Source organism: Adiantum capillus-veneris, chromosome 1, assembly GCF_014529385.1.
Source record: "Adiantum capillus-veneris isolate H3 chromosome 1, ASM1452938v2, whole genome shotgun sequence".
NCBI classification, from domain to species: domain Eukaryota; kingdom Viridiplantae; phylum Streptophyta; class Polypodiopsida; order Polypodiales; family Pteridaceae; genus Adiantum; species Adiantum capillus-veneris.
The window spans coordinates 123,501,573-123,573,661 of NC_140931.1; the positions used below are offsets into that span (position 1 = coordinate 123,501,573).

The 72,089-nt window shown below is 42.9% G+C and overlaps 1 protein-coding gene and 1 pseudogene across 1 annotated transcript; both read left to right on the forward strand.

Moving 5' to 3' along the window:
• Window positions 1–78: 78 nt before the first annotated feature.
• LOC147465482 (uncharacterized) lies at window positions 79–649 on the forward strand (annotated as a pseudogene).
• Window positions 650–17,875: 17,226 nt separating this feature from the next.
• On the forward strand, window positions 17,876–39,529 carry LOC147465483 (uncharacterized). The gene is given in 13 exon segments (XM_086520418.1): window positions 17,876–17,978; window positions 18,334–18,561; window positions 18,673–19,354; window positions 19,480–19,737; window positions 19,830–19,927; window positions 20,039–20,294; window positions 20,800–20,937; window positions 35,406–35,733; window positions 36,001–36,209; window positions 36,293–36,331; window positions 36,334–36,434; window positions 36,526–36,594; window positions 36,733–39,529. Coding segments are annotated over 13 exon segments (4,857 nt in total). The 5' UTR covers window positions 17,876–17,900; the 3' UTR covers window positions 39,106–39,529.
• Window positions 39,530–72,089: the final 32,560 nt, after the last annotated feature.

A 72,089-nucleotide genomic window follows, 5' to 3' on the forward strand; every position in this document is an offset into this window, starting at 1 on the left:
CTCTTGCGCACCCTGCATTTAATTATAGTGGATGGTCAAGAATTTCTCTTCTTTGACGACATTACCCACTCTCTTGAAATGCATCAATACAAAGCCCTCTTTGTTCTTGCAATATATGTTGGGGTTCGTGATATAGAGAACCCAAGTCAAAAGGCCGAGTTCTAAGTGGACTACTCCTCTGCTCCCCTCATCAACACGTTAGCCTTGCCAGAGGGACATAATTCCATGGATTCCCTCGTGGCGGTAGCTCTACAAACCATTGATGAGGAGAAAGATTTATAGGAGAGTGTTCCCAAGAGTAGCTTCCCTCCCCACAAACATTTCATGTGCTCGGAGTGCACTGATCTTGGCACAATTGACATAACCAACAAGAACCCTTGCGCGCACTGATGCGACACTAGTAAATACTTCATTCTTTTCAATTCTAATTGTTGTTTCTTAGAATCATAATCCGACATTGTTTCTTTGCAGTTCGCTTTGGAGATTGATCAGTTTGCCCAACAGAAAGGTGGATCTCGCATGGAGGGTGACTCAAAGGACACCGCCCTGTGACATTAGCTCCCAAGCTTCAATGAAAAGATGATTAGGGTCATCCACAACAAGTATACGGACTATGCATCAACGGAGATGTAGAAGTGTAGAGCGCTAAGCTCTGTTTTGGCAGTTTCCTATAGCCCTAAATGCCCACAAATGTATTCTTGTAAACAGAGAGGTAGCAATCCATAGTTTTGGTGATAAATGGGCCAAAAGCGTTTTAGGATATTGCGGCCTTTGTCTCAGGCAAGGATTAACAAGCAAGGAAGATATTGTGTCAGCTTTAAGGAAGATATCTTGTCAAATAGACTGCATTGCCTCACCAAGAGACAGGCCACAATTGCATGTGGCGTGTACGTGTGACTTCTTCATTGTGGAGTTCTCTGCCTCCATCTTCTCCGCCAAGCTCAAAACACCCCTACACTCCAAGCATTAGTAATGTTGTAATACTAGATATGATCCCGTACTCTAATGTTACTACGCTCACCTTTTTAGCTACCACCAATAAACATGAATTTTCAACCACTGCAAGAATGGCTTCTTGGAATAGATGCCTTTGGTCACTATCAACCAAGCGAAATTTTTTGCAATGTATCATTGGACACCATCTTTGACAATTTAAAAAAAAAAAGTGCATTCAAAAGCAAATAACACTTACTTCACAAGATTAATGTGCACCCATGCAACCTCGAACACTCTAAAGGGGATCATTTTGCAACCCTTATCTCCCCAACCCACAAACTAAATGCATGTTCAAAAAAACTCCACTCCATTCTCGGGATTGGCTAAGATCGCTATCTCCAATCCCTTACACACAAAAAAGTTCTCGGTCTCTTTCATCGCCAAATCATAGTTTGCCTTGTAATCATCTTCATTCAAAAGGTACTCTCTGCTCTCCTTGGTTGGCAAATGCTGCCTTTGTAATGGTTTCTTCTTGGTTTTTAACACGCAAGATCTTTTTTGTAACATGGATGGGACTATTTTTTATGCGTTAGAGGTTCCAATATCTTTTTTATAATGTTGTTGAGCAACGACATTATGCGTCCAAAAGAACTCTCTCAGGTAATGGAATACAATTTTTTGAAATAATTTAATGTGGATTTTTAAAAAATATTGAATAATACTAATAAATATTAGGATTAATATAAAATGCCCTTAACCAATGGGAGATATCTGCAAGAGCATGTTGCACTACAAACATTTAGTGCTCTACATACCATTGTCATGGTTGAGAGCCAACAGTTAACAGTGTCACTAGAGAAAATAAACAATCACATAGGAGAGGAGTTTTATGTTGTGGAAAAATTTATCTCTACAAAGTTCATGGTGGTGGTTGAAGGTAACATAGTCTCAAATTCAAATGGCTTGGCTACTCCTCTAGTCGACCTTACTAGCCCAAGCAATAAACAACTTTATGGGGAGCAAGAATTGCAAAACTCTACCGAGGTACGGAGAAAAAATCCTATTTTTTCTTTTTTTAACTCAATGACGAAGCCCAACACCTTGACAAAGCTTCTTTCAAAGATGGTGGAAACCAAGCAAGTGTCAAAAATTCCAAAGGTGTACAATGGTAACATGGTGTTTGAGTTTCCACTGACCTTAAGATATGGAACATAAGTATGATCCACACCAATGGACCAAACTACAAATCTCGAACATCGCATTTCTTGGAGTGTGTCACAAAAGCCATTATGTAGGTGTCCTAAAAGTGTCTCTATGAAAGTTGTCCCAAATTGGTTAATTTTGGGAGGTCAAACACGACGCATTTCAATGGTAGTATGTTAAAATTACCATGTATGGGCGATTTTTGTGATGGACTTGGAGGAAAACTTACTTGCCACTATTGTGGACAACACCCATTTGTTTGCATACATGTGATTGCTTCGTATATTATGGCATGCCATGGGATAGAAGCATGAACAGATTGATGGTACATCAAGGAAATCATCAGCATGACATAAGGGATGGTACATCCAAAGGACTCACTGATAAAACCAAAGAAATGGTTGCATGAGTCCTCAATGTAGACAGACATGTAGGTACACAAAAGGTATGAATGTGTGTGGCAAAGAAAATTGTGACAACAAATTTGATGCAAGAAGGGGACCCTCACCATGTACTTGGCGATGAGAAAGAATTTGTAAATGTTACTAAAACAATGGGCCCCTTAGTGGAAGACAATTGGTGAGGATTATTACTTGTTTGTGCATCTTATTTTAAAGTAGCTAAATTTTGTAATACAGGTTTTGCAGGTTCGTGGTAGCAACAAGACATGGGCCAACGAAGGAGAGCTTCAGTGTAGACTCTTTGTTGCGGCTAAAAAGGGATTTCATGTATGATTTTTTTCATAGAAGCAGGTTTCCCAAGCAAGGAGCAAAAGAGGAGTGGTGCTTTGTGTTCAAGATGTCTACTTTTGGGCCTACCTTTGGATTGGATTTGGTTAATTGGATGCGACGAAGCGGAACTGGTGATCTCTGACATGCTTGGGTGCAATTTGATCACACCTCGATCACACTCACTGAGTGGTGAATTGGGTGACCATGGCATGCCATGTTTACGATCCAAGGTTCGTTATTTTAGAACATATTTTTCAAGTTTGACGTATCTTTAAAAATGACTAATAATATGTATACTAATATGAATGTCTTAGTTATAGCATGCAAGATCTCCTCACTATTGCAACTTGTGAGATGAAAGAGGAGGACATGGAAGCACAAATTCTTTTGCGGTAGTGAATAAAATGAAGTTATGGAGGGGCATGGATATGAGAGAGCTGATTTCCATGGTTTTATGGACAACGAAGCTCAAGCCAACTGGAATATAGTCCGTGTTCTATGGTAGGAAAGACAACTTTCTACAACATTGAGAGCGATCTTGCCTTTTTCATTGGAAGCAAAGCATGGTGGCACACACAACAAAGTACATTGCTTCTTCATCTCAACAAACTCACAAAGACATGTGCAAAAAGTGGCGTTTAGCCCCCTTTAGAGAGGCAACTATAGCAGAGTCTTGTCTCCTTCGACAATGGTGGCACAATGGAAATTGCATGGAAAAAAACATCTCGCAATGGACTCTTGGTTGAGTTGATGGGAGATGTGTATTGCACATTGAGGGAGCATCATGACAGTAGTAGAGAGAAGTAGCAATGGGGCTAACACTCCAAGAACCAACTTGATCGAGAGTAAGCATGGAAGATGGCTTAAAGACGAGGGATTCCCAAAAAAAATCTCATTGTATGATGCATGTACTTCAAAATTGGCAAATGCAACACTAGAAAGCACGAAGGCACTTTCTTACTCTCAAGCTATACATATTGGAAAGGGTCCTTCATTAGAGAGACTCAAGGAGAGAGTTTCCTCTAGTCCAACACAAGTGATAAGAGTAGAAAATGAGGCTACATCTAGAACACCCATGTACAAGGCTCGTGCTCATCTTCAAGGAGACAAAGAAACCGTTTGGCAAAAGCGAGGACCATTGATTGTGATTGATGTTGAGGATGAATTGACACATAGACCAGAGTACAATGCAAAAACATGTGACCGCACATCACGTGGAAGGCCTAGGAAGATCATTTTCAGGGAGGACTCAGGGACAGTAGATGGGAGTGAGAATTCTAAAGACAAGGCAAAGGTTTGTGTTTTGGAACAAAAGGTCAATAAAGCTATGTGGGCAATTAGAAGAACTCCAATTAATAGCCGTGTAACATGTAGTGGCACCCCCAGTGCTGGGAAAAGATGTGGACAAAATATAGGTGCATGTAGTAAAGGGACTCCTGCACCTTCTTTTGAGGGGTATAGAAAAAATCCAAATGGTCTACTCATGTAATGGTTTTGGTTCTGTACCAACCATGTTATTCATTGTTATGTGGTGGATCATAATATAGATCCCAAGACCATCTCCTCCACCAACAGTTTGGCTAGTTGATCTTGGAACAAATCTTACAGATGAAGAACTTGAGATATTTCTTGACGAAGGATTTCAAGTGGAGTCAATTGAAAAAGAACAAATGGTTGCAACACCAATGCAGACTCCTCCCAGGGGTGGAGATGACTCCTCTACCGCTTCAACAAAAGTATGTAGTAGTGGTTCAATACTAAGAAATGGCATAAGAGTCAAATTTCATACTTCTAGTTCACAGGAGACAACAAAGAAAATTGGTTTGGCTCTTTGTTTAAATGCTAAGGTGATTGAGGAGAAATCCATTATAGACAATGTACATGAAGTCTTCAAAGTGGAGTCTCATGCAGGAGACGACACGTGGGGGTGTCTGAGGTGCACATCAAGGATGAGCCCTATTGCACATAACCTGATTTCACTAACATAGAGACCAAGAAGAAACCTTATTTGGCTTGTAAGTACTTGTACTTCATTCTCTTTAGAGTTCTTGGATTGAGCCAAAATGAAAACATGTTCATACATAAGCATGTGCTAGGCAAAGTTCATGTCTAAAATGCTCTTAGCCGTGAACGCACAATCCCAACCTAGATCAAAAAGCCCCATGTTTGGATAATTTTGTGACACCTATTCCACCATGTTTTGAATCTGGTGAAGTTGATTTGGATTGTTTTGATATTGGACCACTCGCAAAGACTTCTTGAATTATCTTAGTTTGATATCATTCTATCTCTCCACTTGTTAGGATTAATCTTGGTGCAAAATGAATTAGGCATATACTTGTCCTTGTGTGTGTGTGTGTTTGAAAGAGAGAGAGAGAGATCACAATCTGTGATCGTGTTGTGTTAAATATTTGAAAGAGTGTGTATGTGTTTAATGTTTAGAGTGTGTTTTGTTCCTTGATATATGTGTGCTCACCAAGAAAAGAAATATGTGAGAGAGATACAGAGGAGAGAGAAGAAAAAGAGGGAGATTTGTGAATGATGGATGTTTGATCATCGAGGTGTGTTTGTCAAGGGAAAAATTCAGAGAGAGAGAGAGAGAGAGTACATGTGTATGAGTGTACATGAGTGAGACAGAGAATATCCTTGGTTGTAGCATTATCCTCTCAACATAGATTATGATGTTTGAAAGAGTGTGTGTGTGTGTGTGTGTGCGCGCGCGCGCGCGCGTGCAATGATCCGAGTCAAATTATGAGCTTGTATGACATGAAAGAGGCAAAAAAAAGAGGGAGATTTTAAAATGATGGATGTTTGATTGAAGTGTGTTTGCCAAGGAAACAATTGTGTGTGTATGTGTTTCAATAACACTATAATAAATACATCAAAGAATCCTTTCAGATTACAAAAGACACTAGAAACTATGTCAATGAAAGGAGGTATAATTCCCATTCATAGTACAAAACAATATTTATACACAAGTGCTAAAATCAAGAGCAAGAAGATATAATAGTCCGCATCTTCTAGCCAAGGAACTTTGAAAACTATAGTCACCTAAGATTGAGTTGGAGTAGCTAACTCCACAATAGCCTGCTTATCCTTACCATTTGCCATGGATTTGACACTTAACACTACACTTTTGCAAGTAAAATCCTCACAGTCCTAATGTACAAACACTTCTCCCAAATACACACACCACCAATGCTAAGTGAGCATGTAAAACTCACCTTTTTATAGGGTTTGGAGCAAGTGGCCACCTTCCTTTCTAGCCGTATGGCAGGCCCGGCTTTAAGAAGGGGAGAGATGGTGTAACAGCGTCGCCATGTACAGAGAGAGAAAGAGGGGATTGAGAGAGAGAGAGAGAGAGAGAGAGAGAGAGAGAGAGAGAGAGAGCACTTAAGAGCGCAATATCGCAGACCTTTCATGAGGGAGCCACCTCTCTATTAAGCAGAAGATGACTTCATTTACAGAGCTGGGTAACCCGCCCATAACCCATTTAGTATCTAAGGGTTAGGTACCATCAAGGTACTACCTTACAAAAAAAAATTATGTTGTGAATTTAAACGAGTTATTCACTAAGGTACCCCAAGCCAACAGTCCGAACATAAATATACTAGGGAAATAGCAACACGCTATACACAGCCATATGTGTGTGTGTGTGTGTGTGGCATGCGTACTAGTACCAGTACCAGTATATACAATACCAGTACAACTCCAGTATTACTAGTACTAGTATAGCAATATAGTAGTATAGCAATATCAGTACCAATAGTGTATAGTGCCAATATTAGTATCAATATATTCTTGTAGTACTAGTAAGTACAAGTACCAGTACCAGTACTACCAGTCTAGTATAGTAGTATAGCCGTATCAATATCAGTACCAATACTCCATGTGTGTGTGTGTGTGTGTGAGAGAGAGAGAGAGAGACGACGAGGCCGAGGGAGTCTCAAGAGAGAGAAATAAGGAGAACATCCTCAACTATGGATGATTGAGAGAGGAAACGAATCTCTTTGGAATCTTCTCGACAGATTTCAAAAAGGTGCTCACCAAAAAAATATTCCCCACAACGCTGGACTTTGTGGTTTTTACTACACCAGCTATGGTGGACAAAGCTTTGGGAAGACTTGTATAGGCTTATCACAATCCAAATGGTTACATTTTACTACTTGATTAGAGTATCTTTATCCCTATTTATCTTATGGTTTGTTTTGGGATTTTCGCCCATGATCTCATTCTCTTTCAAAAAAAAATCCATATCTTTTGTACATGGACCTATGGTGGATTTTATGTAATGCAGAGTGTCAAAACCCCACTTTATTGCAAACACACACACACACACACAAAAATACTGAAAGAAGGAGAGGGAATCTTTTTAGAATCTACTTGCTTGATTCCAAAAAGTGCTCGCAAAAAGTATCCCCCATGTGGAGGTGGCTCAGTTTAAGTTGATTGCCTCTACAACAGTCAAAAGCATGATGCCCATCAAAATAACTAGAAAAGCACAAATCACGCGAGAGAGAGAGAGAGAGAGAGAGAGAGAGAGAGAGAGAGAGAGAGAGAGAGAGAGAGAGAGAGAGAGAGCTAGAAGACATGCGCATCTCAAAAACTTGAGTGCTATGCATGCAAGCGAGGGAGAGGATAAGAAGAGAAGATGAGTGACATGAGCACAAAGTACAATCTCCCCCCACCCCCCCACAAAGCAATACTCTTCCTTCTATACATATTTAATATATAGATGAAAAGACCATATCAAATAGATACAATGCACTTTGCTTCCAAATAGGAACTATCCATAAACTCTACTTACATCAAAAGTATAATTGCTCTAGTAATAATCGGTGCATGCCGTCTGCATAAATACTTTAAGCCATCTTCAAAGCGTCCAATGTGACACATTGATCTGTTGATCCACATCACCATATCATCTGACCATAAAAATTATATAATCTTCATTTCATTGTCAATAAAATATAATCCAAATAAACCACAATTATTCAAATATCCATTTTCTTTACATACCTTGAGTTAAAAAGTAAGTGTCCTCAATTATTACCAAAATCAAACTAATGACAGTGGTCACCAACCACTCATGGAATGGCCTAATAATTGGTGTTGCCTAAACAAAAAAACTCTACAGCAATGTCATGCTAAACTGGCATTCTTTGCCGCACCTTTTGTCTATGATAACTTTTATTGCCCTTAGTGGCTTTTCTTGGAAATGTTGTAATTCTTTTCGTGGATGGTTGGGCTCCTGCACAATGATTGTTGTGAGGAACTTGTAATGACACTATGTTTTACAAATTTAATTTTTCCACACACAATTGTGAGTATGACAAAAAAAAGAGATTTTAAGATCTATAAGGTCCTCCATGCTTGTCGAAAACAACTAGAAACCTTTTTTTTGCAGAACTTACAATTGTGACAGTAGTATATGAATCATTAAACTAAAAAAATTACATCATAATCCATGCTCTAAAAGATCCAGGGCATCATAGCATCCCACACACACATCACCACAAGTAAGACCAATAGTACAGAAGCGACCATAGGGTTTTACAAGGAGCCCCCAAACCCTTATACAAATCAAGTAGCAAGCACCAAAATATCACCAACCAAGCCCAGATACTTGCAAGGAGGATGCCACGATGATGAGCAATCTCACATCCCAACCCAACATGCCCTTCATGCAGAATCGACACGATCAAGAAATCCAACAAAGGGGCAGGAGCCAACGTCCCCATCACCTGTCACACAGGACCCCCCGAGTTGCACCAAAGCTTCACTACTGCCACCAGTAGTCGCCTTGCCTCAAGAGGACTAGGTGTTGGCAGTCAAACCAGACGGGTGCCCTACTAGTTGACCCCTTCTTCATGAGCTCTAAAATTTTGAATAGCCATCATTATTTTTGCGAGAAGCCTTGTAATTATGAGAAAGCCTCTTATCTTAATCAAATATTTCATGAGTCTGTCTACACAAATGTGAGTTGTAAAGTTCATTTGGTATGAGCCTTGTAAAGCTAGCCATTGGCCAAGAATCCCTAGGTATAAAGTTTATCTTTGTAAGTGAGAAAGGGACATTATCATCTTTGAAGGTTTTTGAGTTCGAGCGTACGCCTGAGAGCAGCTATTCTTACATGCCTTGTAATCGTCATATCTTGAGCTCTGGTAATCACATTTTGATCTCAAAACTTGCAGCATGTTCCTTGTCTACTTCTTTTTCATTCAAGTGTAATCAGTGTCAATTCTGTTGTGGTTTGCGATAATGTGTTAGCAAGATAAATTGTCTATTTTAAGTGAATTAATGGTTGTTTTTTGAGGTTTTGACCATAAGAGAGTATTCTTGGGGTGATCCTTCTGTATGTTTTGTTGGAGTTTTTAGGACCTTGATCATGATGGATTGTGATTTAGGTACCTCATCAAAATGATACCAAACTTGTTAAGATTGTGCCCTTAGGTGTCTTAGACCTCCTCCTAAAGTTTCATAGCATTTGGACTTTGTTTGAGTGCCAAAATAGCATGATGACCTGGTGTGGTGACATAGGACATAAGCAATTTTCTAGGTTTGAGAGTGATAGGCTTGCTAGTGCATTAGATGATGTCATTCCACAAGTTCACTTGGAGAGATCTCATACCTATATGGTTGAGGGATTCGAAAATGTGAGTTTTAAGGAGGACCCCAAAATGGGAGTTGGACCATCTCATTCAGCACCAACCATGAAACCTTTTCACTTACAGTTTGAAAATGAGCAGGGTGCCAAGCTTTACAGAGATGGTATGGATCGTTATTGCATTAAAATAGAAGAGAGACCTAGTGAGCTCAAGCTCATAGTACATGTCTGTAGTTGTGCATAATCCCTTTATTATGGATATATGGGGATTAACAAGCACAAAGAAAAAGGTTGATGTAGAGCCTGAGGAGAAGCTGCCAGAGCTAGACATTCCTAATGCCAGGCTTAGACAAGTAAATGTGGCTACTCACATCAGCACTGACAATACACATGTGGCTACTCACGTTAGCAACGACAATACACATGTGGGTTTATATAAGCATGATAATGGAGAGCAAATTCTCTATTACCGGTGTGATGAGCCCAATGTGAGGGAGTTAACGGAGCAAAAATGCTTGTATGTATTTATGTATGAAGTGGAGAGAGATACGTAGAAGAAATGTATGGTCGAAGATATTCGGCGGTGAGCCGTAACGGGCTTGAGGGATATACATACTTTGGGGGACCACTCCATCAACACTATGTTACCCCTAGCATGCACAGACCTACTGTCTCAGAAACAACACGGCCGAAAACAAACGAGAGTGAGACCTTTGAGAAAACGAGTAGAAGATTCTTTTAGCCGACCATATGTTTCTAAGCCACGATCGATGGGATACTTAAGTTCAAGGGTTCCTATGTCCACACATCAAGGTAGCGATATTCCAGACACGATTTTTAGCACAAGATTTCCTCATATTAGAACCAGGGGTAGAGAAGCATGACCAAAGGAAAGGGTAATTGACCAAACTTCATCGAGAGTACCTATCAGTGGTATGAGATGAGAGGTGAAATGGTAGGAGAACCTAGAATGATGAGAATGGTAGTAGAAACTCAAAAAATGCAACCTTTTCAAGTAGCTAAATGTGTGCCGAAGAAGTATAGCGGATCGAGAGATCCATACACACATGTTTCCATATTTAAGCAAGTCTTAAGGAGAGAAAAAGTCACGGATTTCCATATGCAGTATCAAGGCTTTGGGTTGACATTGGAAGGGATGGTGGTTCCAACCACTAAACACTAGATATTTCTTGAATATTGATCAACTCTTGCTAGAGTTTGCCGAGGAATTCTTTAAGAGGGGAATCAAGCACAACACGGTTTCACAAATCTATGCTTTTAAACAAAAGGAAAATGAAAAGGTGAAAGAAGCTTCACTTCGCTTCAAGCAATACATCGAAAGATGTCCATTGCGATTACCACAGGATGAGTGCTTATCGGCTCTCTTTATAGAAGGTCTTAGAAACGAAACTCTAAAAAAGGACTTACACCTGAAAGCATGCACCACATTTGAACAAGTCACTAGGTAAGCGTTGTATCTAGTCAATAGCTACAAGACATATGGGGAGGTAATTGAGGATGTAGAAACAAACACTAGCAATGCCTCTTCTATAGCCAACGAGTCAACTACAAAACGTAGTGCTCCTACTCCAATCACACAAAATGTGAATCGTCATTGAAGAGGTGATACACATAATGAATCAAATGGACCGACATAATCCCAATATGAGGCCATAATAGCTACAAGCCGTCATTGCTCCACGAGTGTTGAAGTGGTGTGCCATCAAGTTAGAAGTACACCAATCACAATACTAATGAATGATTTTATAACCGAAATTATGTGAGGGAAAGACCATGTGGACCTCCAATGGTGCAACGATTTCCACCACCTCCGAGGTACCATATTGGACCCAATAACGCAACACAAGGAGGAGACAACTGCAACCTGTGTTGAGAAAACAACCACCTTTGCCTCATGACAACAAGGCCATTGTGTGGTACGAATAGCCAATCGAGTCACTCATAAGTTAGCCAATGTTGCCACCAACAGCTTACTATGAGGAGCCTACAGACACCCATGTGAGAGAATTGAGGGCGTAGCTTATGCTAATGAGGATAGTCCATTTTTGGCTAGCACCAACAAAGCTACCGAACCATCATATGTGGCTCAAAATTCTAGGAATCCAATTCACGATGAATGAAAATTGAACTTCAAAACCCTTGCCAAAATTGCAAAAGTTTCTAAGTCTAAGATTTTTTTTTCAAAAAATGGCAACCAATGATCCAAATTCAAAAGGAAGTTGACCATAGCATCACCAAACCATGCTTTACCAGAGAGTATCATCATAAGTTCAATAAGTGTTCCAACATGGATCGTGATCCATGACCCCCGAGTCAAAATTGACTTGTAACCTCATAACCTAGTGCATGTAGTTGTCCTAGATGCACTGGTGAAGTTTGGTCAAATTTGGACTTGATAAGTTATGCTCATTTTTCAGTTTATTGTCAAATTTGTGTTTTTTCGACTTTCTCGACAACTTTTTAACCAACTTCTGGAACTAATTACATGCAAATCTATTGACATAATGCCTTATAGACAACCAAGGAAGCAGTGAGAAGCTCCCCCCTTCCAGGTGGTGGAGATATCATCAAATGAGAAAGCCCACATATCTGAAGAGGAGCTGGCAAAAATACTAGCAAATGTCTTTATTGGATGATTTGAGGCTGCGGATGGCACAAGGTGAAAACCACTATTTTCCCAAAGGAGCTATGAATGTTGCACCAACAACAACAAGAAGTTATTGAAATGTCCACGTGTCTCCAGATGGACACTTTCTTCACACTTCAGCCATGGGGATCAGATTTTCAGAGAGCACATGAGCTGATGAGCTCAATTTATATAATAGTGAGGCCACCTTGACCTACAAAGATGGAGAGATAGTAAAGGTTTGGATCACCTCTTATCTGATCAACCAAGCTTTACATGTACCATCAAGAAACCATAAACCGTTGCTCAAGACAATGGCCACAGATAAAGGCAAAGATGGAGGGATAGCAAAGGTTTGGATAACGTCTTATCTGATCAACCAAGCTTTACATCTACCATCAAGAAACCATAACCCGTTGCTCAAGACAAAGGCCACAAATAATGACAAAGCCAAGGTACATAGAGCCTAATCTACACATTGCAATAGTAATGGCCATGGGGCTTTCAAAGCAAAGGGTGGTTCGTTACTTCTATTCTAAAAAACATAATCGACGCAAACCTCAAGAGGAGTGAGCGGAACAGACTTACATGAACGGAGGGCTAGTGCTGACTAGGATTGCCTATCAAGCACTTGGAATGATAGACTAATTGCTATAAGTAGAGTCTCAATTGGAAGCACAAGTCAAAGCATGTTGTCCGACCAGTGGTAGTACCCTCTTTTGTGCATATAACAAAGAAACAAGATGACAAAGTTCTCGAAGATGGACATCTGATAGCGAAGAGATGGAAACCAACATTAGTGAACTTGAATCTTTGGATGATTCCTCTAGGTTTAATAGCAAAGAAATGGATGACAAGGAGCCAGCAAGGGAGGAGACGGGGTGGAGCCTCTTGAACTCCACTCAAAAATTGTGCCACCGCTCTCCACCAAACCAACCACTCCTCCTATTAAAGAGTCACAAGGTGCAATTGAGATGCAAAACAATGGTCAAAAACCACCACCTTCGGAGTAGCAAGTCAATGAGGACAAAGAGATAGAGGCAACTAAGGAAACCACAACCTCTCAACAACAAATTCCCACAGAGATACAAGAACACAGCCAAGTGAAAGATTCTGGAAGGACGGAGCAGGCTCCCCGAACTGATAAAAAACAAGAGCAAGAGAAGCCTAATGAAGTGCCAAAAGTCAAAGATCTAGAAGTTGACACCTTGCGCAAACCAAACACTTCAAAAAGAGAACCGAAACCGGTGTCCCCACGTACAAGAGAAATTATCAAAGGTCTCCGGAGGTAAACTCATCTAGTCGTTTGACATTGAAGTATATCTAGAGCGTATAAAGCTACAATTCCAATGTCAAAAGGCTATTAGTAGCTTGCGAGAGATGGACCTAGCAGATGCAAAAGAGGAAGTATTGAAAGTGAGAGGAATAAATGATCAAGCTACTATAAATGGAGATGCAGGAGCTCCTAAGCAGACAAGCACATTCACAGGCTGAACTAGAAAAAGAAAGGAAAGATTTCGCTTACTATTATCAAGAAGCTCAAAATTACAATGAAGTAAACAACCAACTACAAGAGAATCAACAACGGTTGGAAGAGGCGCTTGAAAGAGAACGGCAAAAGGATATGAGCTTGGAGAATCTTATGGTGTAGTGAAGAACTCACACGGCTTCTAGCAATGCAAGACACACCAACCCCATCTTCAACTTCATCGACTCCAACAACTACTTCAAAAGAAAAATATGATCGAGAGGCCCTGACTGCAGGACATAGATCTATCCAATCCCAAAAGGATGAAGAAATCAAGCAACTTCAGGAGCAACTGGCCGCACCACAGGAATAATTAGATGCCCAGAGAGTAGCACATGCCTTAGAGCTACAAAAGAAAGACATGGCAATCAGTGCCATTCAAGCTCAAACAGTAGTGCCTACTATTACACCAATCACATAAAAAATAGAGCACACATGGGTAGACCCACCTCCAGTAGAACTGCCAAGTACTTCTACTCAGGCAGTTTACACAATTTTGAAGCCCCTGAAGACACGACAAGAGATGCTTGGGATGAGATAAAGTAATGGATTGCAAAGGTGTAGGATGAAATCCTGGGATAGCTTCCATACTGGCGAAGCAAACAGCCTGTAGTGTTGAATTATCATGTCCCCACCAAGCCGGCAAACAACTTCGCTACCTTAGAAAAGTACATGGTGAACACCTTACAAGGGATCATCACTCAGATGAGAGATGTCCCAGATTTTTTATATCAAATGCTGGTGAAGATTTCAAGAATTCTCATCACCTGCATCACAACGTTTGAAGACATTGAATCAACGGAACACCCGTGGCAAGTGTTCCTGGAAGGCACCAGCGGCTTGTGCTAGAACCTAGAAAACATAAATTCCAAGCCATGATGTGATCAAGGGGATGTAGACTTGGGTCATGTTCCTACCCTCTCAATACATGTAGACATTTGAGAAGGCGTTCATGACAGGGTTCTTCGAGATTGACTATACAATTTTCAACCCATGACCAAAAATTTGTTTGCCCGCCATGTAGCCTATCAAAGCACACTATTGAATAATCCCTTTAAGGATTTAGCAACAAAAGTGGAAATTGAAGCAAGGGCTAAAAAGTTCAGGCTCCTCACCCAAACATTAGAGAGCGCACACTGCATTACTATCAATTCCTACAATCACAATGAAAAAAAGCAGCTACCAAAGCTAGGAACAAGGACAACATGACAATTGACGACAAAGATGCAGACCAGGACAGAGTTTGCACAAGGGTATGCAAAGACTAGGAAGGGGGGAATTTTGGAAGTCGAACCAGATGGGTGCCCTCCTAATCGACCCCTTCTTCATGAGCTCTAAAATTTTGAATATCCATCATTATTTTTCAAAGAAGCCTTCTAATTATGAGAAAGCCCTCTGATTTTAATCATATATTTGATGAGTCTGTCTATGCAAATCTGAGTTGTAAAGTCTATCATTTGGTTAAAGCCTTGTAAAGCCGGCCATTGGCGAAGAAGCCCTTGGTATAAAGTTTATTTTTGTAAGTGGGAAAGGGACATTATCATCTTTGAAGATTTTTGAGTTTGAGTGTACGACTGAGAACGACTACTCTCACGCACCTTGTAATCATCATATCTTGAGCTCTGTTAATCACATTTTGATTTCCTTGGCTATTGCTCTCTCATTCAAGTGTAATCAGTGTCAATTCTGTTGTTGTTTGCGACAATGTGTTACCGAGCTAAATCGACTGTTTTGAGTGCATTAATAGTTGTTTTTTGACGTTTCGACATAGGAGAGTGTTCCTAGGCCATAGGGCAATCCTTTTCGTATGTTCTGTTGGAGGTTTCATGACCTTGATCATGATAAATTGTGATTCTGTTACCTCATCGGAATGCGACCAAACTTGGTAGGATTGTGCCCTTAGGTGTCTTAGACCTCCTCCTAAAGTTTTGCAGCATTTGGACTTCGTTTGAGTGCCAAAATGGCATGAAACTTAGTGCGGTGATATAGGACATAGACAATTGGCATGTTTGAGAGTGATAGGTTTTCTAGTGCATTAGATGATGTCGTTTTGCAAGTTCACTTATTGAGGTTGACACCCTCAAAGAGTCAGTGTGCCCCATCCAAGTTGCTTCCATGAGTATTGACATTATGTTAGTGCCAGGTAGCTATGCTATAGTCGTCCGTCTCGCAACGACCCGCTAACACCACGAGCCAAAAAAGGACCCCGAATTGCCTATGAGAAAACACCAAAACAAAAACCACAAAGCTATTGTGGGTGAGTCATGCACCCTCAGCCAACAAAGCAAAATTGGCTTGGCATGCCACCAGGAAGAGACACCCTGCCAGTGCTCCGAGGGGCGAACAACATGAGAACAACCACGCTGCATTTTCAGCCCATAGGGCCACGGAGGGGTGGCCTCCACTACAACCAAAAAGAGAGGGGGAGGGCATCGGGTGAAGCCCAGAGTATCGGCTAAAGCTATCGGGTCCTTGCCCCAAGGGGAACCCAGCTTCACTGTGAGAGTTAGCCCACCAAGCACCGCGACAGCACCATCATCCCATGCCGAAACTCCAACCTGCCACATAGGATGACCGAGTCCTCCCTGCCCATTGATTCTTTGAGGCTCCAGAGGAGCACTAGGGAAGCTCCCTTGCAACCCTAGAACTTGGATCGTAGAAACCTACTATGCTTAACTTCAAAGTGGTTTGTTGAAAAAAGAAATTATTAGCTACACCTTGCATTCCTCAATTAACAAGTCTGGGTGATTAGTAGCATTACTAAAAGTTCACAAGGTTTAAGTGCTCTCCACATTCACTTCAACCAAGCACAAATCTATCTTTTAATTCTCTCTCTCAGTTTACATCTCTCCAGGTGTCGCTCTCTACCTCTTTCTCTCTCTCTCACACAAGTGTCTGTACACATGCTCTCCATGTAGCTGACTATATGTCTCCCATCTGTCTGTCTCTCTCTTTCTCTCTCTAACATACACACACATTGGCAGATCCATCAACGCATGGCATGGTAGCGGTGTCTAGAGTATTCTAAGCAGAGAGGCCCTTTCTCTGTGCGCATGGTTTATTGCAATTGTGTGAGTCGAGACACTCCATGGCTCGTTGAGGCTTGGTACGATTGTGGCGCTGAGCTCTCTGTATCTCTCACTGACGGCGCTATTGTGTGACATTGGAGTGTGGCACTGCTCTATTCAGCTGCTCTTGGTGTTGTTGTAGCCAGACCATAAACCCTCTCTCTCAACTAAAAACTTGCTCCATATCCTAGTGGTGTTAGCACTCGAGGAAAAAGGGGTTAGAGCTAGGTGCAAGCAAGGATGGGGCTGGAGGGGGACATTGGAGGAGAGGCGGTTTGGGGGGGGGGGAGGGGCAATTGGCAAGGGAATCCAAAAAGATTCCAGGTCCTTACTTCCTTTTAGAAGCTGCCAGGTAAGAAAGAACATGTGTGTCAGTATGTTGTACACATGCCAGTTTGTTGGCGGAGAGAAGAGGAGCAGGACAAGGGAGGGCGACAAAGGTGCATCGAGGGGGGGCACACAACTCTCTCTCTCTCTCTCTCTCTCTCTCTCTACGACTGGATGCTGGCGTGGAAATGGGGGGGGGGGGAGGGAGGAATATCTGTTGGAATCCCATTGAGTAATGGGATTTCTTTTAATATAGAGGATGTATCATCGAGAAACAAAACAAAATATTTGCGTTTGAGACATTGGCTTTTAAAAGTGTGACCATTGCTGTGAAATGCAACAAAGAGGACTCTTGGGGTAGTTTCCTATGACGTTATATCTCGCAGTTTAGAGTGGACTCTCGGTACTATTCCATATGATGCTAGATCTTGAATTTTTCTTGGCGTTGTTCCCTATGTCATTAATAAATAATCCTCTTCTTTATTATAAATGATGCTCTTTATAGATATGTTCGAGATCCTCACCCAAATACGCATATGTAAGCTCTTTGCCTTGTGTTCTCATCTTCTAATCACTCCCTTTCACAAAGAGAGCACCCATGGGCCATGCCCCTTATTTCAATACATAGTCATGCTATTGTATTTCCTTTATCCCACTGAAACCTGTACTTCGAGCGGGACAGCTGAACAACGAAATCTAGTTGATACTACAAATATTGCTGATCTGCAGCGGGACTCGGCTCTTAGGAAATGGTATATTCCAAATTGCCAAATAGATTATGATGCCCGTTTAATGCGGGTCAACTTACTAATTCTTTAGTTTAAGACATGGACCTATTTTCAATTTAAATTTCATGGAAGAGTCTCCATCCGCTTGCGCAGAGCCCCTTCTGATCAGTTCGCCAATGGAGGACGGCTCACCATCGCCAATGGTAAGCGCCTCCGTCTCCCCCCCCCCCCCCCCCCCCCCCCCCCCCCCCCCCCCGTCTCCCCCCCCCCCCCCCCCCCCCCCCCCCCCCCCCACACACACACACGCACGCACATACACTTGCGTGCGCACTCACACAAACCTGTTTACGAGCTAGACGCTGCTCATGTGGAATAGAGAAAAGGCGCTTCTCTCCTTTCCTTCTTAACTTGTTGCAACAGGCATTGCAATTTGTAATATCCTCTTGTGGCCGTGGCAAATATCATAGCTAGTCAGTACCCAACAAAATCATGAGTTTCATACAACTTTATCGAGCAAAAATATCAAGTCTAACTTGTGCCCATTTCGTCTTCCTGCAGCCTTATCAACACAATAAAGCAAGCCATTTTCTGTTGCGCCATGGCAACCAGATGTCATGTTTCCTTGTGCCTCCTCAGCAAGAGGTGGACGTCTCTGAATTATGCTTTATCGATCATGGTCAGAGTATACAGGACCAAAAATTCAAGCAATTTTGCAAGCCAAACAATGGTCGCTTTCATGCTCATCTTCACCATGGCGAACTCGTTGAAGACATTTTCTTGGAAGCAGTATTGCTCTTATGTCCATTCATGCGAAAGTTCTGCTGATTTTAGCCCAACTTTTCTTCTGACATGCATATTAACTATGTCTCTAACGTTACATTTGTTGTTGTAATTCAGTGCATGGAAGCAGCAGGTTGTGGTCTTGGTCCATTTCCATGGGAATTTCCAGATTCATGTTTTAAGGTTCTTGATGAAAGCTACAGTCAAGACTTCTTGCATCGCAATGAGGTAAAAGGAGAGCTGCACGTGCACAAGGAGGGTTGTGGTCATGAGCAGATCAGACATGGCGATCACTTGGACTGGCTAGTTCCGTTAAGCGATGGTTCATTTGCTGTCAGCCATGCTCTTGGAAATGATAGCGAAATGTTGGAGCATGGGCGGCTCATAAAGATTGGAGAACCACATCATCAAACAGCTAAGAACCGGGAGACTAGTTCTTTTGCCTTATTCAAATTCGAGGCTCCGCAAATGGGTGCCTCAGATAGTAGAACAAGATCACTTCCTTCCAATGCAGCTGACGAACTTGTGTCAGCTGAGAATTCTTCAGGGCATGTCTTTGATGCAATGCAACCTTTGTTGAAAGAACCAGATGTCAGCATAAATATAGAAAATGATGCTGAACCAATTAAACTGCAAAAGACTGCAATTGATGTTTTTGGAATTTGCTGTCCTGCTGAAGTCCCTTTGGTCAAGAAGATTTTGGAGCCTGCCCCAGGAGTGCAAGAAGTCTATGTGAATGTTGCGGCTAGATTAGTAACGGTGCAACACGATGCTTTTGCCACTCCCCCGGCCAGACTAGGTACAGTTTATCCCATGTATTCTTTCATACTTGCTACCTGACCTCTTATGTTGGAATCTAACAATATTCAATTTTATTCTACCATCATTAAAAATACAAGTGTTTGCTTGCTGCTGAATTGCCAGTCAAATTGCTGAATAATGCACACCTGGAAGCCAGCATCCATGTTACAGGGGAGTGGAAGGCTGCACGCAAATGGCCTTCTCCTTACACGTTTGCCTCTGGGTTTTTTGTCCTTATTGCATTGTTTCAGTATGCATTTTACCCGTTGAAATGGGTTGCTCTTGGGGCTGTGGCAGTGGGTGCCCCACCAATCATTTTGAAAAGTTTCAGAGCCCTGCGGCGTTGTATTCTGGACATCAATATATTGATGATAATTGCAGGCAAGTGATTTTATTGGCTCCAGAGGAACACCGATGCATTCAAGCTTTTTACAAGCTGAATATCAAATCACTGTTCTGCTCGAATTTTGTAGTTGCTGGTTCTATTGCCCTTGGTGACTACCTAGAAGCTGGTCTGATCGTGTTTCTCTTCGCTCTTGCGGAATGGCTTGAGTCAAGGTCATCGGACAGGGTATTTCTCTATTCTTTCAAGTGTTGTTTTTTAGTGCATGCCTGTGGTGCATTGATCAAAATTAGTGAAAAATCTTTCTTCGCTTATCATGACTTTAAAGTCAATGTTCAGGCACGATTAGCGATATCTTCTGTGGCAAGTTTAGCCCCCCAGAGTGCAATCCTTGCAGAAACTGGTGCAAGGGTAAACGTCTCGGAGGTCAAAGTTGGGACAAGGCTTGCTGTGAAAGCTGGAGAGTCAATACCTATTGATGGCACTGTAGTATCTGGGAGGAGTGCTGTAGATGAAAGCAGCTTAACTGGAGAGTCACTGCCTGTAGAGAAGGAGGCTGGTACTCGTGTTTGGGCTGGTACCATCAATATGACAGGTGCTGCTTCTGTGGAAGGAGTGTAAAAGGAGATTGCATTTTTTTGTCTCTATGAATTTAGTATCACTTTTTATGGAGGTTGAAGTCGATGATGATTAAGCTGTGATGCTATTAATTCAGAAATTTCAAGTTCAAACGTTTGTGCTCCTCAACATATGTACACGTACGCACGTGCACATGCACACACGTGTGTAGTGTACACATGCATTTGTGTATGTATGTGTTTACACATATACAGATATACATATATGTGTATGTAGGCATGCTAGGGTGTGTGTACATTTCTATATATTAATGTATGTAAACACATATGTCACATATGAAGTACATACATACAGATACGTGCGTGCCTACCTGCATCATGCATTATATGTATGGATGGATGCATGCATAATGACTTCGTGATGGTATGTAACAATCAATTTTAGCTAGAAAACTGGTTTCTGTAGGAGTTTCAAACGTTCCTGCTATTTCTTCCCACTGAATTTCCTGGGGATTTTGTTAGGATATATCTGTGTTGAAACTTCGGCCTTGGCTGAAGATTCCGCTGTAGCAAGGATGATAAGATTAGTAGAGGAGGCTCAAACTCAACGCTCTCATGTGGAGCAGTTAATGGAGTCATTTGCTAAATACTACACTCCACGTAAGTTCTTCTAGTCTTTCTTCAACGTGTCAATTTTTTAATGTTTTCTCAAATGCGAGGTTAAAAACTAGGTATTGTTCCGGTGGCCCTGTATGTCATCTTCTGTTGAGTTTACAACAATTCTGTGTTCATCGTAATGGCATACAACCTTTTTTTTTGATTGAAGCTGGTTTTCCATCATTGTTACTTTGCACACCTGTTGTTACTCTATCCATCATTTGTCATAGTCTGTAAAGTCTGGTTCAAATTCTGCCCTTAGCAACCTTGGAGTGGAGATTTTCTAATGTTTGAAGGATATTTCAAGATTTCAGCTCCTTTCAAAGCATGAAGATATCTGTTTGAGTTTTATGTACTGAGCTATATTTTTTCATGTATGGAATGTCATAATCAATTCATGTTAGACATTTATTATGATAACATACTCTTAACCTACTTATCCTCTTGCCTCCGGGAAACATGCGAACTAGGTTAATGTACTAAATGTCATGCATACATTACATTAGGACCTCCGTTGTGCATACATGCATAATGTATGGATGATCTGATCTGTCATTCATAATGTTCGTCGAGACATGCAATTATTTATGCTTTGTTGATCATTCAAATGTAACACCTTTTATGGTTGCTAGATGGGTCTACAGAAATTTTAAGGTGGGTGTTATGGACATATATTAAGTAGCTAGGAGAACAGACGAGTTGTATTTAAAGCAGCATCACCTCAAAATGCATTTCAATAGGTCTGAAGCGTGAAAGGGCCAAAACGGCTGAAATGTCTAATTCTGCTGGTGAAATGCCTTGCAATGAAACGTCTGTGACAAAGTTTATCTGTATGGAAACCTAGCCTCCCAAAGTTTTTGTCATATAATTCTAATGCTGTAAAAGCGAGCAATTTATGTATCTTTTGTGTATGCTACAAGAAACTCTTTGTTGAGTTTACTAAACCACTATTTCTACATGGCCTTGTTGGCCCCCTCTCTGTCTCACAACCTAGTCTAGACCATCATAGTTGGTCTCGTTAGATATTTGATGGGTGGAGAGATCACTAATCACTATGATCTCTATGATGATCCGTTGTAAGGTTGTAGGGCCTCATGAGTTCGTTGAGGAGGATTGTCCCTCTACACATCTCTCTCTCTAAAAAGAATCATCAATCGAGCAAGGGAAGAAGTGACGATGTGTGGAAGTGTAAAGTCTAGATCTTCATCATTTCAATTCCGCTGCATCTGACATTGGTATCAGAGCTTTGTAGCTTTTGCACTAATGCGCTAATCTTTGAGTTTTTTTTCCTCTTTGGTGCTTGAGTATGTGTTGTAGGACCGTGCGCCTTGAGCATAGGAAATGCAAACATTGTATACCGGGGGTTATAGTTGTGGTGCACTTGCAAGAGGGTAGTTGACTTGGTGTGCGCGCTCAACCACCTCGACATAAAGAAATTTGAGCGTGGATATTTGCAGTCAAATTCTTCGACATGATAGATCGCATCATTTAAGACATGCATTGGAAACATAAAGATGCTGATTGCGAGAATTAGGATTTGTTAGCGGCCTGTGTCGACAAAGGAAGGCGCCATCCATATCAGCCTATTAGAATTCCAACATTTTAGAAGAGGCATTGCATCGTCATTGATTTGTACAAATCTTTGGCAGCACTTCGGGTCCACACTACATCTTCTTAGCAATCGAAAGCCATCAATCCGAAGCCTAAGGGTTCCAATCCGAGGCAACCACCGTGGGAGTTCATTGGCATCGCGAGCCTACATTTGCAGCCACATTCATTGCAGAGATGAGGATTCATCTAGAGCTTCCATCGTACGACAATCTAGTTGAAGCCCCAAGACGAGCCTCTATCTTTGAGGAGCTATTTGGTGATTTCATGAGACATCATACAGAGGACTTGCCAAGGTTTGTGGGCATTTCAAAGGATATATCTTGCTTCATTTCCCATTCGGCGTTTCTCTCGCCAATCTTCTCGTATAGGGGCAGCATAGGTTGGGTGGTAACCTTCGTAGGCATCAACGTTTGCATATCCAGCCACTTGTTCTACGCACATCCATCCGGTTTGCAGTTTGGCTCACACCATTCGAGTTGGGGCAGCAAAGGCTAGCCGGTAACCAACAAGGGAATCATTTATTTATCATTGAGGAGGCAATCTAGTGGTTGTGAGTAGATGTATCATCACCATCCATGTCTTTTGGACATTTCTACATCACCTGCGGGACCCTCTCTCTCAAAAGTAGCCTTGGAAGACATCATCTAGAAGGCCATTCGTTCAAGACCATCTTATGGCATGCATGGAGTTTGGTACCAATACTTCACCTTAAGTAGGAGGGGATGTCACGTGTACATGGCTCTGTGCGCCACGTGGACATGCTTCATCTCGACTTCCAGAGCCAATTTTGTTCTTATCCCTAGATAGGAGCGTCTAGAATCCTAGGAGGATAAGTACCAACAATTTTGTGAGTGTGTTTGCAAGACTTGGACGAGTTCATTAGATTAGGTTTTTCAGTTTTAGAACCCTCTTGGATAAATGGTTTGTACAAGCGTTTTGATAGATGTTATTACACTTTGGTGGGCATCTGAAATGACGTGCATGTAGGTCTAGGTTAGAGGAATGCATCGGTCCAGTCTGTTCGTCAAATGGGTCACAAAATTGTGAGTTATCGTCAGAGAACTCCCATGTGCGCACATTTTCCCGACTTCGGCACTCCGGACGCGGCACCTCAACAGTCAATATAAAAGGAGCAGCATACTTGTCACGTGTACATGGCTGTGTGCCACGTGGACATGCTTCATCAACTTCGAGAGCAATTTTCCTTTTTTTCCTAGATAGGGATGTCTAGGATTAGTATCGGCAATTTTACGAGCGTGTTTGCAGGGTCTGCATGTCCGGACAAGTCCATTAGATTAGGTTTTCCACTTTTGGAACCCTCTTGCATAAATTGTCACGTGGGCACTTCACTCAGAGCAGATTTCAACTCTAATGGATGCAAAAACAGTTACGTAACTTGTATGGTTTTGTTCAGCATATAATATGACTCTCGTTCAATACATGTACTGTCGCGTGACACATCCCAACCCTATGTGTCCGTAGACAAGCTACACCATAGCAGGGTTTCCATCAAGTCCAGTCAAGTTAGATTAGAAGTGATCTGGCACTTTTGTGAGTCTATTCGTAGACCGTGCATGCCCAGTCACTCAGTGTAGATGCATATCCTCTGGTTGCACACTGCATAAGCATAAGCATTTCCATCAGATTCCATAAGAGTCAGTTTGGGGATTTTTCATATGACTTTATCCCATTTTTCCCTATTTTTAACATTTTTCACTTATTTATTAAGTGACTTTTGTTGGGTACTCAGGAGGGCAAATTGGGTAAGTTAATATATAAGCAAACCCAAGTTAGCACAAATTGGTAGATGAGCCAAGGAGCACAGTAGGCTACCAAGCAACAGGTGTTTCCCTCCCTCTCTCAGCAAGACCCTCTCCAAGTTGCTTGGTGAAGCCCATTCCCCTGCATCATCCTCATCTTGGGATCGCCCACTCTTCTGGCTGCCCTAGCGCTTTCCTCCCATGCAGATATCGCCAGCAAGCATTGAAAGCTAGCGTTTTTCCCACTGGTCACTTCAGCATTTTTGGCCACTACTAACGCCAGGCAAAACTCAGCAATTCAGCGATTTCATCAAGCGAATTGCAGCAGACTACCGAGGCCGGGTAAGGAGTTATTAAGCACTTGGAAAACTGCCATTTTCAGCAAGAAGTCCTCTGCTGCCACAGCGTTTTTTTCAGCCAAGAAACTTCTCCAAAAACGCAGCCTAAGTGCAGGAAAAAGCAGCGTTTTGCTCTCAGCAATTCAGCCCTTGAACCGCAGCAAATACTCAGTGTTTCAGCCGGCAGTAGTACCTTAAAAAACGCAGCAGAATCCTAGATCTCTTCAGCGTTTTTCATCCATTATTCAGCCCGACAAAAACAGTCATTTTTCAGCCACGAAGAAGATAACAAATTTTAGCCTAAGTCGCCGTTGTCATCACCGTCGTCGTCATCGGCATAGTCCCATTGCATACGCATTGTACACCTTTGTGCAATCAAGTAGACCACTCTCGCCGACGAGAGTGGGGCTTTCGGAGGAGGGTTTTACAACCTCTCGGTGTCGTATCTCTTCTCTCTCCTTCTCTCAGTCTCATTCAGTTGCACGCACAATCCACTCACTCTGTTCGTGACCACAGCACTCTACAAGACGGAAAGCTCTCTCTTTCCTTAAAGAACTAAAAGGAACCTTGAGCAATAAAGATCACTAATCTTGAGAAAATACAACATTCATTCCGCTAAACCTTACATTGGTATCAGAGCTTTGGAAGTGTTCTGCATTACTCAAGGGAAGAACCACAATAATTTTTTTGCTTGTGATCGCACGAATCCAAGTTTACTTGGGCGTGGCGATTCCTAATCGTGTTTTGTTGAAGAGTGACAGGAATCCCAAGAAAGAAGGGCTTGTCCAGCCTCCCCTTGTGTCTCTTTTCACTCATTGAGAGCGGACTGTGCACTTAGCGGCCGGCCAATCGACGTGAGGTGGGAAAAAGCAACCTTGGTGTGAGCGCAAGGCCGCCAAGGGGTACGCCCGCAGAAAGGAGTAGAACTCGGGTGTAGAGAAGATCCTTCTCCAACGCGATTTGCAAGCGAAAGAACCCCTCAAGAACCTCAAGACCCTCAAGAACCAAGTTCCTCGCGAGCTTAAGACCCCAAGATCATAGTGCATGGTCGTCACCCGAAGCGGCATGGATACTTCGCATTCAGGTGATGAGCATGAGAGAGGCGACGAAGGATTTTCCCCACCAGGAGATTTTTCCAACCCTCCCTCATCGCCATCTACGCCAGACCCTATGGAGGCAATGATGAAGCAAATGATGGCCATGATGGATAGACAGGAAGACAAGCGCCTTGCTTTAGAACGCGAGCGCGACGCAAGAAAAGAACTGAGGAAGGAAGAAGCGGCAGCAAGAAATGTAGCATTGGAGGCCGAGTGTGAAGCTCGACGAGAGCTACGCACTCAGGAATTGCTTGCCCAAGTTCTCGCCTCGAAGACTGAACCACCCAAAGATCATGGGAGTTTCTCTCGTGGTGCAAGCCACGATGCGGATTCCAACAACCCAGTCACCGAAAAAGTGACTTTCAGTAAGTATGATGGTAAGATGGATGCTACGGTGATTCATTCTTGGTTGCATCAATTTAATGCTTATTTTGCGACAACTAAGAAAACAGAAAATAGCAAAGTTTTGACGGCAGCTATGTACCTTGCCGGTGATGCCATAAATTGGTACCATGCATGGCAAGAGGCACAGCTAGCCGCGCACCTAGAGGCAGCCGACGATTTCACGCTCCTCTCTTTTAGTTGGGCTGATTTCCAAGACAAGCTCAAGGCGCGGTTTATGCCACCTCAGTACCTTGCACGCTTGAAAGAGGATTGGCGTAATCTCAAGCAACATGGTATGCCAGTCATGTCTTTTTCTAACCGTGTTTTGCAGCTAGGCACTCAACTACGTAAGTCGGATGATGAGCGCAAAGAGGCTTTTCTCTATGGGTTAGACGAATACATCAAGTTTGATGTTGAAGTCTTTGACCCCGCGGATCTCAACAAGGTGGTAGCAATCGCTCTCGTCCAAGAGATGAAGCACAACAAGGGAAAGCTTAAGGAGAACAAGTCTTCTCAAGGGACATCTCAGAATTCTCAGAACACACAAAATGGTAAAAATGGTAATTCTTCTAGCCCTTCTTCCTCTAATTCCTCGGAAAAGAACTCTAACAATGAATCTAAGGGTAAATCTAAAGCACTTGCAAAACCTAAGCTAACCCTTGATGAAAAAGCTTCTCAAGGAATTAAAGGAGGATACATCACGTCGGAAGAACAAGTGATTTATGCTAAAGAAGGTAGATGTTTTCAATGTCACATTAAGGGTCACATTAGGAAAAACTGTCCTAAGACAGTCCCACCTAAAGAATTAAAGGCACCTGCAACTACCACAAACTCTGTCACAACACAACCTGCATCTTCTCATGACTCCGACACTCACATTGATGAATCTCTCATGAAGTGTTATGGTCATGTAAAAGGACAGCGTTTTGTTGTATTGTTTGATCCAGGCAGTATGCATGATGTGATTAGTCCCTCTCTTGTTGAGAGAGCCCGCCTAGAGGTTAGTCAGAAATCTCCTCTTGAGGTTTCTGGCTTCGCTCCTGGTATGGACTCTCTTATCACGAAGGAGTGCCTTGATGTGATGTTTATCGTTCAGCGGAGGACCACTGCATCGAGCTTATGGAGGGAGCGCAGCCGGTCAGTAAGGCTCCCTACCGTTTGAACAAGTCACAGGAGGAAGAGTTAGAGCAACAACTCACGGAGTTGGTGGCTAGAGGATTCATACGTCCTAGTGTAAGCCCTTTTGCTGCCCCTATTTTGTTCGTTCGCAAGAAGGATGGTTCGTCTCGTTTGTGTGTTGATTACAGGGCATTAAACAAGATGACCGTCAAGAACAAGTTTCCGATGCCTCACATTGAGTATATCTTGGATAGGCTCAATGGGGCAAAGGTTTTCAGCAAGGTCGATCTCAAAAGTGGATACCATCGGGTACGGGTATTCAAAGGCGACATTTTCAAGACTACCTTTCGCACCGAGCGAGGGCAATGGGAGTATATTGTTATGCCTTTTGGATTGACAGGAGCCGTGGGTACGTTCAATCGTCTCATGGTAGGTCGTTTCGGCGACATGGTAGGTGTATGTGTGTTCATCTTTTTAGATGATATTCTCATTTTTTCTGCATCGTGGGAACAACATGAAAGGGGTGTTGAAAGGGTATTAACTCGTTTGGATGAGTGTCAGTTGTACATTGCAGCTAAGAAGTCTGAATTTTTTCTTACTGAAGTCACTTATCTGGGTTATATCATTTCTGCAGAAGGCGTCAAGCTAGACCCCGCGAAGGTGGAACAGGTTTGTAATTGGGATTTGCCCAAAACTGCATATGATGTGCGTTCTTTTCTTGGTTTATGTGAAGCATATAGTTTGCACATAGAGAATTTTGCACGCATTGTTGCACCTATGATTGATGTTTTGAAAGGGGTAAAGACTCGCCGTTCTTTTCTTGGTTTATGTGAAGCATATAGTTTGCACATAGAGAATTTTGCACGCATTGTTGCACCTATGATTGAGGCTTTCACAGCTCTAAAGGTTGCGGTGATGGAAGCTCCGTGTCTTATCCTTGCTTCTTGGGATGATCCCTTTGAGGTATGGACGGATGCGAGCAATGTCGCCATAGGCGCTGTGCTCCAGCAGCATGGTCGTCTTGTAGCTTTCCTTAGCCGGAAGCTCAATAGTGCGGAAAAGAATTATTCAGTTTATGATAAAGAACTTTTGTCTGTCATTCACTCTCTTAAGCATTGGAAGCATTTCTTGTATGGTAGAGAGTTTACAGTACGCACAGATCATCAAGCCCTCAAGTGGCTCCAGTCTATGCCTAGTGCACATTGGAGTGATCGCCAAGCGCGGTGGTCATAATTTTTTGAGCAATTTGGAGGTTTGATTGAGTATGTGCCTGGAAAAGTTAACCCTGTTGCAGATGCATTGAGTCGCAAAGGACAAATTTTGGCTCTTGAGTCAAAAACCACATTTTCTATACATGGTGAGTCTTTTGACAGCATGAAGAATCAATATGCAGATTCGGAGTTTGGTAAGTAATTGCAGGCGCTTGCTTTGTGAGGATTCTAGGTGCTAATCCTTAATTAAGTACTTAAACTCATGATTAAGACTTAAGAAACTGAAACTGAACTTAGAACAAGACTTAGAAGACTCTGTGTTTGATTGATTGAAATGTGTGATACAAGGGTTCCTTTTATAGGAATTGAATAGTCATCAGTGAAGAGGCATGTCTCTTTGTGAAGAGACACGACTTTAGGCGAAAAGACACATCCTTTCGGCGAAGAGCTGCAACCATTGGACGAAGAGTCGCACCCGTAGAGCAAAGGGGTGTGACCAGTTGTCGAAGGAGTTTGGCTTTTGGCGAAGAGACACGTCCTTTGGGCGAAGGGGTGTGACCATCCAAGCGCAGGGGTCCTCCTTGGCATGGCACTTCGCGTATCTGCAACTAGGAGTAGATGTATTGCTGTTAACATAGTCACAATCGTGACATTCCCTCCCATTTAAAATGAGAGCCCGTATCAAAGAAATGACTTTTGATGTTGATAGAACACTGGAAAAGCATTGAATCTTCGAAAATCTTCAGTTTTTTGAGTTATCAGAAACCTTTGTCTTGAACCTTTGTTTCTTGCGAAACCTTTTTGCTTTGACTGCTAAATCCCATGTCATTGCATTATTCAAAGACTTTTTAGAGGCATCTGGCATAATCAGGTTGATTGCAACAAGAGGTTTATCTTCAAAATCCTTCGTGTGATGTAAGATTTCTGGTTCAAAATTTTTCAGTAACTGCGAAATATTTGGGGAAGAGGAAATCAACTTTAGTAATCTCTGGAGAGGATTTTGTCTTGAGACTGTAATCATCTTCCAATAATGAATCCCAAAATTCTTCAGAATCATCTTCAGGAACTGTAACTTCATCACTTGTAATTGGCATATCATCATCCAATAAAGAATCAAAGAAAGCATAGTCGTCTTCAGACTCGGAATCTGCAACTATATCTTTATCTTTGTCTATATCTTTATCTTTGTCTTCATCAATTGATTCATGATAAGTTAATGAATTAAAAAATTCATCAATAATAATATCTGCATCTGCATCGGAAATCATATTCTCTTCATAATCCACTGTATCATGCTGTTTGCAATTGACTAGTACACGTGAGGCTTGAATCACTCTTTCCGCATGAGAAAGCCCGTGTAAAGTCAATTCACGTCCATCTTTGAACAAATTGATAGTATGTCCTCGAAAGCTAATTGTTGGATCATATTGGAATAACCAATGCTGACCAAGAATCATGTCGTAATAAGATAAAGGCATGACTTCAAAATCCAGTTGATCTGCATAAGTTTGAATCTCGAACTGCAACTGTCGAATTGTCTGATCACAAGTCAAAATTGATCCATCTGCTAATTCCACATCATATAAGTGAGATGTCTTTTGAGTTGGTAAGCCAAGTTGTTGAACTATCTGAGTGCTGACGAAATTATTCGAGCATCCGCTGTCCACTAAAATATTGATGGAGCGACCATTGAGTAGTCCAAGAAGGCTCAAAACTTGCTTTGAGAGAGGCTCCAAAACTGAAGAATTGCACTGAGCATGCTTCATAAGAATACTCGTATCCTCAGAGACACGAATCGTATTGACCACAGATTTTCCTTTATCCTTAGCAGAATCTAGTTGTTCAGAATTCGATGATGTTTCCGCTTTTGAATTTCTTTTCAAATTAGACGGATTTGGTCTCTTTGGACATTGATACCATCTATGGTCACCACTGCAAATTGTACATAATCCTTCCTTCTTTGAAGTCGAAGATGAATTTGACGAAGAGCCTTGCTGAGTATTGGAATGCTGATCTTGAGAAAAATCACGTCCATTACCACGATCAAGTGGAGGAACATGTGAAGAAGATCTGCTTTCAGATTGTCGATGTTGAGAATAGAACCTTGAAGTTGAATAAGGTTGTGTTGCTTGCTGTCTGAACTGAGACTGATGTTGCTGACTTTGGCTATAGTTGTCTCTGCGATCGCGCTGTGAAAAGCGAGTGCTGTTTGAAGATCTGTTACCAGGGAGAAAATTCCGTGTAGGGCGTCGATTATCGCCAAGACGCTCCACATAGGCAATTGCAGCATCCAAGGTGGTAGGGTTGTATTTGTGCACATCATCCTTCAGGTTGGGTTCAAGTCCGTCGATAAAGCTGTGAAGTTTATCAGAGGGACTAAGGGTCTCTATCTCCAGAGTTAGCCTTTGGAACTCTGTGATGTACGCGGCCAAGGAACCTGTCTGGCTCAGGCGGCGAAGAGAGGACCGGGCATGAAAATCCGCATTGGCAGGTTCGAACGCCTTGCGAATAGCACGCCGGAATTTATCCCAAGAAGGTGTGTTTTTACCATCAGCAACCCGTCGTTGCCACCAAAGAAATGCTGTGTCCTTGAGCAGAGAGCTAGCAAGTGCAACTTTTTTACTCTCGACCAAGTCCGTGTTCGATAAGTAAATCTCCATTTTGAACAGCCATTGGTCCAGCACGCGCTTGTCGCGGCGACCAGTGTATGGTTCTGGCAATTTAACATCAAGCTTCTTCTTCTGTGCAGCATTAAAAATTTTATAAAGTAATTGAAGTTCGCGATTGTCTACCTCTTCAGCTGGATCTGGTTCGTTCGGTTCATCCACTGAAGCTTCGGAAGGTGTTGAAGATGTTGCATTAGTAGTTCGAGAAACAGCAGGTCTACTTCGAGAAGTGTTTTCCATGTGCATCTCATCCAAGCGAGTGTGAAGTGATGCGAGGCTTATGGAAAGTGTGGCCATCTGCTCCTTGATGAGAGTAAGAGCATCGTCAGATTGACCACCTCCGTCCTGAGAATTCGGCATGGTTACGCCTCAATGGGAATTCTCGAACAGATGTAAGTTCTGGGTTGGGAACAGGTTCTGGAACGGGTTCTCCGTGAGCGGAAAATCTCTATGAAATAAGTTCGTGCTCGGGAGTCGGGGAATCGGGAATAATTATCACTGCCGGTTCTAAGCAGGGAAATTCACCTGCAAAATTTCATCGGGAAAAATCTGCGTAGTGGTTCGCGTCGGCCATGTGTGCGTAGTGGTTCGCGTAGTGGTTCGCGTCGCACAATCTCGAAGGGACACCACCCGATGAGGAGGCCAGGTACGTGGCACTCCCGCACACCCACATTTGCATCCCTGTCCTTTGTTCTATTATCTATATGTATGTAATTGGAACAGAATAGATTTAAGTTACCTCATGCTTGTATGCACATGCGTACCATCTTTCTTCTGCTTCCATGCAACTCCGGGAAGGGGTAGAGTGTAGGGGCGAGGGTGAGAGGCTCACAACCTTTGGGTCCCGGAAAAAATTTGCTCTGATACCACTGTGAGGATTCTAGGTGCTAATCCTTAATTAAGTACTTAAACTCATGATTAAGACTTAAGAAACTGAAACTGAACTTAGAACAACTTAGAAGACTCTGTGTTTGATTGATTGAAATGTGTGATACAAGGGTTCCTTTTATAGGAATTGAATAGTCATCAGTGAAGAGGCATGTCTCTTTGTGAAGAGACATGACTTTAGGCGAAAAGACACATCCTTTCGGCGAAGAGCTGCAACCATTGGGCGAAGAGTCGCACCCGTAGAGCAAAAGGGTGTGACCAATCGTTGAAGGAGTGTGGCTTTTGGCGAAGAGACACGTCCTTTGGGCAAAGGGGTGTGACTATCCAAGCGCAGGGGTCCTCCTTGGCATGGCACTTCGCGTATCTGCAACTAGGAGTAGATGTATTGTTGTTAACATAGTCACAATCGTGACATGCTTCCCAAGGGCCCAACAACTATCTCATTTGTGATGGATTGTTATTTTTTCGTCAGCGTCTATGTGTGTTGCCCTCTCTCAGGCCAGCCATATTGCATGATGCACATGACTCCATCACGGGTGGGCACATGGGTATGAACACCACATTGGAAAAGATTGAACGATTTTTCTATTGGCCTAAAATGCGAAAAGATGTGTTTAGTTATGTCACACATTGCACTATATGTCAAAAAGTGAAAGCTCCTCGGGGTAAGCAGCAAGGCCTTTTGCTTCCGCTGCCTATTCCCGAGGGACCTTTTCAGGATATCTCTATGGATTTTGTGACTAACTTACCACCAAGTCAGCATTCAAGGAACACTCAATGTTTAACTATTGTTGATCGTTTTAGCAAATTTTGCATGTTGATTCCTTGTAAGGCCACAGTTACTGCACAAGATGTTGCACGATTGTTCATAAAGCATTGGTACCCCCTCTGTGGTTTGCCAAAGTCCATTGTTTCAGATAGGGATGTTAAGTTTACGTCCAACTTTTGGTGTGCACTCTTTGAAAATTTTGGCACAAAGTTAAATTTTTCATCCGCTTTTCATCACAATCAGATGGTCAAACGGAAATTTATAATGAGTTGGCTTTTGATGTGTTGAAGTCTTATGTTCATGATCAGCAGTCTCAATGGGAGCTATATCTCCCATTGGTACAGGCTATTCTCAATGATTCCTTCTTTTCTGCTATTGGTCGAACTCTGTATGAGATAGCTTTTGGCCGCCGATTCCAGTCATTGTTGACTCGATCGGTCAGTCAAATGCCTGATGCCAATGCTGAGAGTCAGTCATTGGATGAGATTTCTGAGAGTGTGAAGCTTCGGCTAAGCAAGGCTCATGAATCTTATTCTCGACAGGTTAACAAGCATCGTCAGGAGGACTCGATCAAGGAAGGAGATTGGGTGTATCTACGAATTATGAAACAGCGTCTTAAGCAAGTTGGAAAGAAATGTCCTAAATTATCTTTTCGTATGTATGGTCCATTTCCAGTCATCAAAAAGATTAATGAGGTTTCAATGAAATTGAAGTTGCCTAACTCATGGTCAATGCACAACGTTTTCCATGTTTCTTGGTTGAAAGTGTTTCAGGGAACACCTCCAAAGGACGTTTCGAAAGAAGAAGAACCGGAGATCATCGATGAAGCAGAAGTTATGGAGCCGGAGCAAGTCTTGTTGCATCGGTTTCGCCATGGTTCGAAGAAACAAGTACGACAGTATTTTTTGAAGTTCAAAGATCGAGGAACCCATGAAGCGGTGTGGGTAGACGAAGAGTTCTTCAAGGATTATCCAGAGTTGTTGGCAGACTACAAGGAAGCCATGCAGCTCGGTACCAGTACCTCACTTTAAAAAAGAGGGGGTGTCAGTGACACATCCCAACCCTATGTGTCCGTGGACAAGCTACATCATAGCAGGGTTTCCGTCAAGTCCAGTCAAGTTAGATTAGAAGTGATCTGACACTTTTGTGAGTCTATTCGTAGACCGTGCATGCCCAATCACTCAGTGTAGATGCATATCCTCTGGTTGCACACTGCATAAGCATAAGCATTTCCATCAGATTCCATCAGAGTCAGTTTGAGGATTTTTCAAATGACTTTATCCCATTTTTCCCTATTTTTAACATTTTTCACTTATTTATTATGTGACATTTGTTGGGTACTCAGTAGGGCAAATTGGGTAAGTTAATCTATAAGCAAACCCAAGTTAGCACAAATTGGCAGATGAGCCAAGGAGCACAGCAGGCTACCAAGCAACAGGTGTTTCCCTCCCTCTCTCAGCAAGACCCTCTCCAAGCAACTTGGTGAGGCCCATTCCCCCGCATCATCCTCATCTTGGGATCGCCCACTCTTCTGGCTGCCCTAGCACTTTCCTCCTATGCAGATATCGCCAGCAAGCATTGAAAGTTAGCGTTTTTCCCACTCGTCACTTCAGCGTTTTTGGCCACTATTAACGCCAGGCAAAACTCGGCAATTCAGCGATTTCATCAAGCAAATTGCAGCAGACTACCGAGGCCGGGTAAGGAGTTATTAAGCACTTGGAAAACTGCCATTTTCAGCAACAAGTCCTCTGCTGCCACAGCGTTTTTTTCAGCCAAGAAACTTCTCCAAAAACGCAGCCTAAGTGCAGGAAAAAGCAGCGTTTTGCTCTCAGCAATTCAGCCCTTGAACCGCAGCAGATACTTAGTGTTTCAGCCGGCAGTAGTACCTTCAAAAACGCAGCAGAATCCTAGATCTCTTTAGCGTTTTTCATCCATTATTTAGCCCGACAAAAACAGTCATTTTTCAGCCACGAAGAAGATAACAAATTTCAGCCTAAGTCGCCGTTGTCATCACCGTCGTCGTCATCGGCATAGTCCCATTGCATCAGTCCATTGCATACGCATTGTACACCTTTGTGCAATCAAGTAGACCAGTCTCGCCGACGAGAGTGGGGCCTTCGGAGGAGGGTTTTACAACCTCTCGGTGTCGTATCTCTTCTCTCTCCTTCTCTCAGTCTCATTCAGTTGCACGCACAATCCACTCACTCTGTTCGTGACCACAGCACTCTACAAGACGGAAAGCTCTCTCTTTCCTTAAAGAACTAAAAGGAACCTTGAGCAATAAAGATCACTAATCTTGAGAAAATACAACATTCATTCCGCTAAACCTTACATGCACATACATATATGTGGTATGTAGGCATTTCAGTTAGACGTTTTCCCAAGGTCTTTATGGAGGCTTGAACATTTTGGGGTGAAACATTGCATTTCGGCTATGGAAGTCTAGAGCTGAAACATAGTGCAGTGATGCTGATTTAAAGTAATGACATGATTCGAGGTCTAGAGCTGAAACATAGCGCAGTGACGCGGATTTAAAGTAATGACATGATTCGAGGATAGACTAATGAGATTGTCCAATGCTTTTTTTAACATCATCTAATGCAGATTAATTTTTTTCATGATGTGCAGTTGTGATAGCTGGTGCTTTGGCTTTCACAATAATTCCAGTAAGTGTACATGCGCACAACATTCGGCACTGGATGTACTTGGCATTAGTTCTACTTGTTGTGGCTTGCCCTTGCGCTCTTGTGATCTCCACTCCTGTTACAACAACCTGTGCAATAGCACAAGCTGCTCGATTGGGTCTCCTTGTGAAGGGTGGAAAACACTTGGAAGCTCTTGGAAAGCTGAAAGTTGTTGCTATGGATAAGACTGGCACGCTTACTGAGGGTTGCTTTCAAATAATAGAAGTGCATGCCTTAAACAAGGAAGCCGATCTACAAGATGTCCTATTTTGGTAAACTACTCTCTATATGGTCGACTTTTTAATTGTGCAAATTAGTCTATTATACCTTTACAAGGACACAAAGTCTTCAACTTGAGAATGTGGGAGAAGGGTCAGAAAAAAGGCTTAAACACAACTATTGCACACAATCTAGTCATGTTAATGGAGTACGGAGTACAAAACAATTTGTGTATTGACCAAGAAATTGACTACACAAAATCAACAGACACTTATGAACCTGAAAAATGAAGAATTTTCTATGTTGAATCATTGCTTCAGGCTATCATGCATTGAGAGCAAAGCAAGCCATCCCATTGCATCAGCTATAGTGGACTATGCTAGGCTGCATGGGGCACAATCAGGAAATGCTGAGGTCGTTGTGGATGAATTTAGAGTACTTCCTGGAGAAGGTGTGAGCGGAATCGTCAATGGTCATAAAATTGCTGTTGGGAATGAACGCTTAGCCAGTCGGCTCCTTTGGTTGGAAGGTAACTGTTTCTATATCAGGCATCATGTTTGTCAAATATGGCTCTCTGCAGAGTAATACTTAACATGCCTTACGTAGCTTCAGGTGCCGATTCTGCTCTTCTGGAGAGTTGGAAAAGCCAGGGTTAACAATCTGCTGGATTGGTGTGGATGAAAAGCCAATATTGATTATGAGTGCTGGTGACCAGCTTCGACCAGAAGCCAGGGAGGCTGTGAGAGACATGAGGGTAAGCCTTGTCATCGAAGTTGTTCTTGGTTATAATTAAGTAGCAGAGTAATGAGAATTTTACGGTCTCGCTTGAGACCGCATTGTTTCAGAGATTGGGTCTCCGACTAGCTATGCTAACTGGAGATAGTTTGGAAGTGGCCAATAATGTACAGAGAAAGGTATTGACTTCTTCCTTTTCGGGTCTAAAGACAAAGGCACTCTGCATACATCATGACAATGCCGCTGTATATATCATGGTTTGCTACACTTCACACCAGTATAGATGAACAAATCTGATTTCCTAGTCTTGCTTGCAGCTTGGACAAATTGATGTGCATGCTCAATTGCTTCCTGAAGGCAAGGTGGAGGTGCTTCAGCAATTAAAAGCAGCCGGCCTTACTGGTATGGTTGGTGATGGAATTAATGATGCCCCGGCATTAGCGGCTGCTGATGTTGGCATTGCTATGGGCGTTGCTGGTACTGCCATTGCTATGGAGACAGCTGACATAGCCCTCATGACTAACGATCTCCGAAAGCTACCAGTTGCTGTGAGACTTGGCCAAAAAGCTCGCAGGAAGATCCTGCAAAATATTTTTTTATCAATTACAACCAAAGTGCTGGTGATTGTGCTTGCAGCAGTCGGATATGCATCTCTTTGGGGTGCTGTCCTTGCAGATGTTGGCACTTGCCTACTTGTTATATTTAACAGCATGCTGTTGCTAGAAAGGAAGAAGGATGAAGCAGGACGTCTAGGATTATTTACATTTTGGCGGAAACCCAAAAGCAAAGTTTGCCAGAAAGGTGTCCTGCTGAGCAGTGAGGAGTACATGGACACGGAAGCTGAACCCTGCTGCCCAAAGAAAATGGAAAATAACGGAGAATCTGCCCAAAGTACCAAGCAGGAAAATCAGTCGAGTCAGTCCTGTTGTTCAGCGAAGTCTTGTTGTGATATGAGGGGTGCAAACAATGGAATGAGACGAAGAGTGAGCAATAGAGACACCTATGATAAAGATTGCCTAGGCATAGATGAAGGAATCTGCTCATCAATTAACATTCCAGAGCTTGAAGGCTTACTCTTGAAGCAATCAGACAGTAGAAGAAACTTGAGCGAGTGCTCTTGTTGCTCTAGTAAATGTTGTACTGGCTGTAGTAGCAGGAACACCACTACCAGTATGATGCAAGCAGAAAGTGATGCCTCTTGTGGCATCACCATAAAACCCAATGTCCTAGAGACTCCATACAGCTCTAGGCAAGCCGTGAACTTGTGTACCTCAAGGGGCACAGCTGGTCAGTGCTTCACTACCAATAGTTCATTGGGTGCTACCCCGGTGTGCTGTGCTGCTAAAAGCCAAAGTCCTCCAAAATTACTACTTTCACCCATCAATTGTTGTGAGAAAGGATGTTGTGAAGGTGCTGCCATGACAAGACAGAGCTGGACACCTGATGCTTCACTCGGTGCTACCCCTGCCTGTTGTGCCTTGAAAAGCCAAGCCCCAGCTCCAAGCGTACAGCTTAAATCCCTTGATGGTTGTGAGAAGGGATGCTGTAAAGGGCCAACCCGAAAGGCAGATGAGTCAGAAATAGGAGTGCCAATGCAGAAGAAGTCTGAAAGTACTGCAAGGATTGGCCATTGCTGCGGAACCACTAAGCCTTTGGTTGCTACTGTTGCATGTAGTATGCCTGGAAGCAAAGTTCCAGCTTCAAGTTTACGGCTCAAATCTATTGATGGTTGTGAATGGGGAAGTTGCCAAGGAGGAAGCCAAAAGGTATGTGAGTTCACAGCAGGGAAGCCATCGCAAAGCAATAATGAAGGTGCTGCCACAGCAATGCAATGCTGCACAAATGATATTTCGTTGGGTAGTTCCCCTGCTTGTTGTCTTTCTGAAGGCAAAGCCCTAGCTCCAAGCTTACAGCTCAAATCTATAGACGACTGTGAAAGGGGATGTTGTGAAGGGGAGATCCGAAAGGCATGCGAGTCTACAGCAGGGGATCCATTACAAAGGAAATTTAAAGGTGCTGCTACAACTGGCCAGTGCTGCACAAACAAAACCTTATTGGGTAGTCCAAAGACAGGCGAGTCTACTGCAGGTGGGCCATTGCAAAGGAAACCTGATGGTGCTGCCAAAACTGGCCAATGCTGCACAAACAATACTCATTTGGGCAGTTCCCCTGCATGTGTGTCTGAAAGCAAAGCCCCACCTCCCAGCCTGCAGCTTAAATCTATTGACGTTTGTCAACTGGGATGTTGCAAAGGGGGGAGCCATAAGGCAGATGAGTCTACAGCAGGAGAGCCATTTCAAAGGAAATTTGAAGATGCCGCTGAAAGGGACCTGTGCTGCACAAACAATACCTTGTTGGGTGCTTGTGCTTCCGAAGGCCAAGCCCCAGCTCAAAGCTTGCAGCTCAAATCCGTTGATGGTTGTAAACGGGGTTGTTGTCAAGGGGGGAGCCGAAAGTTAGACGAGTCTATAGCAGTGGAGCCATTGCAAAGAAAATTTGTAGGTGCCACCATGACTGACGAGCGCTGCCCAAACATTGCTTTGTCGGGTGCTTCTCCTGCATTTTGTTCATCTGAAAGCAAAGCCCCAGCTGCAAGCTTACAGCTCAAATCCTTCGATGGCTGTGAACGGCCATGTTGTGAAAGCCAGAGCCTAAAGGCAGACATGCCAGCAGCAGCGCAACCAATATGAAAGAATTTAGGAAGCGTTGCCGCGACAGGCCATTGCTGCACAATGAACACATCTTTGAGTGCTCCTCCTGCGTGTTGTACGTCTAAAAGCGAAGCCCTTCCAAGCATAGTACAGCTTGACTCCAACAGTGGATGTGAAGAGGGATGTTGTAACATGTGGACAGAGGATGGGGAACCCAGTGCGAAGGGAATGTGAAAGTGATGAAGGAAGCTACGAAACAATATGTAGACATGCTTTGTCTCCCCCCCCCCCCCCCCCCCAAGCTACCTGCATGAGGTAGGGGTTGAACCAGTGGCCACAGTTAAAGCCCCTCTCCTTCTCCTTGACAAAAGCATATGTAAATAGGCCTATGTTCATCGTTTCTTCTTAAGTATGTAGCAACCTAAGTAAGTAAATAGTAGTCCAGTATCCTCATTTAAGACTATTGGAGAGGCCAAATGAAACTAAGACTACTCTTAAATTTTGAAAAAATATATTGTAAAAGTAGGTCTGGCAAACCAGAAAATCCAATTTGAAACATAACAAGTGATAGAATCACGAGGCTTGCTTTGTTGCTTGGTTGGTAAATGATTAGGGAAAACTAACCCACTAATCTTATGTAAACGAATACAATAGCCATAGCGATACTCAATTGTCACTTGAATACATATATACTATGTTTTGCATGTCATTTGGTTATATTTAATGGTGGTGTCTATTTTCAATTGACACCGACATTAGATTAACTATTACTAAGAGTCCAAGTTTGAGTTGACATGGTTGACACAAGGCCATGGCTTGATACTCCTTGGAATCTACTACACAAAGAGAAATGAAATAATATATTGACGTCTTCAAAAGGCCAAAATTGGTGAATCTGATACCATGTTTGGATACAAAAAAGAGAGACTAAGATGAATCTAGAAGTGCTACTAGTAGAACTATGTGGGGTATAATGGGTGCCCAATAGATGGTGATATAATGGGTGATGAATCCATTCTCATATGTACTTTGGATGTCGAGATAGTATGACTCAAATCCTTTGTTGTAGGCTTTGTCGATGTTGTGAAGCTCTTCTCCTCAATCGTGGGCATCTCGATCTCCTTAGCTCCAGTGCTCGGTCAATGAGAGTACCGTGAGTGTGAGTGAGCTGACCTTTGCAATGGTGACTACTCTATTTTCCAGTGTTCGGAAATCAATAAGTTGTCTTTGAGATTGTCTCTCTCTATATCTCCTCAATAAACCATCTTTGTGTATGTGTAACTCAAGTAGATACAGTCCAATCATCTTTGGTCTTGATAGCTCATGACTCTAGAGAAGGGTCCAAAGCCTTCTTTGAATAGACAATGGAAGAGGCCCCATATTTTGTAATACACTATGCACTGACATATATAATGCATCGCTGTCTTTGGCTTTGTATAGCATAGGTAGCATATCCTGTTAGTTGTTGGTATCCCTCTAAATCTACTAGTCTCAATCTCAAGCTTGTGTGAAGATATTCGTGTATCTGATCAATGGTACACCATAACACACGAGATATATGTGTATCCAAATAGCTGGGTCAAATCACAAATTCATCCCCCTATGAGTTGGAGAAGACGCTCTCTATAGAAAGCCATCTTCATGTCCAACTCCTGTAAGAGAATTGGAATTGAAGTGCATCGAAAATCACAGATCAACTAGATAAATCATACAACTAGCTAATTTCACTTTTAACTACACAAATTGAAGAGATGAAAACTCTAAGCTTAGGCAATGGTTGCGATTAGAATTTTCACTTAAAACACCTCGTTGAACTCAATCCCAAGGCCCTAAACACCTCACGAGTGATGTTAACCCTCACGGCTCACAGACACCATATCACCTACGACCTACGATGAAGGAAGCTCAAGGCACACGATAGATAGTGTGTTACTTATTGTGCAATGGAAAGATAGATAACCCTAGAGTGATGGGCGTATATACAATGCACGGGGGAAAAAACCTCCTAAAGAGGGAAAAAATGCCCCGGCGGTCCTAGTGTGTTCACACACATCACTACCACATGTATATGGTAACAAATCCCCCCTGGAGTTATGCGGTGAACAAGAGTTGGCACATGAGTAAAGGGAAGTGCCATGCCCTGAGGACAGGATCAGTCCACAAAGGAGAGTAAGCCCAAAGCTTTGCGGAAAGCTTCAAGCTTCTCACGAGACAATGCCTTTGTGAAAAGATCTGCAAGGTTGTCCTGTGTTGGCACATAAGCCAAGCTGATCTCTCCTGTTGAGAGCCTCTCCCTGACATAGTGGTAATGCACCTCAATGTGTTTTGTGCGAGCATGAAAAACTGGGTTCCTCGTAACTGCCAATGCGCTCTGACTGTCAGTGTAGATAGTGTTGGCAGTGTCCTGTCCAACACCCAAATCAGCCATAAGGCGTCTGAGCCATACACACTCAACCGTAGCTGTGAAGACTGCCCTGTACTCAGCCTCACAACTCGAAGTGGCCACAGTAGGTTACTTCTTGCTCAACCATGATATACATGAACTGCCAAGCATGAAACAAAAACCACTTGTGGACACTCGCGTGTCAAAACAACCAGCCCAATCTGAGTCCGAAAAATCATGTAAGTCTGGCGGCAATGATCCCCCCTTGGGATAAAACAAGCCAAGATGTAAAGTGCCACTAAGGTAGCGAAAAATCCTCTTAACAGCCTGCCAATGCTTAGACCATGGGCTATGCATAATTCTGCTGACCTGTGAGACTACAAACTGAATATCCGGCCTCGTGTTGCATACATAAATGAGGCATCCAACAGCAGTTTGGTAAAGAGTGACATCAGCAGGATCACCAGCATCATGTACACTTAACTTCAAACATGTTTCCATGGGAGTGGCAATAGGTTTGCAATCCTCAAGTCCAAACTTACATAGCAATGTCTCTATGTAACTTTTCTGACACAAGGCAATACCACCATCACACTGCTTAAACTGTATACCCAAGTAATGATGCAACAGCCCCAAATCTTTCATCTTGAAAGTAGCATTCAAATCAGCCTTAAATTCAGCAATATGTCTCTGATTTGGTCCAGTGATCAGCAAATCATCAACATGAAGAACCACAATGAGAAATACATCATCCTCACGCTTTACATACAATGTGCTTTCTGTTGGACTGTTACGAAAGCCTCGTTTAACCAAATGAGTGTCAGCTTTCTCATACCAAGCACGAGGAGATTGCTTCAACCCATACAAAGCCTTCTTACATTTGCACACTTTGTCCTCTTGTCCTTTTATGACAAAACCGCGAGGCTGCGTTACATAAACTTCCTCCAATATGTCACCATTCAAGAAAGCAGTAACATTGTCTGATTGATGTACATCCCAACCAAAATGAGCTGCCAATGCACATAGAAAACGCACAGTAGTCATACGACAAGTGGGAGCAAAAGTCTCTTCATAATCTATGCCTTTTTGCTGGCATAACCCTTTGCAACAAGTCGAGCCTTATGGCGATCGATCTCACCATCCGGCTTGCGTTTCAACTTGTAAACCCACTTCGTACCAATGGCCTTTTTGCTAGGAGGCAAATCACATAAAGTCCATGTGTCATTCTCTATAAGTGCATCATATTCTGATTGCATGGCAGCCATCCAATTTTTTGAATTTTGTGCTTCATCAAAAGACAGAGGCTCCTCAACATCATGTAAACTAGACACAGCCAACGCATAACAATCTGATGCATAAGATGCATGGAGAGAGCCTGAACGAGTACGACTAGACAAAGGTGCATCCAATTTACTGTCACGCAAAGTGTGCACCAGCCATTTTGGCATACCTCTAGCCTGCTTATTTTCAGCCCTTTCCTCATCCAGTACATCATGTACATCTGCATCAGTAATAGGCTGATCTAAAACATTTTCAGAAACCCCCATAGGTTGTACATTTGCCTCATTGAAACTTACATTCATATTTCCACCACTGAAAAGAGGCAACAAAGTGTCATAAATGTCCTGTGAGCTTACATTGCTGTCTCTAGTACATGACAGCAAGGGCTGAACAGAATCTAGTACATTACTGTCTCTAGTACATGACAGCAAGGGCTGAACAGAATCTTCCAAAAACACTACATCTCCCGAAACCAAGATACGTTTTGTTTGCGGATGATACAACCTGTAACCTTTGCTTTCAACACTATAACCAACAAAAATACATTTGACAGCCTTATCATCCAATTTTCTGCGCTGCACTTGTGGCACCACAGCATATGCCAAACAGCCAAAAACACGCATGTGCTCAATAGAAGGCTTTCTATCATGCCATGCTTCATATGGAGTAATAGACTGCAAAGCTTTCGTAGGACCTCAAGCTAAAAAGAATGCGGCAAAGCTTGACTTTTGACCATACTTCGTGCCATTTCCGTCAGTGACCTGTTTTTCCTCTCAGCAACACCATTTTGCTGCGGTGTATAAGGCACTGTACATTGGTGTTTTATCCCACAACTAGCTAGAAATGCATTAAATTCCTGAGACATATACTCCCCCCCTCGATCGGAACGGAGGGTGTCCATAGTACATTTTGAGACATTTTCAGCCATAGCCAGAAATTGTTTGAAGCACATAAAAACTTCGGACTTCGCTTTAAGCGGAAATACCCATGCATGCCTGGAGTAATCATTAATGAAAGTCACGAAGTACAGGTAATTGCCCAAGGAGGGAGTTTGCACGGGCCCACAAACATCACTATGGACAAGCTGCAACCTGCATGTGGCTCGAATTGAACCATCCTTTGGAAATTTAGAACGCTGCATCTTACCCAAAATACAACCTTCACAAACATGTTTGACAGGTGCTTCAAGAGGCGGCAAAGAAGCAACCATATCAGATTTCTGCAAACGCAACAAACTGGCAAAATTCAGATGACCAAAACGTGCATGCCAAAGTTTTGCATCTGAAATAACCCTTGAATGTGCAACAACATTTGCAAAAAAAATTCCACACTTGTCATACAAAGTGAGCTTATACAGCCCACAGCACAAAAGCCCAGATGCAACAATTTCATCACCGAAACTGAGATCATGAACTGTACATCTGTCATCCACAAATTTGACTACAAGTCCAAGTCTAGCAAGTGCGGATACAGACAAGACATTTTTCTTGATCCCAGGTACATAAAGTGCATCAACAAATGTGAAGGAATTGCCATTAGCAGCAGTGAGCACAATCTTTCCAACTCCTTGAACTGGATAAGAGGCGTTGTTGGCACAAGTGACTGAATTTCCCATGAGGGACAGACTCGAGAGAGGTAAACAATTCACGATGTGAGGTAATGTGCTTTGTAGCACCACTGTCGAAATACCACACATGTGAATCTGCAGCAAACAAGCATGCATCATGGACAGCAGGATTGTAAGTGCACTCTGCGCTAAAAGCCCATTCGGCATCAACATCAGCATCACAGTCTCCTTTCACAGAAGACTCAACAATGGCTGCATTTGTAGTGGAACCAGCATTTGCAGTGGAACTGCCCTCTTTCTTCTTAGCCTCTTTGGCCTTCAACTTAGGACACGACTTGATCAAGTGATCATTGTCTTTACAATAATGGCAACGCATCTTCTTTTTGCCCTTATCACCAGAATTGCCAGACGAAGTACTGCCAGCAGAAGCATTAGGAACATAATTTTTGCCACTCGCAGCAGAACCATAAGAAGTGGCTGCATTACTGTTACCACCCTTTCTTTGAGAAGCAATAAAAGCCTGTTCAACTGCACGCTGCCTAGTCCTGTTTTTTCTAGAAAGTGACTCTTGCAACAGCAATGTGCATAATACATCAAACTTGACAACTTCAGGATTTCGTTGGGTCATCAGTCTCCAAGTACTAGCAAAAGTCTGGTAGGAATATGGTAAGGCATCAAGAACAGTCTGCACAAGGGAACTGTCTGAAATGACTTCACCTGCAGAAATAAGCTGCTCATTGATATCCTTGACACTAGCAAGGAAAGTTTCCATATCATCTTCCTCATGCATAATCTTCGACTCCAGCTCTTTACGCAACAAAGCAATTTTAGCCTCATTGCGGCTTGCATAAAGACCTACTAGAATATCCCAAGCCTGTTTTGCAGATTTTGCTGAACGGATGTGAGGAACAATGGTGCGCTTCACAGACAACGCAATCAATGCATGAGCCTACGCATCCTTAACATCCCAACGAGCTTGTTCTGCCGTAGGCAAAACAACTCTAACAGCTGCAATCCTTGCAGCAAGACCTGCAACATCCTCAACATCGCCTACATCCTCAGAACTAGGACGTACATCAATGCCCTGCACAATGTTCCAGACACCCTTTGACACAAGAACATGTTGCATCATATAAGCCCACATAGGGTAGTTGTCCCCATCCAACCTGTCCTCAGCAACAAACATCTTGAACACATCTGTGTTGTTGTTGTCAGCCATGGTAAATGCTGCACCTGATGTGAAAACTGCCCGAAAATAGGAGAAACAGAGCGGGAACAACCTGTGCTATATAGCACAAACCGTAGAAGACTATAAGGCACCTGTTATGCAAAAAACGGCACTGACAGAAATTCTGCACAAAATGACGAAATAGCCTGTGCAGTACTGCCTGTAGTGGAAACGGAGGCCGAAATGAGCCCAAATTTTTGTCGACCTGCGAACACTCGCCAAAGCTCACTGAAATCGGAGAAAGTGAGCAGGCGTGTGCTGGAGCAGCTGGCGACTAAGCCCGAGAGGACGTAACCTGCTCTGATACCAATTGTTGGAATTAGGGTTGCAGAGAAACACACATAGCTTGGAGAAGACGAAGGAAGCTCAAGGCACACAATAGATAGTGTGTTACTTAGTGTGCAATGGAAAGATAGATAGCCCTAGAGTGATGGGCGTATATACAATGCACGGGGGAAAAAACCTCCTAAAGAGGGAAAAAATGCCCCGGCGGTCCTAGTGTGTTCACACACATCACTACCACATGTATATGGTAACAGTATCGGCAAGTTCCTTGCATTGACACGTGCGACATACGCGCACATTTTTGGTGCCGCTGTCGGGGAATGCCATACACTAAGCTTAAATGGCACTCTGTGCTTCTTTTGTGGTGCAATTTCTATTGTAGGAAAGGTAAGGAAGGAGGGTGTGTGTTGAGAAGAAGGATTTTGTGTTATACTGTGTATTTTTTTTGTTAATGGAGTTTTCAAAGGTACTGTGTTTATTCTCTGTGTATTAAGGTTGTTAGTTTTCTTTGTTAATGGAGTTTTCAAAGGTACTGTGTTTATTCTTTGTGTATTAAAGTTGTTAGTTTTGTGTAATGTAATGTACAATAAGTAGGAAGTAGATCTGTGAGAGCTTATAGAGTGTGTTTGTGTGTAACAGTAGGTGTATTAGTTAGAAGTAGGTAGATAGAGTGTGTGTGTGTGCTCTCGCGCAGGCCGCAACGACCTTATCCTTTAAAAAAATTAAAATAAAAATAAAAAAATTAAAAAAAAAAAATAATTTAAAGGTAGGATCGGGATCGGGAATATCTCCCAGACCCAAGCCGAAGCTCACGCTCAGGCCTAGGCTTTAGTCGCCTTTAAAAAAAATGAATTTTAGCTTCACACGTAGCTAAAAATCGATTTTTTGAGGACCAACGGAACTTTAGATGCCCGAAAATTGTGTTGTAAAGCACACAGCGACCCTCTAAGTGATACGCTTGTTTCGAGCTATCACACACTTTAACCAAAAAAATCAAACATTAAAAACATTAAAAATGTAAAAAACACGAGTGAAAACAGACACTTAAAAAAGGTAAGCGGTTAACCTTCGAGGTTATTCGCTGACGCTTGTAGGGTGCCAAAGGCACATGCATCTGTGCTCTGGTCGTGTGCTAGAGACGGAGCAACTAGAGAGAATTTTGACTTACGCGAGTTCTCAATATCCACCTACTTTAGGTTTCGGACCCTCGACGGGGACCCAAGGTAGTACAAACCAAGACCCGAACATAGCGGCTAGTGAGTCTTCCTCTAACCACGATGTCATGGAGGGTTTTCCAATGCCTAATCCCGATAGTTCAAGCCAAGACATGCATGCCATGGGTCCGGGGTCCGGGCCGAGCACGCTTAGCCGCCTGAAGGAAACCTTTAGTAGAGCCACTCACTCCAAACATGGAGCTAATGATGTAAATGAGGGGGGTGGGGAAGTAAATTCTCCATTCGTGACCAACGTAGACCCTATCCCGTTAGAGAATGTGCACGTGAATACTTCATTCACTGCACCTCCTGACTCTTCAGAGTTATTTCCTTCCGAGGTCATATTACCTGATGGTAGAAGCCTTGCCGAAGTGCAAGAGGTTGAGCGATATATCCTTGCAGCGAGGGAAAAGGAAGTTGAGAGTTTACGTAAGGCGGAGCAACGAAGAGAGTTAAAAGCGAAAGCCCCTATGTCAATATCCTTGCTAAGAGAGCAATCGAATGCTCTTGACTTAGCAACCGCTAAGGGCCAACCCCTAGAAAGCAACATTGCATCTAGCTCAAAGGACATCCCTAACACCTCAATCCTAGATGGAGTGTTCCTAAATGAGAACTGGGAGTACGAACTACAAACAGAAACTTTGACCGACCTATACACAGGTCACACCTATCACGTGGGTTGGTTAGATGTCCTACAATCCACAATGGGTGCTACTAGTGTGGAGGATCAACAACAAAGAGTTTGTGAGGTCATCCATAGGTTCATTCAGTTAGAGAGACAGAACAAGGGGATCAACATGCCTTCAACGGGTCTCATGAGATTCTTGGATACAGGAAAGGCCGATCTTATCGCAAATGGAGACTCCCTCGGTAAGTCCGATGGATCCCCCATATGTTGTTTCGCCAGGGGTCTTAGTGCAATCTGAGCCCACAAGTGATAGCTTCACCTTTCCAAGTCTAGCTCATCTTTCCCTTGATGACACCACGGCTACCATGCCTACCCCAATGATGGGCATGCCGAGAAACAATCCATGGATCTCATTTGTTAGTAAAGCACCGCTACATGGTAGCTCAATGCCTGCAATAGTACCTACAAGTGTGTACCAATCGTATACACCCATGGGTCCTCGTACTCATGTAGTCCCTACCCCTCCCATTGTTTCAACTTCCTATGCTCCACAACCACAACACCCAAGTTCTTATTTCCATGGGACTATACCGGCTAGCATTAGCATGTCACATCCGACGTCTGCTATGCCTAGGGCCACACATATGAACTTTGGACCACCACATGGCACAACATTGTACCCAACGTGGAACCCAAGGGCTTCCTATGCACCAAGCCCAATGCCAATACCTACTCCATATGTAGTCTCTGGAGCATCTCCACCCACGGTGCCTGCTATGGCATTGGAGATTATCTTAGGACGTCCTTTCATGAGGGAAGCCAAAATGGTGCATGACTGGTCTAAGAACCATGTCTACCTGCAGTTCCAAGATTGTGTCATTCGAGTGGATCTTGTGACGGGTCGAACACATCCTCTAAGAAACAGGTTTGTGCGCTCCTTGCCGCACTGTCGAAGCAAGGGCCTTGCCTAACACTGTGTGCGATCCACAGACGACTCCAAGCACACAACTAGCTTAACTAGTAAGCTCAAAAGAGGGCAATGGTGTGTCACTCACCGCTCTATGCTCCTGCCGTGGAGGATTCCTCGCCGCGAAGAAGAAGGAGACGCCGCTATGTCGCGCTCAACCGCTTCACCGCCGTCGTGCCGCCGCAATGCTCGATCGCTCTCGCTCTCTCTCTCTCTCTCTCTCTCTCTCTCACACACACACACACACACACACACACACACACACACACACACACACACATACACACACACACACAAGGAGGTGAAGAAGAAGAAGATGGAGATGGAGATGGAGCAAGAGCACTCTTCTATTGCACAAATGAGAGAATAAGTGAATTTTAGGTTTAGTTGGCTTTTATATGAGCTCACCCCATTCACACTTGGGCGCCCATGCTTAGCCAACTAATCCCTTGAATGTCCCAGTTAGAGTGCACCTCTCATCGGCGATCACTCTTACCCTTTTCCTATTGGACCGACAAGCCCGGTACCTGACTCTACCAAATAAATAATACAATGTCCACCGTAGGTTACAACGTCCGTCTCGTAGGTGATAGGGTGTCCGTGAGCCGTGAGGGTTAACATGCCCCCCTTCCTGATGTAGATTCCATCCTCGGAAGCTATTGAGTTGAAGCTCGTTGGTCGAGGTGGAAGAGCATTTGAGATGAATGTCCTTAGCCTTCATTAGTCACTGCAAAATCAAACAACATTGCATAGTAATTGCATTTTCATAAGCGATTAAAAAGCATATGCAATTTTAGGTAGACAAATTGATTGGTAAAAGAATTTCAAACAATTTGTCAGCAATGAACATTAAATTGCAATGTAATCAAATGCATAAACAGATGTAAAGGTAAAAAATTAAACAAGTCTGGGGTCGCTAATTTGACGGTCGAAAGGCACTAGAGATCGAATATTAATGCCATGGGTAAGCTTCTTAATTTTCTGTGGTCAATTAAGTTGTTTAATCGCGAGAGCCAAGTATTCATGTTCGAGGGCTGACTAGAGGCTATATCTAGAAGACCTTGTAGTTAAGCTACCATAAAAGGAATTTCTCATGAAATCATCGCCTGACTGATTACTTTTTCTTTGACCCCCCAAATTCTTTTCACAGTGATTCAATTTTGATGTGTGTGCTTATTTTGTATGCCTTGGGTTTTTTGCTTTTCAAGAAAAAGCGCCCATACTGGGAACCTCTAGGGCTCTAGTACCATAGGCGATACATGTGAGTGAAGTACCCAATCAAGCTGAGATTTCTCTTCCAGCTTAAGATTTTACATTGTGGCACTTTGATTTTTTGTTTGTTCATTTTCAGCATTTTAATTTTGTAACTTTGGGGGGTCATTTAACACTGATACACCTCCCCAGGCTCATCACACTAGTAAACTCCCTTTATAATACTTAAGCGAACGGTCAATAGGGTCAAGCTCACTAGAAAGCCCTGGTACATTTCACACAATGCTGCCTAAATCGGATTAAGAACCTAAGTAACCATTTATTATTAGGAAGGCATTCCCCATGGTATTAAGAGAAGATCTCTAACACCTAACTTGGTCAAACTAGCTTAGTCGGACTGCTTGATTTTAAACATAGACAAGTGATTATGACAAAAAATTACATTGAATTAAATGTTTGATACTAAGCAAATGCGGTGAATATTAGGCTACCAATCACAATTAAAGCAGACAATCATGGATGCAAAAAAGATAAGGGGCAATGCTAATGGACAAGAAACACCTGTTTGTGTCGATGGTCGCGCTTGATTTGAAGAGTGAGTCGAGATAAAGATTCCATGAAGGTCCAAATCCTATCAATAGCAACACGCTCCTGTACACACTAGGAAACAAAAGGAATATCTCCAGGAGGCACATTATTGGGAAAAGGTACCAACACTTATTGAACACAACAAAAAACATAAGGAACCCTAACCTAATTACTTGCACTCCCCTAGAGAGTCAAGGGAATAGGATATTGTAGAGGTTGGGGGGAAACCCTAAGGCTAAACCCCTATCCTCGTCGTCGAGATAAACAAAGTCATCATCCATGAGACCATATGTGCCATCCGTGTAGTCCTGTAAATTTTCTTCTTCATCATAGGTGCCCATGTTTACTAAGAAGGTCACTAGACGCCTATAGTCATCTTGGTCAAAAGGGTAGGCTTGTGCAATGGGAGAAACGCTCTCTACTAAGTATGGATCAGACGTGGTCAAGAGACGTATCAGCCATTCTAACTCCTCAAAATTCCTCTCACATGCTAGCGTACCTATCAAATCCCATTCACATGCAAGCACTGGAAAGACCATGTGAAATATTTGTGAAAAGTAACGAGGGTACCTCTCGTCCAAGGCAGGAGTGGATGACTCTACCGTACTAGCCATATCTGTACACGCAAATAGATGATGGTTAGAGTGCAAATATTACAAGGGTCGTGTTCTTGTGCATAATTTGTTTTTATGATTTTGTGTTATGGCTCTTGCTCTTTTACTTTTTTATCTTGTTTTTGTGAGTATAAGGCTTTATATATACATTCCCGAAGATTGGAGATTAAGAGGTCAGGGAGAAAGGTTGAGAGGGAAGCAAGTGATGAATGGATATCCACAAACACTCCCCCCTTTCTTGGGTAGATCATATCGTTTGAAATGATGTCGGCACCCTTTGAAACCAGTTGTTCCAAGTTGTTATAGGTAAAGATTTTTGCAAGTAGTTTTCTACTACCTTAGGTGCCTCGTCGAGTTGCAAGGGTGGTAAGGTACTCTCCCAGGATCGAACTTGAAGTGGTTCATCAGGTGATTCTTGAACACTGGAAGGTGTGGATTCCTTTGTAGCTTCATGGAGGTCCACTATTGTAGGTGGAGGCTGTGTAGAAGCTTTTACCTCTATGGATGTATTACATGAGGAGCTAGAAGCTTCATGGAACTCCCCCCTTCCTGAGCTAGGTGGAATAAATTGGTTTTGCCTTGGAGCCCAAACTAGCTCTGGACTAGGTGTGTAGCATTCTGTGATCTTTCCTTTCCCACGGTTTTCCATTGGCTTTAGCGTTACACTGTTTGACTCATATGGGTTTGTTGTCGATAGGGAAGGACACATTTACGTTTAGGTACCCAAATTTGCTCATTTCCATCATAGTAGCCTTGGGCTTCTAATAGTTGTTTTGGAATCCATCGTGATTTGGTCTTGACTCTCCTAGGGCGCGCTCTTGGTTTTCCGGGGAAATTTTTTCTTGGAATGGATGGGAGGGTTGAGGTAGTTGGAAGTAAGGCCTTGGGGACCCATTGATATGTACTCTTAGGTCGTGCAGGTTGAGTACTTGCAATATTATTGCTTGCTGCAACTACAAGTGTTGAAGTGCTAGGTTCATGGGTAGCCGGCAAAGACGAGTTAACCACCTTGGCTTGTGAATGTTGGCTATCCTTCAACTTTGCTAGAGTTTGCAACGTAGGTGACTTTGCTTGAATGATAGGGGTAAGAGTCGGTGGTCGCGTCGTGACACTACCAGTATCCCAATCAATAGTGCATTTGGTTGCCAACATCCACGTGCGTCCCAGGTTTACATTGCCTTCCATAGCTCCCGCGGGCATGACTAGAAACCTCTGCACTATGCTTCCATTGTCATAGACAACAGGGGTCTGAAGGACTCCAAGAATAGCAATTTTCTTTTTATTAATGCCCTTGACTTGCATCGTACTCGGGGATAGGGTCGGTTTCCCTAATTGACACCAAACTCCATAGGACTTTTCCATATGGGCTATTTAGCTCAATTGGGTATCGTAGGGGTGGCTCAGATTCTAATGAGTCGTAATTTGTGTCCTCAAAAAATGTTTGCGTGATTCCCAGATTAGCCTCTCGTTGGCGTCTAAGACGTTGTTGTCGTTCTCGAGCCTCAACTCTTGCTTGGATTTTTCTAAGCTCTGCTTGTTCCTTGGCAGCCTTCTTTTGATGGATAGCTTGCAACTCTTCCTGGCTTAGAGGATCATAATATCTTTTGAATTTACTCCCATTAAGGAATCCAATGGTTTCAACTCCATCTAGAGTCTCCACACGAATGGTACCTTGCGGGGTAATTTTACACACTCGATATGGTCCCTTACCAACGTATTTCAATTTCTTCTTTTCATTACGTACCCCGTACATAAGAACTTTATCACCAACCTTGATGTCTTTATCCTTTAAATGGCTATCAAACCACTTCTTTCTCCTATCCTTCTCCACTAGAGCATTTCGCACAGCTAATTGCCTCTCTTCATCTAGCCTTTCCAGGATATATAATCGCTCAACTAAGGGGTTACCATCCCAACCTTCTTGCGAAGCTACTCGAAGACTAGGAATGACAAACTCCCATGGCATAACTGCTTCTTGGCCATACACCATCTTAAATGGTGTGCAATTAATAGTAACTTTATACGCAGTACGATAAGCCCATAAAGCTGATGTAAGCTTTAGGTCCCAATTAGTGCGATGAGCCTCAACTGTCTTTGTCAAAATGGAGATGAGAGTTTTGTTGGTACTCTCAGCTTGGCCATTTGCTTGGGGATAATAGGGTGTAGACTTGTGGTGAGATATCATGAAGTTTGATGTGAGTTCTTTTATTACTTCATTTATAAAATGAGTTCCATTGTCACTCACAAGTTCAAAGGGGCATCCAAAACGTGTGATAATGTTCTCAAAGAGGAACTTAGCTGTTGTTTTTGGATCCGCCTTTCGTGTTGCTTTTGCTTCAGCCCATTTGGTTACATAGTCGGTAGCCACAATGATATATCGTGATTGCGTGTTACGTGCAGTCGGACTAATCGGTCCTACAAAGTCTAAGCCCCACGTTTCAAATGGTTGGGTTAACTTGATGGGATGTAGAGGCATCCTATCACTTCTTTGTGGCTTCTTAAAGCGTTGGCATTCATCACATCCCTTTGCAAAAAGTGATGCATCCTTAAACAAAGTGGGCCACCAATAGCCTAACTGTAAGATCTTTCGGGCAGTCAACTTTCCTGAAAAGTGACCACCAGCTACGCCCATGTGTGCCTCTTGTAGAATATATAAATACTCATCCTCGCGGGCACAGCGTCTAAGAACATCATCTTTTCCTCTCTTATAGAGAGTTCCCGCCAGTAAGCAATAGGGTTCACATTCCTTGATTAATTTTCGAGCTATATCTTTTCGCAGCTCTTTGGGTGGAAAACCATTAACTAAGAAGTTAACAATCTTTTTACTCCATTCAGGCATTGCCTCAACAATGAACAAAGGAGTATCACGCAATTCATCATCAACCCCCGTAGGAGCTTCGCCATTAGGGATACGAGATAAATGATCCGCCATGACATGTTTTCTCCCAGGCCTCACAACAACGGTGAAGTCAAACTCAAGAAGAACTAATAACCATCGTGTAATTCGACCTGTGGAACACGGCTTGTTTACCAAATATAGCAATGCTTGATGATCAACATAAAACACAAACTTGGTAGCAAGAAGGTAATAGTGAAATTTCTTTACTGCGTAAATCATAGCTAGACCTTCGCGCTTTGTAGTAGTGTAGTTCATCTCGGCATCATTTAATTGGCGACTTGCAAAGCTAATAGGGTAGTCCAATTTATGTTCTCCTGGTTGAGTTAGAACACACCCAATAGCAAAGTTTGATGCATCAATATGCACATGAAAAGGTACATTCCAATCAGGTGTTTGCAGGATTGGAGCACTTGTTAGGGCCTTCTTTAATAACTCATAAGATTGATGACATTCTTCCGTCCAGTGAAACTCGATAAGAAGCTTGTACAATGGACGCGCTATCTCGGCAAAGTTTAAAATAAACCTTCGATAATAACCAACATGGCCCATAAATCTTTGAACTCCTTTATAGTTAGTAGGTGGTGGCAAATCGGCAATGGCTTTAATCTTACTCTCATCTGTGGATATCCCGTTCTTGGACACTATATGCCCTAGAATGACTCCATGCTTAACCCAAAATTGGCATTTGAAAGGGTTCAATGAGATGCGATAAAATCTGCACCTTTCAAATATTTTTCGTAGATATAACAAATGCTTCTCCCAAGAAGAATAAACACAAAGGTCGTCTAGGAAAGCTTCACAAAACTCCCTTAGAAATTCTTTAAACGCAGTGTTTATTAATCATTGGAATGTAGCAGGGGCATTTGTTAAGCCAAAAGCAATAACACGAAATGCAAACACTCCAAACTCTGTGATAAAAGCAGTTTTAGCTTGGTCCTCTAATGCAATTGTGATTTGATTGTAACCAGAGTACCCATCTAAAAAGCTATAAGCTTCCTTGCCCGCAACTCTTTCAAGCACATGTTCTGAATATGGCAAGGGATAATGATCTCTCCTAGTAGCTGCATTAAATTTCTTGAGGTCCACGCACACTCTTAGTTTCCCATTCTTTTTTGGCACAATGACTATTGGAGAAACCCATTCTGAGTGCTCAATAGGGTATATAAATCCACATTGGATAAGTTTTTCAATCTCCTCTTGTACAATTTTGGCGTACTTAGGATTCATTGGATATGGTCGTTGCTGGACGGGTTTAGCAGTGTTGATCATGGGAATTGTATGTTGCACCACAGAAGGTGGAACGCCCTTCATGTCATGATATGTCCAAGCAAAGATATCCTTGTATTCCTTGCGGAGCTCCTTAAGTAGAGCCTCTTCAGTTTCGGTAAGGTCTTGAGCAATAAAGACTGGTTTAGACTCCTCACCTGGTTCTGCTAATTCTATCTCTTTAACTACCGCTGGACCATCGTAGACTCCACTGCTTCCATTGGTAGGTATTCTTTGGGCTTTGGCATACACAACCTTTTGCTCCCCCGTGGTATAAGATTTAAAATGTTCACGAGCCGTATGTAAGTCAGCAGGCTCTTGTCCTGACGGAGACCTTTCTTTTAGTTCTGCCTCCTTTTGTTGTTGTGCTAACTCTCGGATTTGACGTCTTCTTATAGTTCGACTCAATTTCGGCTCTGTAACCTCCAATTGAGCGAGGTCAATGGGTCGCGGGCTGCACCACATGACACTCTGGAGATGTTCACCCCAATTGTCTACTAGCTTTCGATGAGCATCACATGCCCCTAGATAGCTAAGCCATTCTGCAGTAGATCTTTCCTTGTTTATCCTAGCTCTCACATTTTCTCGATATCGTCGTCTCTTATATGACCTTTGTTTCTTGTTAAGGTTTTGATTTTGGTAAATGTTTGAACTCGACTCGCATGATAGGTCTTCGCTTGTATCTTCTTCACTCTCATATAAATTACCATAGATGGTCGTACTAGGCCTTGAGTGTTCAGTTTCTATACTTGGTTCACTCGATGTTTCCTTAGGTTCTGAATCCATTTCTCCCTGAGATTTCGTTTCTGATGTGTATTGGCCTGAAGCCTTTGAGGAATCATCGGTTTCACTCTCAGATAGGTGTGCCTCTTTCTTATCATCGGATGTTACATGCGCTACACCTAACATGTTTACTGGTGCAATGTGTGGTATCTCTTCCCCATCTGGTGTTACCCTGGTTGTTCCTCTAGCTCCCCATGTATCTATAGTTGCCGCTAGGTGTACCCAATCGACATTGTCTGACTCAGCCATTCCGGGTAGGATATCCATATAAGGAGAGTTCTCCCCAATATCCGTGTCTTCGTTACACGTGTCACAATACTGTAATGGAGCTGAGTGAATTGTTGTGTCTGATCGATTATCAATGATGAATTTATTTCCTAGAGGATGCGTTCGACCACTTAAAAGATCAACTCGAATGACAGAGTCTTGGAACTGTAAGTAGACGTGGTTTTTGGACCAGTCATGCACCATTTTTGCTTCCCTCATGATTGGACGCCCTAAGATCATCTCAAATGACATAGGATTCTTGGAAAAATCCATAACAATGAAAGTCTGCCTTACCTTGTGTCCCAAGACCTTGATTCTGAGATCCTTTAGCATTCCAATAGGCGTAACAATAGATCCATTAGCCATTTTTACCACTACTCTTGTGGCTTCAAGGTGAGGTCGCCCCATAGACTCTCAACAACTCTTTGTCACCATGCTGACTCCCGCACCACCGTCAAGGACCCCCTTTACAGTTAATCCTTTAGTAGTGATTGGTAGAGTAGCATTAGATTCATCACCTTCAAAGTATTGCCCCAACTTGTTAACGGGTACTTCAATTACAGATTCATGTCCCGCTAGGTCAGATGGTGGTGCTAAATGTTCCTCATCATTCATTACCGAGTCAGGTTTGTTCATATGTGCAAACTGTGGTAATCTGGCCTGTAATTCTCCATTGAGGAAGGCTCGAAGAGCTGAGACTAGCTCGGGGTCTTTATATAGTTTGGACATGATGGTGGTTCTAACTTCTGAAGACATGAAATCCATCAATTTGGCAACATTTAATGGCATCTTGTGGGATGTAGGACCCTGACAAGAGAATGGTGAAGATGGAATCTCCACTTCCTCAAGGGGGTCGGGCATTCCCTCACCAAACATTCTCTCTAGTAGGAAAGGTGTGTGTCCACTTTCAGATGTCCTACCCTCACTCTCTTCCCGAATGATACTGGGTATAGCTAACGGCCTGTAGTTCTTGTGAGGTTGAACTTGTGTGGGAAACACTGTGTCCGACATCTGGATATGTTTGGGTTCAGGTTCTAATGTTCGTTGAGTTTCTTCCACCAAACCCCTCAGTTGTTGGACTCGTTCAATTTCCACTGTTGGGTTTGGATAGGTTCCAATCTTTCTCTTGCAATCCTCATTTTTTGTCTCTCGTGGCTTATCTTGGGGGTTCACAACTGGGTGGTTTAACTTTGAATACTCTTTTGGTGTTCGTCGTAATTCCCTCTCGTGATCCTCCTCACTGGCTTTTTTCCTTTGTAGTAATAGTTTTGGTCTCCGTGGTCTCTATCGAATCTGAGTCATCCTCAGGGTCATTCATATACACGGGATCCTCTCCTGTCCCTATGTTAGTCTTTGAACTAGGTTTTGAGCTAGAAGCATTAAGGGATTTCTTTCTTCATGTTTTCTTCTTTCTCGCTCGACCAATGGATGCAGCATCTCTCTCTTCGAGGATGTAATTCTGCTTTTGGAGCATCGACCGTGTGAGTGCATTCACTGGTGCTATGTTTATAGTTGGTGGTCTCCCATCAATAATCTCTATTATGTTCAATGGTGTGATTTTCGGTGCGTTTGGATTGTTAGGACACTGTGCGATCAAATGATCTATGCCACAACGATTACAAGTGAGTATTGGCATTGCCAATGCACTCCCTTGACTTGTTTGCATTAGTGCAACATTCTTTTGCATTCTAATGGGGCACTCAGCTACTCGATGTGGTCCACCACATTCGTAGCACTGAAGAGGTGGTCTCCTGGCAAAACTATTAATGTTTTGGCCTCTTGCTGCTAGCGCAGTAGCTTGATATACCGGTTTGATTTGTCTCCAATGGTCTTCCATATAGTACATGGGACACTCCTCAAGCATGTCGACTCCATAGGTGATACTAGAGTCTATGTCCTCTTCGCAATCTAAATAAGTACTAGATGACTCGCAACCTATTTGGTTCATAGGTGTAACTCTTGGATGAGGGGGTTGCGGTCCTAGCACTGGAGGTGGCAACGGTGTGGTTTGGACCACATTTTGGGTTCTAGGGACCGTGTGCTGTAATGGCAACTGTTGCTCCATGGGTGGGGTAGGCATCAATGCAGGAACTCGAGGTGAGTCTGCCCAAGCTATAGGCGGTCTATTTTCCATGATGCGTTTAAGCATTAGGCAATCCTTCGCTTGATGGCCATACCTACCACACGCGTTACAAGTCCCGTTAAACTTTACTCTGAAAGTAGGGAATTCACTCGTAGTATGTGGGCCCAAGCAAATTGAGCACCATTGTTGCTCCCTTCTTGGATACATATGAGTGTTTTGTGGAGCACGATTACCCCTAAGGCTTTCTTGGATGGCCTTGGTGAGATCTGCCAAAGTCATCTCAGATATCGTTTGCTCTTTCACGATTGGCTTTATCTTCATTGGCTCATGCCCTGACGCTTGCGAGCTACTAGACTTCGGCTTGGCGGACACTCTTTCTCCTGTAATCATTAAATTATCCTCCAATTGGATTGCATTCATGGTGACTGCTTCCCAAGTAGTGATACCTCTAATGACTAGGCCATTATAGATACTTTCATGTCGTAGTCCCCTAATGAATCTATCGAGCAATTGGTTGTTGGTGAATCGCTCGTTTGGATTGCATCAGGAATTCAAATTCTTTAGGCGACTAATGAAGTCTCTCACGGATTCACCTTCTTCTCGTTGGGCTTTCTGGAGCTGAGAGGCTACACCCCAAAGTACTCCCTCTCGTATGTATTCTTTTAAGAACAGTCTCCTAAGAGTAGAGTAGATCGTTTTCTCTTCTACTCTTAAGGTTCTATACCAATCTCCAGCCTTTCCGCTTAGGGTCAAACTCAAAGCCTTACACTTATGTACCTCATTGTGCTCTTCCAAGGAATCGCACACATGTTCAAAGACTTCCATATGCTTTCTAGCATCTCCGTCTCCACTGAATTTCTATGTGAGTTTAGCTACTTGAACTGCCTTGCTCCCAGGCTCTCTATCAGGTGCACTACGCATGTTTTCCGCAATAGAGCGACCGATAGTTTGAGCAAATGCTGCCAAATCTCCTATTTGAGCAAGTATAATGGGTGTATGTGCTCCTGGAACCACATGTGAGATGGGAGCTGGCCTTGGCCTTGGCCTTGGCATACGCGCCGCTCTTGGGTCCCATATTTCGTATGTTGGTGTCCTAGACGGTGGTCCAAAGTTTACAGGCGTGGCCCTAGGCATAGGGGGTGCCTGATATGGCATGTTATTATTAAATGGCATGGCTCCACTTGTATAAGAGCTTGGATAATGCCATTGTGGATTGTAAGCTCTTGGAATAATCGGAGGTGTAGGAGCTACATGAGGCTGAGGTACGACAGGTGCACATGATTGATACATACATGTAGGTATAGTTGGGGGCACTGTGCTACTAGGCATCGGCGCAGTGTTAACAAATGAACTCCATGGTGTACTTCTTGTCATGCTCACCACTGGGATATGCATGGTAGCCGTAGTGTCATTAAGAGAAAGATGAGCTAGATCTGGGAAGGTAAAGCTGCCACTTGTGGGCTCAGATTGTACTGAGGCTCCTGGCGAAACAACATATGGAGGATCAATGGGGCTCACTGAGGGAGTCTCCATTTGTGATAGGGTTGGTTGGTTGGCCTTTCCCGTATCCAAGAATCTCATTAGGCCTGTTGAAGGCATGTTGATCCCTGTGTTTTGTCTTTCTAACTCGACAACCCTATGGAGGACATCACAGACTTTCTGTTGTTGCTCATCTATGCTAGTAGCACCCGATGTGGATTGTAGAACATCTAACCAACCCACATGATAGGTGTGTCCTATGTACCGATCAGTTAAAGCTTCTGCTTGTAGGTCATACTCCCAATTTTCGTTTAGAAATATCCCATCTAGGCCTGGTGTGCTGGAGGTTTCCCTCAAAGTGGAAGCATAATTTCTCCCCATCGCTTGCCCCTCCGTGACTGCTACCTGGGGAGCACTCGGTTGCTCGACTGGCATGATTGTTGTCATAGGAGCCTTTGCTTTCAGGGCTCGACTTTGTTCTAGCCTTCGTAGGTTCCCAATTTCCCTCTCCCTTGTTGCTTGCATATAGCGTTCGATCTCTTGTACTTCGGCAAGACTCCTACCATCGGGTAGTAAAACCTCAGAGGGAGATAGTCCTAAAGGATCAGGAGGTGCAGTGGATGGAACATTCACATGCACACTCTCAAGAAGCATAGGTTCTATTTTAGGCATGAATGACGAATTTACTTCCCCACTCCCTTCATTTATTTCATTAACCGCATGTTCGGAGCGAGTAGCTCTACAAAGGGTCTCTTTTAAGCGGCTAAACACGCTGGACCCGGGCCGTGGGCCCATGGCATGCATGTCTTGACTTGAACTATCAGGGTTTGGTGTAGGATACCCCTCCATGACTTCGTAGTCAGAGGAAGAATCACTAGACGCAATATGAGGATCTTGGGTCGCTACCTTGAGTCCCGGCCGAAGGTCCAGAACCTAGGGTGGAGGAATAATGGGTGCCCGCGTAAATGGATCATAGATCTGACACAACAGTTCACTCGGCCCCATTGCAGTGTTGTTACACGTGTAAAGCGGACACTGATGTTGGGGAAGATTCTCCTTATATGGATGTACTACATGGGATGACTGATTCGGACAATGTGGATTGGGTCCACCTAGCAGCAACCATAGACACTTGGGGAAATAGGGGGACGACATGGGTAACACCTGAGGGGGATGAAATGCCCGTACCCTTAAATATGCTACAAGCAATGCATATAGCTTATGATAAGACTCATCCTAATACAACGAAGAAAACATACAAGTGGGTCCCTAAATCTTCTTTAGCGACCATAGTCAGTGCTAAAAGGCAGGAGCCTGGTAAGAGACGTCCCATTCGCCCCAAGAAATGTAAAGAAACGTTGCGTTGGATTCCTAAACGACTATTGGAAGCCCAAGGTTACTATCAAGGAAATGATCAAATATGGGTACCAAAACGTAGATTGTGTTCTTACCTGTCACTTGACCTATGTGAGTCAAACCCTGTGACGACAAAGCCGATGAAAGATCATGGGAAAGGAAAAATCACAAAATGCTACACACCTTCTCCAGAGCTAGTTTGGGTACCGAAGAAAGAACGATTTGTTCCACCTAGACCAAATTTCTTTGCTTGCCTCGGAGTCCACCACTCCTAGATCTTTTCTAACTAAAGTATACAAAGTAGTTTATACGACTCACCTCGTAGGATTAGTCTAAGGTCACCTACTTAGGGCTCTCGCCCCCGGCAACGGCGCCAAATGTTAAGGCGGTTACGCCGCTAGCGGAAGCTAAATAGCGAGAACCCAACCAACAACAGAATTTGTTAGACGAGGATGGAGCTTGACCCGCAGGCGCATGGAAACAACTAGGTGGGTGTCAAATCACCTACTCGACCTTCTAATGACAATCACTACTAAGGAAATCAAATCTAAGTTCTAAAATACGCAAGTGACTGAAATCCTTACTACGAACGAATGCTATACGAAACAGGATCTAGAATCATTGAATCGATCTCAAACTCAAGGGGAAGTCTATACACTAGGTAAGAACAACACCCTAAAGACTTGAACTGCAAAATCAACCTATAACCACTCCGTGCGGTAAACGCGTATGAAGACAGGCCGAAAAATACAGGTGATCGAAACTTGACCCTGATGGTACTAATGTGTAGCTCTACTCGTTGTGGTTCTATAGATATGCTGCACGCTCCATTCCGACACACGAGTTGGAAGAAAACTCACACAGAAGCTCGTAGGAACTTACCACACATAGAAGCCGATAGCGCGCACTCTTGGTATCTGTGTGTAGCTCTCGCCGTTGCTAACACAATGGCGGTGTCGCTTCTCCAATGGCGGCTCCGTAGCTCGCGTAGCAAGTAGATAAGACTCTCACTCTCTCTCTCTCTCAGACACAGTCACGGCGCTCCAAAAAAAAACTCACTTTGATTAATAATCTCCCCTTAGGTTACAAAAACTTTGGCTTATATACCTCAGCCTTGGAGGTGAGAACATCCCTAACTAATTACATCAGCAAGTGAAATTACTTCGGGATTACAAGCTGGAAACTCAATTGAGTCCCGTTACTTAATGAATGGCTCAAATCAAAATTATTGTCGGAAAGACATTTATTACAATCAATGGTTACAAAATGATGAGTGTGAGCAAAAATGTGGGTGTGATCCTCTGCTGGCTCAACACTCCCCCCCTCCGCGTTCATGTCGTCCCTGACATGACTTTTATGCTTGGTCAATAAAGTCCTGTCGTCTTGAGCATCTGCAAATGTGATTCGTATCGTAGGTTGCCGATGGTCAAGGTTGGGCCGAATATTTTGCTTTCGTGGGTGAAAAAGCCGGTGTAGAAAGCTTCTTCGAATGTTTGCATGTGGAAGCTAGGCAAAAACATAATCCTTTGGTATAGGAGGTGTAACACTTTTGGAGAAGGCTGCAATGAAAGATCGTACATCATATCAGTCACCGTGTTGGCCGTCGATAGTAGACTCAAGGTCGTGGCTTTATCTGGCGCGAACACTTCAATGCAAGCTAAGAGAGTCCTGCAGATTTTCTTGAGCATCTGACATGAAAGGTCAGGAGAGCCAGTAAAGAGCTTGATGGTGCCCGTTAGGGTTTTCACCATGTAGGCTTTACCTATTCTCTCTCCTGCCTTTGGTCCTGGCATCCTGGGATAATTAAGCCAATTTGGCTTCTTTTCTGCAATCCTGCATGCTCTTTCCAGTTTCTGACTCTTGGCACCGGGCAGAAGGTTGCATCCTCCTGAATCTCCTTTGGTGCCTCCACCAAGTAGATGAGGTAGGCTGGGTATTTGTTCAGCCAACCTTTCCTCCATCTAGGTTGTGAATCTACTATCTTCTTTGATTGTTCCTCCTTTGTGATGTCGCCTTCGTAAAGAGCGACATATTGCTCCTCCTCTATTCTCTTTTTCGTCTTTAGCACTTCAAATTTCATCAAAGGGAAAGGCAGGCTGGGTTGCATCCACTGTTCATGGAGCACTTTTGTGTCTAGTCCCTGAAGTCTAATGGAGATTAGGAGTCTCCTCTCCCATTCCATTTCCGCCTTGGCACTCTCCTCTGCTGACTTTTCTATTTGGTCATGGAGCCTTTGTTCTTCTTCTTCAGAGATTCTTGAAGTCGAGGCCACCTCTTGAGCCGGGGCTGGATCTTCAATTGTGGTTGCCTCTCCAGTTTCTGGTAGCTCTATGGCTGCTCCACCTGATTCTTCTTGTGGTGTCTCTGTCTCTTTTCTTTGTTGCTCTTGTAGATCTTGGAGCTGTTTGCGGAGGGCCTCATTCTCTGTCCGTAGTGTTTGATTTCCTAATGTGAGCCTCTCCTCTGCGGCCAATGATCCCTCCGCAATGTGCAACCTTTGCACTTGCTCTAATCTTAGCTCTCTTTGTAAGCTTCGGACCTGGTCTTCCAAAATTGGTACGATAGCTCCCTCTTGTTCGGTTCCTGCTCTGCTAGCTCTAGGGGTAGACCTGAGTCTAGTGATTGTTCTTTCTTGGAGCTCGACTCTTTCCCTTAGCTCAATGAGCTCATCCTTAGCCGCCTCCAACTCATCCTCTATCCGCTCCCTTGCTTCATGTGCACTTGTTACTTCTCTTGAAGCCTTGGCTAGCTGGAGTATCAAGCCGTCTCTCTCGTTTTCCGCATCATAGAGTGATGCTTTATGACTTTCAGATTCAGTCATAGCATTCTCTAAATTTCTCTGCAACTCCGCTTCCCTTTGCTTGGCTGTCTCAATCTCTACTTCCTTTGCCTTGGACCTTTCTTTTATCTTGCTGAGCAGTTCATGCACCATGTGCATGTCTTTTTCATCATCATCTGTCAACTCTAAAGCTCTTTCCGCCACCACCTCCACTGGCTTTGGCTCTTCTAGTACTTTCAGTTCGTCCAGTTTCTCTTCACTTTCTTTTTTACTCTTTGTCTCTTTCTCTGTCCCTCTCCGTTCATCTTGTTTTTGTAGGGTGATCCCATAAACTGCCTCAAGGGCCTCTTCTTCGGTGTATCCTATCTCTACCAGATCCTCATAATCATTTCTCTTTTGCTGAACTGGATCTATCTTCTTTTCTTTGGTCTCGGCTTCTGGCTTTTCCAAAACATCTGTGTCCACCTCTACTGTGGTCTCTTCCACAATTTTTTCCGTCTTCTTCAGGCTTGGTACATCAGTCATAGAGGGATGTTTGTCCTCAGCTTCCTTGGCTTTCCCCTTGTCGGCTTGCCCATCTTTCTCTTGAGGCTTAGTAGACTCATCTACTTTCCTTTTCCCCTTGTCGTCTTTTTTCAGCTCAGCTTTTAATTGCTATACCTCCTCTTCAATGTATGGCTCGACAGGTTGCTGCTCCAAAATAGCCTCTGACTCCTCATAAGCTTTAATATATTGATCGTATTGATCAATATGTGGCCTGGCCGAGCTAGTTCCGACTTTAGTGGGGTCTGGCACCCACTTTTCTTCAAAGTCACCCTTTAGAGCTCTTTCCGCTCTAAACTGCTCCACTAATCTTTCCATCCTTGCCGCTTTCTGACTTTTGGTTTGCTTGGGAGCAACCTTCTTCTTTACTTTCTTCTTAAGTGGCTCGTCCACATCCTCTTCAGGTTCTGAAACTACTTCTAGTTTCCGGCGTGCTCTTGTGGATGCCCTCTTGGGTACTTCGGGCTGGTCTTCCTCCTCGTCGGCTTCTATAAGCCACTCATTCTGGGAGGGAGCCTTTGGCCACTGATCTCTAGCTCCAATAGCTTCATAAGCTATTCTTGTCAGAATTTCCGCTCCTCCTATGTATTTTGGCTTCTTGTTGTGCATGGCAATTACTTGCTCGTGGATGTGTTGAGCGTAATTCACCTCTTTTGGCATATTGCTCTTTAATGCCCATGTGATGGTGGTCGCAATGGCATGGGGTGGTGTCATATACTTTTGCGGTCTTTTACTGCAAACATGAAGAAATTGGTTGTACAGTCGGCAAAGGGTTGCCGCTCTTGGGTCCGCCATATCTCCATAGGTCGCATTCTGTTTCTTGGGCCCATAGACCTCTATGGCCTCCCTCCTTTCCCTGACCGAGCTCCCTTTGTTGTTCAGCTTCAATGCGTCTGCAATTAGCTGTGGAGTGATCTGTACTTCTACCTTCTCTCCATCCATGGCTGTCAATGTGGCTTTTCCATCCTTCTGAATGGATGTTGCCAACTCGTACACTCTTCTTGTATCCACACCTGATGGTCTCGAGGTGAAGAAGCTGTGAAAGTCTGCCCTTTCCAGGTACCTGCTGATGTCTTCTGACCTGCTATAATCTACCAATTCCTGTGGGATCATCGGTACATCCATCGCTTGCCCTTGAGGATCTCTGAAAGTCCCCTGGTAGATCTTTATTCCCTCTTTCTCCAATACTGCTTCCTCCACCCAAGTTTTGGTTGGCTTGAGGGTTTCTGCTGGAATGTCAAATGGTTCCACTTCTGCAATAGCATCTTTGATTGTCGGTCTTTTTCTCTTCGTTGCCGATGACTTGGTGGAATCCATGGATCCTGTAACTCCAATTTCAGAAGTTAGCGTCTTTTTAGTACTGAAAGCCGAAATGAAGCTTTTAACTATCCAAATGACTTGAAAATTGAAACATGAGCTATTCAGGGCCTAAGGATGCAAGGTAGGTGAAAAAATATGCAAAATGGGCTCAAAATCATGCTGGAGATATCATACGCGTATGATGTCTTTTGTGTCAACATGACTTCATATTAGTTGTGCTTGTAGCTCATAGTGTATACATGATTATCATATGCTTGGATTTGAGTTTGGATCCCATTTTGTCAAGTTTTGGCCAATTTAGTCCAGTTCCGGCTCTTGGCAAAATTTTGAAAGGGAATTGGATTTTATGATCCAAATTGGATAAAACTTGGTGGTTCACTTTCAAATGGCATGTAGATCACTTTTGTTTGGTGGTTGAAGCCCTGAGGTGCCAAAATCACATAGTGAGACATCATACGCGTATGATGTTTTTTAGTGTATTTTTGGACCAAATTTCTCTATAAGCTTGGATTTGGCTTTAGATAGGCTTATTCAGTGGATTTATGAAGTTTGGATAGATTTTGGGCTAAAAATGGCTCTGGAGACATCATACGCGTATGATGTCTTTTTCATCAATTTTGCATGGGATTGGTTCTGTGGACTCCCCATGTACTAGTGAAGGACTGTCTCTACTCAAATCTTGGTTTGGACTTGAGTAGGTTGGATTTGGGCCAAAAATAGGCTTTAGGTGAAGTATTTTCCCTCAATTGGGCTAATGGGGTGATCCTCTTGACCAAATGGTTCCAAATTTCATATGTAGCATGTAATAGATATATATAATGGATGTATGATGACAAATGAGCAGTTCTGGCTCTGTAAGTGCAAATAGACATCATACGCGTATGATGTCTTTTGTGTCAAAATGGTGCTTTTTGGTTCCAGATAGCTTGTAGATGTGTTTAACAACAATCCTACAAAGTTTCAATGAGTTTGGAGTTATTTTGACAAAACTAGGACCAAAAATCAATTTTATGGCCTACTTTGCATCTTTTTGGTTTTCCTTGGGTTTTCTAACTCCAATTCTCATGATACTTGGTTCATAGGATGTGATTAACATGTGGAATGAGGCTATGCACTCAAATGTTGAAATGGATGTGAAATTCATGCTGTGAGACATCATACGCGTATGATGTCTTTTCTTGAAATGTTGGTCATTTTGTGCAAAGAATGCTTTGTGCTAGTGCCCTAAGCCCTGCTAACTAGTTTTCAACTTAAAAAGTCATCAGTTTAGGTAAAAAGCCCCCTTATAGGCATTTCAGTCTTCGAAGTCGTCTTTTTACCTTGGAGTTGAATCTCTTCAACTTTTCTTCTCGAGAGTTGCATTTCCAGCTCATTGGATATGTTGTGAAGCCATCTATTTGGTTGAACTTGACTTTGGCTCCCCGTTCTCCATCTTTCTCCATTTGGTTGCCCGAAAGCGTCTTTTTCACCATCGGTAAGTGAATCAGCTTTCTTTTGGGTTTTGCTTGCAAACATAAGTCATCAATAGTTACTTGAAGCTGCTTGTGAAGTTTCATTTCATTCGGTCGTCAATTTCAGCCGTTATGCCAAAATGACGCTTTGTGTGTCTGTCGTCGAATCGGTTGTTTTGACCCACTTTTGGTGGTCCAAACCTGGAGATACTCCATGGTTGCATTGCCCTCGATGTTGTTAAGCTTCCTGAGAAGTTTTGTGTCGTTTCACAACTTTTTCCTGTTTGCCTCTTGCAGGCTCTGTTGACCTAGGGTTTTTCCAGTCGTTCTTTTTCGAGCTTTGAGTGTTAGAAACCCATCTTCTATACTAGGGTAACCCACCTATAAGTTCTTGCAAGGTTAGGTGGTTGTGCCACTACCTAGCATTCTACCGCATTCCCCGTCTGCTCTTGTTTCTTGGTTTTGCTCAGTTTTCGCGACAAAAGTTAATGATAAGCATCAAAAGTTTATGGCAACGAGTCTACCTCTCATGTCTGGTGTCCTCTGAGCTCTCGTAGCAGTCGTAGAAGGCTGTAGAAGGTTGGATGCTCCTGTGTGCTCTTTGCTCTCTCCAAGAGGGTAATATTGCAAATGAGCCTGTAAGTGAAGTCAAAAATACTTAACTTTGGACTTCCTGGATCACTTGTTACCAAATTTGACATGTGCTCCTATCTCGTCGTGAAATGCACTTTAGGATTTGAAATTTCTCAATGTGGACCCCGTTTGACCTTTTTCTGAGAAATCTGTCCACTTTGCCAAAATTCTGTTATTTCGGGCTTTCCGCAACTTTTTTCGAATTGTACTCAATTTTTTACCATGGGTTGCCCTTGTCATTAGGATCATCACCATCTATTCTTTTCTTTTTTCTGATCTCGTTTCACCTGTTTTTTTATTTTTCTTTTACTTTTATCAAGAAAATCATAAAAAATAAAAGAAAATAGCAAATTGAAGCCAAAAAATTCCAAACATACACAATAAATAGCTGGTAACCCTGTGTATATGAATATACACTTATTTGTGATTTCTGGACTTGGATTACCACTTTTTTCCACTTTTTAACTCCAAAAACACTCTTATTTAGTGATATTTACACGTCTAGAGACCCAAATTCATCATTTGATCTCTTCTTGTTGCAAAACAAGGTATATAAGGGCATAAATATTATCAATATCCGCAATCAAACATAAAAATTGCGAAATCATGTAAGACACTGCCCTTGTAATATAATTTTTGTTTTTCTTTGTTTTTGTCGCTTGTAGCTGCTTTGTAGCTCCTGTATACCTATATACCTCCCCCCCTCCTAGTCTGAGTCCTCCTGGACGACTATGAAGTGTCTGTGGGCGAAGCATTGTAGTTGTTTTGGTCATAAGTTCCCAATGCAATTGTAGAGCGATGATACAACAGTCTTTCCAATAAAGCTGCTCTTTGTTTGATTGAAGGATTGGTGGTCGGGTTTTGGGTTGGTTTTCGCACTTCGGTAGTAGAATCAGTAGATGGATTCTTCTTTACCTTGTTGTTCTTTTTCACAATCCAAATCTGCTTCCGCTTCGCTTGTGCTTGCCACAAACTCTTTGCGACCCAAACCTGCTTTGTTCTTTGTGTTGATTTCCTCGCCTTGAAATACCTAGGAGTTTCTGTGGATTGTACTGAAGGGAGTTCCTGTTTACAAATCCTTGGGATCCAAATTTGCTTGCTATAGCTTTGTGCCGTCATGAACTTCTTTGGAATCCAGATCTGTTTCTCTGTCCTTGATTGTCTGGAATCACTCTGTTGTCTGGTATTGAAGACTCTGTTTTCCACCTTTGTGTTCTCTGGCACAACCTTTTTTGGTCTCCATACCAACTTTGACCCCGTTTTTTCCCAAGGTTGAGTTGTTATATTATTGCTTGTCTTCCTTATCCAATGTTGAGAATTCCTCGTCGAAGAGTAATCCGGTTGTATAGAAACTTTTGGTTGCCATTGCTTCTTCTTTTTCTCTGGTTGTTGTTTACCTTTGTGCTTGGATTCTTCCTTTGGAGTTGGCTCTGCTCCTTTGGTGAACTTAACTGATTGACTTTCACCTTCGTATTTGATAAGCACTGATTTAGAACTCCAGTCAATCATTGCATTGTATTGCTTCTGCCATGGTTGTCCTAGCAATAATGGATGTTGTGTAGCTTGGTCTTCAACCACGTAAAACATATGAGGATACACATAACGGTTAATCTGTATATGTAAAACTGTGCATCCGACAGTTTTGATTGAATTCTCAGAGTAACTCTTTAACTCTTGCTTGGCAGTTTGTAATTTAGTGTCATTTGTCAATTGTCTGTACAAACTGAGTGAAAGTAGGTTAGTTTGAGCTCCTGAATCCAATAGTGCTCTGGCTTTGATTTGGTTGGTTCCTACTTTGCATTCAATGATGGGTTCTTCTTTGTCATTATCCATTCCTGTTATACTGACTGCGTTTATTCGTATTGCTCCTTCATTGCGCTGTTTCTGACGCAGTAGTCTTCTTTTCTCCATTCTTTCCTTCGCCTCGGCTTGCGCTTCCTCCACAATCTTTTTCTTTTTCTGGACACGCAGCTTTTCTTGATGTATTTTGAGAAGCATGTCTTGGGTTAGCGGCAAAAGATACTTTTTCACTCTGCATCCACTAATCCAATTGGGCATTTCTTCTCCGTCTAATGTAGCAAGCTTGACGGCTCCACTTGGTGATAGATCTTTAATCACCAGAGGTCCCATCCCTCGCTTTTTAAGCTTCTTAGCATGCTGTTTCAGAGTGTAAACTAGGACATAGTCCCCAACCTTAAACTCTTTAGTCCGCACATGCTTATCAAAAAATTCCTTTTGTCGCCTTTTTTGAGCGTAGATAGAAGCTACTGCTTTTAGGCGAAGCTCGTCTAGCTTTTCCAGGTCATCTATTCTATCAGAAAGCTCGTGCCCTGTCCACTCTAGATCCTTAGCCACCCTTAAGGTTGAAATCAAGAATTCTATTGGTAAGATAGCATTTAGCCCAAAAACCATGTTATATGGGGTCGTTCCTATTGATGTTTTATATGCTACCCTATATGCCCATAATGTTGAATGCAACTTCTGGTCCCAGTCAGTTCTCGACTCAGATACAATCTTCGTAAGGACCGTGCATATGGTTTTGTTTGTTGCTTTAGCTTGTCCGTTTGCTTGTGGATGATACGGGGCTGATTTCCTATGGATTACCATGAATTCATCTAGAAGGATCTCTATCACTTCATTTATAAAATGTGTGCCTCGATCACTCACAATTTCTATTGGCAATCCATATCGTACAAAGACGTATTCATATAGAAATTGTGCCGTGGTCCTGGCATCTGCTTTTTGAGTTGCCTTTGCTTCGACCCACTTTGTTAGATAGTCTGTAGCCACAACAATGTATTGTGCATGAGTCTTATATGCAGGAGGTGAAATGGGTCCGACATAATCAATCCCCCATTTTGCAAAAGCTCTTGCCCCCATCATTGGTCTAAGCGGCATATCATCTCTTTTAAGTGGTACTTTGGTCCGCTGACAGTCATCACACCGTTTAACGTATTCCTCAGCGTCCATATGTAATGTTGGCCACCATATTCCTGCGGCTAAGACAAGTTTTGCTGTCTTATCACCTGAGAAATGGCCTCCACCTACTCCTCCATGAGCTTGCTCCAGGATTATCACATACTCAGACTCTGATGCGCAAATCCTAAGCTGGTTGTCTTTACCTCTCTTATAGAGTTGATCTCCTATTAAAGCGTAATCTCTAGCTTCTGTCTCTACAGATTTCTGACGAGCTTTTGACGTTCCTTCTGGGAAAGTTCTATTTGTGAGATATTCAACAATATACTGACTCCATTCCGGAGCGATCATTATCTGATATAATGTCGAATACTCTGCTGGCGGTTTTGATGAACATACAATACATACAGTGACATATTCATGTACGCTTTCTTTCATTCCTGGCCAAGAGACTCCCAGTTGTAACAAATTCCTATATGTGTTCCTTCTTGAACAATGAAATGCACATTCCTGAACATGTGCTTCGCGCAGATATATATTATATTCCTCAGGATTGATGCATAGTCGTAAAACATGATCATTTCCCAATTGACCTTCCTGCAACCAATTGAAGATTCTTGGATTGCTGAATAGCAATATGTTTCTTATTGTATTCTCTTCTATCAAACTCTCCTCCATAGGTTAATAGGCTAACGACATTTTGAGACCACTTCGGTATCATTTCTATGTTGAACAAGTACGCGTCTGGCATGTCGTCATCTACTCCTATAGGGTCTTCTCCATTCGTCAATCGCGAAAGATGATCAGCTCTAAGATGTGTTTCTCCTTTCTTTACTACTACCGTGAAGTCGAATTCCAGTAAAATAATGAACCATCTCACTATTCTCCCGGTATTGCATGGTTTATTCACTAGGTAGAGCAAGGCTTGGTGATCCGTAAAAAACACAAACTTGTTGGCTAGAAGATAATGCCGAAATTTCTTCACAGCATATATCATTCCTAATCCTTCTCGCTCTGTTGTGGTGTAATTCTTCTCTGCATTGTTGAGCTGTCGACTGGCGTAACAGATAGGAAAATCCATGTTTCCTTCTTCTGGCTGAGCCAGAATGCATCCTATTGCATATGCCGAAGCATCTATATGCACATGGAATATCTTCTCCCAATCTGGTGATTTCAAGACTGGAGCAGTAATGAGTGCCTCTTTCAATTTCTTGAATGATTCCTCACACTCCTCTGTCCATTCAAAGTTCACTATTAGCCTGTAAAGTGGTTGGCCTATTA